General features: G+C 35.3%; 3 protein-coding genes across 3 annotated transcripts; 2 read left to right on the top strand and 1 right to left on the bottom strand.

The window, feature by feature from the left end:
- Nucleotides 1–36671: 36671 nt before the first annotated feature.
- LOC25479643 ((R,S)-reticuline 7-O-methyltransferase) lies at nt 36672–40162 on the bottom strand. The gene is made up of 3 exons (XM_013587930.3): nt 40006–40162; nt 37507–38271; nt 36672–37248 (listed from the first exon to the last, which is right to left on the bottom strand). The coding sequence occupies exons 1-3, from the start codon at nt 40048–40050 to the stop codon at nt 36949–36951; spliced, it is 1110 nt and encodes a 369-aa protein (XP_013443384.1). The 5' UTR covers nt 40051–40162; the 3' UTR covers nt 36672–36948.
- An 8489-nt stretch (nt 40163–48651) lies between these two features.
- LOC112418422 (uncharacterized) lies at nt 48652–49413 on the top strand. Its single transcript, XM_024774770.1, has one exon. The coding sequence runs from the start codon at nt 48652–48654 to the stop codon at nt 49411–49413; it is 762 nt and encodes a 253-aa protein (XP_024630538.1).
- A 1953-nt stretch (nt 49414–51366) lies between these two features.
- LOC120579922 (DNA-binding protein HEXBP-like) lies at nt 51367–59165 on the top strand. The gene is made up of 6 exons (XM_039832686.1): nt 51367–51557; nt 55277–55376; nt 55470–55659; nt 58201–58337; nt 58719–58847; nt 58941–59165. Exons 1-6 carry the CDS (start codon nt 51367–51369, stop codon nt 59163–59165), a joined length of 972 nt encoding a protein of 323 aa, XP_039688620.1.
- Nucleotides 59166–72089: the final 12924 nt, after the last annotated feature.

Raw genomic sequence — 72089 nt, 5'->3', positions numbered from 1 at the left:
GGAAAAGCAATAGCTCATGAATCACACAAGGTTGATAAACTTATTAGTATTCCTCACTTGGCCTCAAATCCAAGTAATTGCTTCAATTTCATGCAAAACATGTCTCAAGCAGAAATTTAACCTCCATTGATTAATATTAGTGATGAAACCCACTCAAGGTGTTGGCGACTTCAATTGGGACAAAGCTCCCAGCCTTGTTCTTACCCGATGGTGTCTGAGGAGGGAAGACATGCACAATCTCACTCCTCCAAGTATATTGGGGGTAATTTGATCAATCAAGCTGATTCTATAGCTATCTATGATCCCAAAATTGGTACAGAAAAGAAGGATAGAGTTGAAAATGATGATAGCTTGTCACCGCCATGATTGTCAAAATCGAGACTTAAGTCCCAAAATCCAGGTGTTTGCGACTTTGCGTAGCTTTAACGACTCAAATCCATAGCAGAATCTCAAAAATAGACAAAATCATATCACAATCGCACAAAATCGTGAAATCCCTTAAAAATCACATGATTTTGATGGATTTTGAAGGATTTTGTTAATTTTTTTTATAAGGGTCAATTTTTGACTCGGTTCCTCAATTGACCTGATTTGAATCCATTACCCCGTTCTATAAATACCCATAAGGCCAAATTTTTTCATTCTTTCACTTCCCCCACACTTCCTCGTGGGCATCTAAGTTGTCTAGGTTGTTTAGCATTATTATCTATACCTATTAATAAAGGCAAAACACACTTTTGGTGTAGCCTATTTTTTTTACCTAAATTACCCTTCACAAATTGCAAATATTTCAAAAAGAAATTAACTGCTCGAAGTCGGTTACCATCTTTTCAAAAACAAAATGTAACTGATCTCATAAATCAAAATGAAAATTTAAGAGTATGGATTTGGGATCCTTAAAAAAAAAAAGTATGGATTTGGGAGGAATAGGCAAAACAGAAATATGGCTAAAAGAGGAAGAACATTGAAACCTTATGGATCATAGCGGTCATGTTGCTGGTGAAGTAAAAACTTGATGAAACTTTTTCAATTTGATTTATTTTGTTGAAGTTCTTTAAATAGATGTATATAATCGGGGATCATTTATATTGGATCAATTGTGAAGGTTGGTGACTTTTTTTTTATTGTGTTTTTGGATCATATATAGGTAACATGGAACTTACTCTTATATAGTTATCATGATATATCTTAGATGATGACATAAATCTATATATACAATTTAGCCGGGTCAAGGAAATGTGCTATGCTTATGAAGATTTGTAATTTTTGAAATCAAACATGGATATTGTTTAGTCGCTAAAACTCCGCACATTGTACTGGTATTATTATTTTTCGGATGAGAGATGAAATCTTTATGAGTGCTTATTTTTCTAATGAATGAAGCCATCATACTGGAAGAAAAAATACCGGTAGGGTCTCATAAAATACAAAATTTGCATACGCATTCTTAATTTCGTTAATAACTCAATGGACTTTGGTCTTTAAATGAACCTTCATCCTTCCATGAACGCATCAGGCCACAATTGTGTGTAAACCCACATTACGACGCTGCAACGATTCTAACATAGTTGGTGCAAGAACCACATCACACCGAGTCAAGATGCAGCAACCCGATGTAGTGATCATACAAAGTATTTATCTATCTAACTATCTTCCATTTTTCAGTTTTCTTTTTGGAAGGAATTAAGAGAGGGTTCAAATTGGAGAACATGAAACAGTGGTAAATGGTTTGTGATTTACGTCTTTACTTCAAACTGTATGTTTTTTGAGAGAACTTTAAATTATATGTTGTCTCTTTATTTTTCGTTCTTTTTTGTTTTCTGTCTAATTGTTCTATTTTCCTTTCTTTTCATACAAGCGTTTATTTATTTAGGTTAGACATAACAAGTAGAGCATAACATGGCTTTGAGAGAATTAGGATTTGAATATAAGGTGTTTTGACTAGATTTAATTTGATTATTGCAATTTTCAAATGTGAAACGTATGCTTGCTCCCAACAACTACAACGAATAACTATTGACATCCAAGTAGAGTTCTTTGTATTTTAGTTTCAGTTAACAACATGACGTCGCACTCTATAATGATATACCGATGTAACTCTTTTTCTTTACCTTCATTCTTCTTCTTCACATAAAGGTTTCGTCATATCACATGACATTCTCGTCACTTGGGTAGCAGTGATGTGTTGCTAGATACCGCTCACTGTTTATAATATTAAATATGTGATTTAATATTATTGCCAACGTTACGGGAACCTATAGGGTCACACACAAAGGACAGATAGATGAGAGAAATAAATAAGTAAGACTTATTTATAAAATAATAAGTGAGACTTATTTATAAAATAATAAGTGAGACTTATTATTAATTAAATAATTAAATATGACTTTATTATTTAATTTACGAAAAATAGAGAAACGCGGTCCACCGTAAGGTACGGTGTATTTAAGTGTTGTCTTGTTGTCCACACAAGTGATTCTATAAATAGAACCCTTGTGTTGAAACATTACCAACCTTTTTGTGAGTGCTTAACCTAATTCACAAAAGTTGTGAAACCCTAGCCGCCGCTCTCTAAACCTTCTTCTCTCTGAATCTCCGTTGGAATTGGCTAGCACTGGTCATCGGAGAAGTTCTGCTCATGTGGACTGAGTAGAGGCATCGCTGCTTTGCTTTGCTCGTGATCAGAAATATTTCTTCTACAAAGGTTCTGCTCTTCAAGAGGTAAACACATGAATCTTAAAGTGTTTAAGTTTCTGTTTGATTTGTGATTAATGATTTAATCAAGATCCGTTTCATTGGGATTTCTTCCGCAAAGAGGATTAAAATTTTAAAAAACCCCTCTAAATATCCCATCAGTGGTATCAGAGCATCTGGTTGTGATTAAATTGTTTAATTCAAATCTGTTGTCGTTTGCCTCAACGTGATTGAATGATTTGTTAATTTAATTTATTAATTTGTGAATATCATTCAAGAGCGATAATCATGTGTTTAGTTTTAATTATTAAAAAAAAATAAATAAATAAATTGAGTTATACGGTGAATTCTGAATTCTGTGTATATAGTTTATTTATTTTTATTTGTGAAAGGAGTTTCACCAGTTTGCTATCATATCCAAGTTTTACATATGTGTAATTAGTTGTTATAGAAAATCATGGGATGATTTTTTCACACGTTCTTTTCTTTTATGAAAATTAGTTATTGGCTTGGATTTGAATTAAAATTGTATCCTATTTTATGGGATAATTTTAAGGCATATCATTATCTTCCTAACAAATTTGGCAAGTTAATCTCAATTGATACGTAATAATTGATACCGTGTGAAATTATTATTCAATTGTTGATGTTTCTAAAATCACGGTTTGCAGCTTGACTAACTCAAAAGCTAATATCACGTTTAGATATCTCGCTAATAAATAAATTCATAGATATGAATTTCGGTGCTTGACATCCTTTACTCGGTAATTATATGAATGAATATTTGATTCATTACGTGCTGGTTTATAATTTAATTTATGGTATATGGTTATGACCTTAGTTTATATTGGCGTTTGTTCATTTATTTAAATATGACCTGCGTGTCATGATTTATTTTATTTAAATAGGGCCTGCGTGTCGTGATTTATTTTATTTAAATACGATCTGCGTGTCGTGGTTTGCTTTTATTTTATTTAAATGTTAAATAATGTAAATGCTCAAGTTAAAGAGAAGACAACGCCAAAAGATGATTGCGATGGAGAAACTTTTGAAGCTTGCTCGTGGGTCAAAGAATTGTAATAAAATAGTTTATTTAATTCTTACACGTCAGGAGGTCATAACCATACTACCTAATTTATTTTATGTATGTGATGCATGAAATGTATGTTTAGTTAGCGCATGTATGAGATGTATGCTTAACATGTTTTAGATGTATGTTAGCATGTATATATTTTATATGTTTTATATACTTGCTTTCTATGAGCATGAATGTCATGCATCTTTAAACATGTGTGTATGAGATACACATGTCAATGAGATTAAACTTAATTAAAATCCTTCAAATATAATATGAAGTAAATTATTTTCCAAAGTATAACACACTTCAAGACTAATATCGAAATGTGTAGTTTTCGCCTCCGCGAGGTGCACTTTCTATACTAGTAAGTTGTGGTGCGGTAATTCTATTTACCGACTGTTATTTTGGATCTAACTTAACGAGATTATTTTAATAAGATTAAAATACATATATTTACTTCAAAAGAATATTAAGTTAATTGTTTTCCAAAGGATAACACCCTTCAAGACTAATATCGAAATGTGTAGGTTTCGCCTCCGCGAGGTGCACTTTCTATACTAGTAAGTTGCGGTGCGGTAATTCCATTTACCTGACTGTTATTCTTTGGGTCCAACTTAACTAAATTATTTTAATATGATTAAAATAAATTTAGAAGCAATGTTTGGGAACATCTATATGATAGATTAGAGTAAAGAGTTATTCACTCAAATGATTTGAAAGTTGTATGAGATACAATTGGAAGGAGTTCCTACCTAAATAACTGAGTTTTGAGTACAGCCCCCGTTGACTTAAAGCAAGGTGAAATATGGATTTCAATCCACTAGAAAATCTTCCAATGAGATTTTCCGATTCAAATGTTGAAGGTCATTTGTTTTGAGTAAAATAGTGGGAGCATATTTAATTAAAGACCTAATTAATTATGTTCTTAAATTATGATACATTTATTTTATTTATTTTCTGTATTTAGAATTTCTTTAGCATATGCATTTTATTATACTATTAAATGTTCTTATGAAGAACAAAATCTTCAAGAAAGAGTTTCTTAATTGGTATTAAGAATTGTTCTTAAGAATGAGAAAAACTGTTAATGTTATGAAAGAGTCAAAATAGAAGTAAAACTTCTTATTTGCCCATATAGTTATAGAAAGTTAAATTTCTACTTCTGCATCATAAGTATATGATACTTGATGGTTAATCTCATATTTGTTGAAATATAGAGAGTTTTAAAGAAGCGGGACATTAACTATAAGCGAAGTCCACTTACGTCTAGAATGAGACAAATTGTTTCATTGACATAGGAGCTAATGCTTGGACTTAAACTTAACTTGATATGGAACCAAATAATTGTTATTAAATTCCATATAAAATAGAAGCATTAAATCATAAATCTTGTATTGAGATGAGAATGATTGTGTAGTTGAATAATAGACAAACGTTGTCCTATTATGCAAATTATGTTTTCTATGTAAGTATGCTAATCAAGTAATGGATTTGAGTTTCATGATCTTCATAAGCTGGTCTATAACTTATGAGAAAAGGATCAAATGAGATTATAACCTTTTATATATCATTGGCATTAGTGTTTAGTACAAACAAGTGTGATTCACATTTCCAAAATCCATGGATATGGACTATTGGACTCATTTGATTTTATATCATTTGAAGGATGTGAGTCCCACCTTTCAAAATAGATTAGTATACCGGTCACCAACAAAGGTGAAAGGACACGTAATTTATTTGAGTTTATATACATACGAGATGTATACGGAGAACTAAACATATTTGCTAGATATTGTTTCTATTACTTCATCTGACATTACTAAATCATTTAGTAGATAAGAAAAGTGTATTTGACACGATTCATGCAAACTTTGAAATTGTTCAAAGATTTCAACAATGAAGTAAAAGAAATAAGTTTGAAAAGTATAAAGACTATACGAGTAAGTCGTGATGGTAAATGCTTGATTAATGAGTATAATAATTATTTATATCGTTTCATTTTTGACATGACTCGATCTAAAATAATTTGATTATAACTCAAAGACTCTTGAAATTAATTAAATTACAGTTATTCTTCACCCACAACAAGTTCTAATTGAGTAATCATAAATGCACCATATTAGATATGGAGGTAAAAGTACCTATTTTTGACTTTATGTTAATTTGAGGTAATATGGTTTACTAGATAAACTAAACTTCAAATTTAATGAATGTATACTTGTGGAGGTTCCCTTAGGAAACTAAAGGATACTATTTCTACATCTTCTTCCTTGACAAAAGTTGTTTGTCGCTAGTACTGGAGTATTCCTTTTCAAGGAGTATAACTTTGCAAGAGCTAGTGGGAGTGATGTAGAACTTGAATTAAGTCAAGTACCACAAAATACATGTTTCTCAATGGAACATGAACTGATTCAACAAAGGGTTGTTGGTAAATCGGTAGTTCTAGTAGCACATGATCTAGATGAGTCTGATATGTCATAACACTAAGATGAGAAACATGATTTTGTCATGACTCAACAAGGTGATATGATGCTCATTGAAGATGAGCACCTGAATTACTAGAAGGTCGAAAATGACCTGATTTTTGAGAAGTGGCTAGTTGCCATGGGATCTTATAAAGAATCCATGCACACAAACCATATATGGATATTGGTTATATCATCCAAATGAGTATGACTCATAAGATGAATGTGAGATTTCTTGTAGAAAACTGACATGGATGGTATTATGAATACCTTTAAGATGTGATTGATTGTAGAAAGTTTCATGCAACTCATGATGCAAATCATGACGAAACTATTACATCATCGTAATGCTTAAATCTAACGATCCCAATTGTCATTGTTGTATAATACGAATTCTAAAAGATGGATAACGATGTTGCATTCTTTAATTAGAATGACCTTATATATGTATTTGACATATATGTAGGGTTTCGTTAATCCAAAGGATACTAGAAAGGTAAATGTATTACAAAATTTATTTATTAGAGAAATCTTCTCGAAGTTAAATTGTTTATTTTATTAACAAAGTTTTATGAAAACTTTGATTAATAAAGAAATCTTGTGCACATAAGGAGATTAGTGGGAGCATTGAAATTAGTTTGGTGGAGTATGTAGATGACATACTAGTCACCAAAATAATTTATCTACACATGTAAGACATGGTTAGAAAATTATTTTCAATATGTACCAAAATTGATTATAGTGTTCGACACTATAATACCTTCAAGAATATCCTTGGATGTCTTAAAGGACTATATATTGTTTCTTGAACACAGATGAAAGAAACATTGTAAATGAGTTACAATGATGTTGACTTTCATATCAGTGTACAGTATATCCAGATCGTAATTTGGAATAAATGTTATGCTAGGATATCAACTATGAAAATTGTAAAAGTACAAACTTCAGATAGTTGTTGTTTCTATTGCAGATGTCAAATATATATGATTTGGATTGTTTAGTTCATAATTGAGTAAAACATGTGTTTCTTGCGTTGCGGATTCCATTGATCTCGTCTGAGGTAAAATTGGTTTAAATCTTGCAAGCAATGAAAACTTGATCTCACCAATGATCCAAATGTATACTTTGACACTTCAATTTCTTTTCGATAGAAAATCGAAAGTGGAAATTGAAAGAAGTATAACCTACCAACATAGGAAAGAGTTCCTTATCTGCTAGTATTGTATCTTGTCAAGAGTGTGCTTGATGCTAACACTTGACCAATAGATATTGAGTTAATATTTGATTGACTTTTAGTGCTAGTGGGAGATGATTGTTGGAATAAGCCCTAATAGCCAATCTATATTGATTAGGTTTGGCTTTGTATCATGATATTGATATAAATATATATTATGAATATATAATAACAAGGCGTTTCTTTATTGATTTTGTTTTGTTTCAAAATAATAAAGTCCCTAGAATAGTTAGTCCGTTTAATGGAACATTAAGTATAACTTAATTGTGAGACCCCATTAAACATAAGGAAACTATTCTCAAAGTATCCGTAGTCAAGCTTTATTGAGAAGTGGGATATCATTAAAGCATAAAGACTATTATGTAGGTAGACTGATGATCATATCTTACAGATCATGGATAAAGAGTTATCAAGTCTTCACATAGATATACATATTAGGAGTAATATTTATATTGGATTGATCCGCCATGAGAATACTACATAGTAAAAGTTATGAAAAGTGTCATAAGATATTCTCATAGTGATAGTGGTGTATTCCACCCTTCGACCTGAAACCACTATGTACCCTAGATGTTGGAGTCGAGTGCTTTGTCACCATTCAAACGTTGTTCGTAACAGGATGACTATAAAGTTGGTTGATGGGTCCTCCATGAATCATGCTGAGGGACATGAGTGACATAGATGGAATTTGCCCCTCCTACATAACAGGAGAAATGTCTACGGGCCCAATATTGAACTAGACAAGGATGACATGGTCTATGCCTTGTGTTCAATATAGACATGAGGGCAAAAGGGTAATTATACACATGATCATTATCACATAAAGGTTTCGTCATATCACATGACATTCTCGTCACTTGGATAGCAGTGATGTGTTGCTAGATACCGCTCACTGTTTATAATATTAAATATGTGATTTAATATTATTGCCAACGTTACGGGAACCTATAGGGTCACACACAAAGGACAGATAGATGAGAGAAATAAATAAGTAAGACTTATTTATAAAATAATAAGTGAGACTTATTTATAAAATAATAAGTGAGACTTATTATTAATTAAATAATTAAATATGACTTTATTATTTAATTTACGGAAAATAGAGAAACGCGGTCCACCGTAAGGTACGGTGTATTTAAGTGTTGTCTTGTTGTCCACACAAGTGATTCTATAAATAGAACCCTTGTGTTGAAACATTACCAACCTTTTTGTGAGTGCTTAACCTAATTCACAAAAGTTGTGAAACCCTAGCCGCCGCTCTCTAAACCTTCTTCTCTCTGAATCTCCGTTGGAATTGGCTAGCACTGGTCATCGGAGAAGTTCTGTTCGTGTGGACTGAGTAGAGGCATCGCTGCTTTGCTTTGCTCGTGATCAGAAATATTTCTTCTACAAAGGTTCTGCTCTTCAAGAGGTAAACACATGAATCTTCAAGTGTTTAAGTTTCTGTTTGATTTGTGATTAATGATTTAATCAAGATCCGTTTCATTGGGATTTCTTCCGCAAAGAGGATTAAAATTTTGAAAAACCCATCTAAATATCCCATCAAGAATATGTTTAGGATGAATTCTGGAATTGAAATTAAGCTTAGAACCTTGTTAGTTGGTGAAGATTGTGTGAAAACTGCATTCTGCCCGAGCCAAAGTTCATCACTCGCCATAGCGAGCTATGATCCTCGCCTCGCGAGTGATGATGTTCATCGCTCGCCACGCGAGCCACATCCCTTCACCTCGCGAGTTACTTGGTGTCGCTCGCCACGGCGAACAACCCTACTCGCCATAGCGAGCTTGACCAGAGAGCATGTCATTTTCTGAGTTTTTGACTTTTGAGTTGAACCTTAGATGCCTTTGAGTACCTTTAGGTGTCTACTATTGATTAGAGGATGATTTAGAATGAGATTGAACCTGGAACAACCTTAGTTGGGAATCTGGCTTGTACTCGCCTCGCGAGCACTTCCAGAACTGAGTGCTTCTGAGGATTGTGAGACCTGAGTTGTTTGGTTTGATTAGGAAATGAACTTTAGGTACTAAGGAGACCTATTAAAGATAATGACCGTGAATTGTGAAGTTTTATGAATTGTTAAGAGATTATGAAAATGATTTATGGATTGATTGCCTTTACTTGAATTATTGTTGAATGTTCAAGAAATTGTTGAGAATGATTTGTTATTAACCTGATGTGATTTGATTATGCTGCAATTGTTATTTAACTAAGTGCATGTGTATGAATAAGCTGATGCTGAACTCCAAATTATTGGATGTATAAGTGATAAGTTGATTAAGATGTTTTGTTGTTAGAGTCCATGCATTAGCATTCATTGAGCTTTGTCCTCACCATGATAGGAGCTTTGTCCTCCGCACGTTTAGGAGCTTTGTCCTCCGCACGATGAAAGTATATTAATACTTATGATGACGATTGGTACCACATGCATATAAGTGTCTAAGTTGCATTGTCGCATTTGTCGAGTTTAAAGATGTCTATGTTATTGATTATGATCGAAGCTGTGATTACTTGATAATTGTTTATCAAAGATGCTATGTTGTTTAAGACTGATTATGATGTTAATTATGATTTCGAATTACATTGATTAATGTTATTGTGTTATAAAATCTCACCCCTTCTGCTTGAAAATGTTGCTCTTCGTATGAGTAACTTGCAGGTGATCGTGCTTAAGTTTGCAGTTGCTGTCGTGAGCGGCCCTTCCTCACTGAGTCGTCTAGGTCGCTCTGATACGTAACGGGATGGGGTGTTTGTTATGCATGCTTCATTCTCTTACGTGAACATTTTTGTTATTTTTATAATGTTGATTAACTATTGAAATATTTTGATGGGGCCTACGTGCCAAAATGATTTATGGATTATGAATAATTTCCGCTGCATTGTTTAAGTAATTCGTTGAAAGTTAAATTGTTATTTAACTGATTTTGGATTAAGTTTGTATGTGATATCCCGTTTTATGCTGTTTACTCTAATAAATGTTTAGAAATTTTTATATTGGGAAAACGGGGTGTTACAATTGGTATCAGAGCAGGTCGGTCTATCCGGTCAATTAGAAGAGTCTTGTCGAGTCTTAGTAATATTTTTATTACTATCTTATGTTGTTGTTGCTACTTGTTGTAGAATATCAGAATGGCTGGAAGAAACGATGTTGCGTTAGCTGTTGCTGTACAAGCTGTTGCCCAAGCTGTGGAATAACAACCTAATGCAGATGCTGGTGTGAATGCCGAGACAAGTATGTTGGAGACCTTCATGAGGAATCATCCTCCAACTTTCAAAGGAAGATATGACCCTGATGGAGCCCAGACGTGGATTAAGGAGATTGAGAGGATTTTCCGTGTGATGCAGGGCACTGAGGTCCAGAAAGTACGATTTGGTACTCATCAGTTAGCTGAGGAAGCTGATGATTGGTGGATTAGTCTGCTACTTAACCTTGAGCAAGATGGAGCAGTGGTGACTTGGGCTGTGTTCAGGAGAGAGTTCCTGAGAAGATACTTTCCGGAAGATGTTCGCGGGAAGAAGGAGATCGAGTTCCTTGAGCTGAAGCAAGGAAAGATGTCTGTGACAGAGTATGCTGCCAAGTTTGTGGAGTTAGCAAATTTCTATCCGCATTATGCTGCTGAGACTGCTGAGTTCTCGAAATGCATCAAGTCGAGAATGGTTTGAGGCCTGATATTAAGAGGGCGATCGGTTACCAACAGATCCGAGTTTTTGCAGATTTGGTGAATAGCTGTAGGATTAATGAGGAAGATACTAGGACTCATTACAAGGTTGTGAATGAGCGGAAGACTAAGGGCCAACAGAGTCGCCCTAAGCCCTATAGTGCCCCTGCTGATAAGGACAAACAGAGAATGGCGATGATAGGCGGCCTAAGAAGAAGGATGCTCCAGCTGAGATTACTTGTTTCAATTGTGGTGAGAAGGGCCACAAGAGCAATGTTTGTCCTGAAGAGATCAAGAAATGTGTCCGGTGTGGCAAGAAGGGTCATATTGTAGCTGATTGCAAGCGAAATGATATTGTGTGCTTCAATTGCAACGAAGAGGGTCATATTGGTTCCCAATGCAAGTAGCCTAAGAGGGCGCCTACTACGGGTCGAGTTTTTGCTCTGGCTGGTACTCAGAAAGAGAACGAGGATCGTTTGATCAGAGGTTCTTGCTATATTAATAATACTCCTTTAGCTGCTATTATTGATACTGGTGCTACGCATTGCTTTATTGCTTTCAATTGTGTTTCTGCTTTGGGTCTTGATTTGTCTGATATGAATGGAGAGATGGTTGTCGAAACTCCAGCTAAGGGTTCAGTGACTACTTCTCTCGTATGTTTGCGATGTCCTTTGTCTATGTTTGGTCGTGATTTTGAAATGAATTTAGTTTGTCTACCTTTGAGCGGTATGGATGTGATTCTGGGTATGAATTGGTTAGAGTACAACCATTTTCATATCAATTGTTTTAGCAAGTCAGTATTTTTCTCTTCCGCTGAAGAGGAAAGTGGTGCAGACTTCTTATCTACTAAGCAGCTGAAGCAAATGGAACGCAATGGTATTTTGATGTTTTCGTTGATGGCTTCGTTATCTATTAAGAATCAAGCAGTGATTGATAAGCTACAAGTGGTATGCGACTTTCCTGAAGTTTTTCCAGATGAAATTCCTGATGTGCCTCCAGAGAGGGAAGTCGAGTTTTCTATTGATCTTGTTCCTAGAACAAAGCCGGTGTCGATGGCACCTTATTGTAACACCCCATTTTCCCAACGTGAAAATTTCATTTATTTAATCAGAGTAATTCACCTAAACGGAATGTCACATTCTTTTCTTAAAATCATAAACTGTATAAATAACTATTTATCCTTTAAAGTTCAATAACTAAAAAGTCTTTAATACTTCGCAGCGGAAATTATTCAATAATCAGAACAGTCTTTGGCACTAAAGCCTCTTTACAATTATGTCATAAAAATCCATTCTAAAAACATAGTCATAATTCTTCAAAAACAATATGTTAGGAATAGAAAGCAATTACAAAGTTCCCATCCCGTTACGTATCAGAGCACCTAAAGACACTTGAGCCACCACTCCTACTAATCATTAATACCTGCAAGTTACTCATACGAAGAGCAACATTTTCAAGCAGAAGGGGTGAGATTTCACAAAACAATAATATCAAGCATATAATTCAATAATTATATTTAACAACATAAATAACATCATTTAGTAATAATAATTCTTCATGTAATAATTCTTAATAACTCAACCAACTTCTAATTATCATTTAACACATATTAACCAAATCGTAACAAACATAGATCATCACATCATAGTCATAGTTCATATATAGCATAACAACATCTTAATCCTAATTCATATACAACATAACAACATCATTAATTCATAATAATAATTATTCATCAAACATCTCATTATCAATTCATTAATAAAAGACAACTTATCAATTTAACATAAACATCATCAAGTACACTTAACAACTCATAGATATCATCATGTAATCATCATCACTAATAACTTTAAAACAACACAATATAATCATCTCTTTATTAATAGTAATAATTATCTACATCATAACATAAACATCTTCTTATAATAATATAACAACAACGTAACATGATATTCACTTAATAATAATAATAATTATATATACATCATCTCGTCATAATATAATAATATAACAACAACATAGCATGATATTCACTTAATAATAATAATAATTATATATACATCATCTCTTCATAATATAATAATATAACAACAACATATTCATCTTCTTGTATTAATATAACAACAACGTATTCATCATCTTATGAATATAATCAACACATACTAACACCAAAATCAACATCATAAATCTTCAACATAAATATCTTAAACAATATCATCTTAAACATCATAGCATCTTTGATAAACAATTACGAAGTAATCACAACATTCGATCATCATCAATAACATAACATAATATTCACTTAATAATATTAATCATATATAGAACAACATATTCATCACTTAATAGTAACAATTATACACAACATCATAACAACTTAACAATATCATAATCATTATCTTAACAACGTAGCAACGTAACAATATCATAATCAACATGTTAAACAACATAGCAATATTTTAGTCAACATCATATAATTCACATCGTATAATCTTCGTAGGTACTTCTTTAACAACACATGGGTAGAACACAACTCGACAAACTCATGGATGATAATTCATCGACAACTTAACAACTCATGGATGATAATTCATCAACAACGACCTTGACTCGACATATGCGACAATGAAACTTAGACACTTATATGCATGTGGTACCAATCGTCATCATAAGTATTAATATACTTTTATCGTGCGGAGGACAAAGCTCCTAAAACGTGCGGAGGACAAAGCTCCTAATCGTGGTGAGGACAAAGCTCAATGAAATGCTATGCATGGACTCTTAACAACAAAACACCGTAATCATCGTAATCAACATATCATCATGCATCCAATAATTTGGAGCTAAACGTCATCATTTCATAATATATATATAGACATCATGCACTTAGTTAAGTAACAGCAGTAGCACAGTCAAATCACACAACAATAGAGAGATATCAATATATCAATTGCAATTCACAACATAACAATATTAATGTGAAGCATCAACAACTTAAACATCAAACATCTTCCACATAAGGCATATAAATATTTCACATAACCAACAACAACAACATAGGCGACACATAAACATCTCAGGATATAACAATATCAAATGATAATCAACAACAACTCATGCAACTTAGTTAAATAACAATAACAGCATAATAAGATCATATCAACAGCTTAATATCAATTCATTTTCAACAACTTCCTAATCATTCAATAATAATTCAAGTAATGCAATCAATCAATAAATCACATTATAAACACTTAGCATTTCAATATAGCTTCACAATTCACAATCATTATCTTTAATAGGTCACACTATGTACCTAAAGTTCATTTCTAACCAATCCAAGCAACTCAAGTCTCACAATGCACTAAAACACTCAATTCTGGAAGTGCTCGCGAGGCGAGAGCATCTGCTCGCCATGGCGAGTACAAGCCAGATTCCCAACTAAGGTTGTTCCAGGTTCAATCTCATTCTAAATCATTCTCTAATCAATAGTAGGCACCTAAAGGTACTCAAAGGCATCTAAGGTTCAACTCAAAAGTCAAAAACTCAGAATTCGACATGCTCTCTGGTCAAGCTCGCGAGGCGAGTTCAACTGCTCGCTATGGCGAGCTGCAACGTGCAACTCGCGAGGCGAGGAAAGGTTGCTCGCGTGGCGAGCGATGAAGTTCATCACTCGCCGTGGCGAGGATCATAGCTCGGGAGGCGAGCGATGAATATCGCTACGGGCAGAAGTGCAGTTTTTCACAATTTTCATCAACTAACAAGGTTCTATGCCTAATTTCAATTCCAGAATTCATCATAATCATTATCTAAGGTCTAAGGACAGTTTCTACATCTTTTTAACAAGTTTCCACCGTTTAATCATCGATTCTATCAATTTGACCTAATTTCTGATTCTTCTTAAACTCATCCTAATTCATGTTAAACTTAACCATTGATTCACATACTTAATAGAATTGCAAAGTTAGTCTCACCCTTACCTTAGTACACAAAATTGCAGCCTCTAGGTCTTCTCCCTCTTCTCTTGACTTTTCTCCCTTTTCTCCAAAAGCAGTCGTACGTACGTTATGTTTTTCTAAACTAGGTCTCTCCTATTTATATAAATCTTTAACCTACTTATTTTTCTCTTAAATCCAAATATTAATATTCTATTCTAATATATACATATATATAAAATATTTCTATAACAATAATAAATAACAAATATATCTCTATAACATATATATTTCCATAACAAATCATTTATATCTCCATAGCAAATGACATATATTTCTACAACAAATCATACATATTTCTATGATAAATAACATTTATTTCGATAACAAATCATATATATATTTCTATAACGAATCATATATATTTCTGAACCAAATAACATATATTATATTTCTAAATCAAATAACATATATATATATATATATATTTCTAAATCAAATAACATATATATTATATTAATAAATATATAACATATATCATAACAAAATATCACTTATCAAAATAAATCATATAAATCACACAAATCATATAAGTATATTCTAAACTCATTTAAAATAATCAAATAATTAGAGAGGGCGTTACACTTATCGTATGTCTGCTTCCTAGTTAGCTGAGTTGAAGAAACAGTTAGAAGATTTGCTCGAAAAGAAATTTGTTAGACCAAGTATTTCACCTTGGGGAGCGCCAGTTTTGCTAGTAAAGAAGAAAGATGGTAGCATGAGATTGTGCATTGACTATCGTCAGTTGAACAAGGTAACTATCAAGAATAGGTATCCACTTCCGAGAATTGATGATTTGATGGATCAATTAGTGGGTGCAAAAGTTTTTAGCAAGATTGATTTGAGGTCGGGTTATCACCAGATTAAAGTGAAAGATGAAGATATGCAGAAGACAGCTTTCAGAACGCGGTATGGTCACTATGAATATAAAGTTATGCCTTTCGGTGTGACCAATGCACCTGGAGTGTTTATGGACTATATGAATCGCATCTTCCATGCATTTTTGGATCAGTTCGTAGTTGTGTTTATCGATGACATTTTGATTTACTCCAAGACTGAAGAAGAACATGCTGTGCATCTGAAGATTGTCTTCCAAGTGTTGAAAGAGAAGAAACTTTATGCTAAACTGTCTAAGTGTGAATTCTGGTTGAAAGAGGTAAGTTTTCTTGGCCATGTTATTTCTGGTGATGGTATTACTGTGGATCCGTCTAAAGTTGAAGCGGTATCGCAATGGGAGACTCCTAAGTCAGTTACAGAGATTAGAAGTTTCTTGGGTTTAGCTGGATACTACAAGGTTTATCGAAGGATTTTCAAAGTCAGCACTTCCGCTAACACAGTTGACTTGTAAAGGTAAAACTTTTGTGTGGGATGTTCATTGGGAGAGCAGTTTCAGTGAATTGAAGAAACGTTTGACGACTGCTCCAGTTTTGATTTTGCCGAAGTCCGATGAGTTTTTTGTGGTGTACTGTGATGCGTCCAAGTTGGGCTTAGGCGGCGTACTTATGCAAGATGGTAAAGTGGTAGCTTATGCTTCAAGACAGTTGAGAATTCATGAGAAGAATTACCCAACGCATGATTTAGAGTTGGCGGCTGTTGTCTTTGTATTGAAAATATGGAGACATTACTTGTATGGTTCGAGGTTTGAGGTGTTTAGTGATCACAAGAGTTCGAAGTATTTGTTCGACCAGAAGGAATTAAATATGAGACAACGTAGATGGCTAGAATTGTTGAAAGATTATGACTTTGGTTTGAATTATCATCCAGGTAAAGCTAATGTTGTTGCAGATGCTTTGAGCAGGAAGACATTGCATATGTCCGCTTTAATGGTCAGAGAGTTCGAGTTACTTGAACAGTTCAGAGATTTGAGTTTGGTTTGTGAATGGTCACCTCAGAAAGTGAAACTGGGAATGCTGAAGATTGATAGTGAATTTATGAAGAGTATTAAAGAGGCAAAGAAAGTTGATGTCAAGTTTGTAGATTTGTTGGTTGCTAGTAATCAGACTGAAGACGGTGACTTTAAAGTCGACGATCACGGTGTGTTGAGATTCCGAGGTCGGATTTACATTCCTGACGATGCAGAGATGAAGAAAATGATTCTTGAAGAGAGTCATAGAAGTAGCATATTCATCCGGGAGCTACGAAGATGTATCACGATTTAAAGAAGATTTTCTGGTGGTCTGGTTTGAAACGTGATGTGGCACAATTTGTGTATTCCTGTTTAGTTTGTCAGAAGTCGAAAATTGAGCATCAGAAATTAGGTCAAATCCCTAAAATTGATGATCAAACGGTAAAACTTGGTTAGATTGATGTAGAAATTGTCCTATAACCTTAGAATATGTTTAGGATGAATTATGGAATTGAAATTAGGCTTAGAACCTTGTTAGTTGGTGAAGATTGTGTGAAAACTGCATTTTGCCCGAGCCAAAGTTCATCGCTCGCCATAGCAAGCTATGATCCTCGCCTCGCGAGTGATGATGTTCATCGCTCGCCACGCGAGCCACATCCCTTCGCCTCACGAGTTACTTGGTGTAGCTCGCCACGGCGAACAACCCTACTCGCCATAGCGAGCTTGACCAAAGAGCATGTCATTTTCTGAGTTTTTGACTTTTAAGTTGAACCTTAGATGCCTTTGAGTACCTTTAGGTGTCTACTATTGATTAGAGGATGATTTAGAATGAGATTGAACCTGGAACAACCTTAGTTGGGAATCTGGCTTGTACTCGCCATGGCGAGCAGATGCTCTCGCCTCGCGAGCACTTCCAGAACTGAGTGCTTCTGAGGATTGTGAGACCTGAGTTGTTTGGTTTGATTAGGAAATGAACTTTAGGTACTAAGGAGACCTATTAAAGATAATGACCGTGAACTGTGAAGTTTTATGAATTGTTAAGAGATTATGAAAATGATTTATGGATTGATTTCCTTTACTTGAATTATTGTTGAATGTTCAAGAAATTGTTGAGAATGATTTGTTATTAACCTGATGTGATTTGATTATGCTGCAATTGTTATTTAACTAAGTGCATGTGTATGAATAAGCTGATGATGAACTCCAAATTATTGGATGTATAAGTGATAAGTTGATTAAGATGTTTTGTTGTTAGAGTCCATGCATTAGCATTCATTGAGCTTTGTCCTCACCATGATAGGAGCTTTGTCCTCCGCACGTTTAGGAGCTTTGTCCTCCGCACGATGAAAGTATATTAATACTTATGATGACGATTGGTACCACATGCATATAAGTGTCTAAGTTGCATTGTCGCATTTGTCGAGTTTAAAGATGTCTATGTTATTGATTATGATCGAAGCTGTGATTACTTGATAATTGTTTATCAAAGATGCTATGTTGTTTAAGACTGATTATGATGTTAATTATGATTTCGAATTACATTGATTAATGTTATTGTGTTATGAAATCTCACCCCTTCTGCTTGAAAATGTTGCTCTTCGTATGAGTAACTTGCAGGTGATCGTGCTTAAGTTTGCAGTTGCTGTCGTGAGTGGGCCTTCCTCACTGAGTCGTCTAGGTCGCTCTGATACGTAACGGGATGGGGTGTTTGTTATGCATGCTTCATTCTCTTACGTGAACATATTTGTTATTTTTATAATGTTGATTAACTATTGAAATATTTTGATGGGGCCTACGTGCCAAAATGATTTATGGATTATGAATAATTTCCGCTGCATTGTTTAAGTAATTCGTTGAAAGTTAAATTGTTATTTAACTGATTTTGGATTAAGTTTGTATGTGATATCCCGTTTTATGCTGTTTACTCTGATAAATGTTTAGAAATTTTTATATTGGGAAAACGGGGTGTTACAGGGGGGGGAATTGTGTTTTCTTTTTCTCAGAAAAATCTTCTTCTGATATCACTTCAGAAGCTGTTTGAGAGTGCTTCTGATGTGATAATACTTCAGATGCAATTAAATTGCTTTTGATGTATTGTTCAGAATCTGATACGCAGCGGAGTAAAACAGAGTAGAGAGAAGAAAGAGAGACACAAACAATTATACTGGTTCCTTCCACAAACCAGAAGTAGTCCAGTCTCCCTTGCACTTCCAAGGAGATTTCCACTAAGAAATAATCACACAGATTACAAATGCTCAATACTACCTAGTATGAGACTTCACAAATGCTCAAGCACGCAGGCAAGAGACTTCCTTTGCTCAAGCACTAAAGCAAGAGACTTCCTATGCTCAAGCACTAAAGCAAGAGACTTCTAATCAAACAGAATTACACAGAAAATTGTTTGAGTTTGAACACTTGATATACAATCAGTGATGTTTACAATACAATGCAATTGAAAGACTCTAGACTTAAGAATTTCTAAGATATATCAAATCAACACAAAAATTCAAAGTGCTTTTGAGTGACACAAATTTGGCAGAGTTTGGGCGCTTTTAACTTGTTGTCTTATCTCTACTGATCTTAAAGTCTTCACTCCTTTATATAGAGGTTTTAGAGAGACGTTGAGACCTTTAAGCACGTCTAAAGAGTCGTTGAGAACCTTTGATCATTTACCAATGATCTTTTGCCTGATTTGGATGTTGTCTTATGAAGGATCAAGTTCAAATCCATTCCTATCTTGAAGGAACATTTCTGCAGGCAGAGCTGTTATACTTGTCTCGTAGTGCAAACACAAGCAGATTCGTGGAGGTAGTGATTGTACAATTGTACTTTGTCAACTCTTCAACAAAAGATAAGCACCCAGTGCTTTTCAAATGAACGTTGGCACCTTCGTTTGAGTCTTTCGCTCTCTTAGACGAGGTTAAATCCAATAAACAGCCATTTGAAACTTCAGATTGAATCTTCTGATCAACTGTAGCTTCTGGTGACGATATAGCTTCTGATGAACTTTGCTTCTAATGACGTCATTACTTCAGAGGCACTTGAAACTTCAGAAGCACTTCAAAACTTCAGACGCAGTTTTCTTCAGACGTTTTAGGTTCCTCTTCTTGATGATTTCTTTGCTCTCTTTTGTTCTTCCAAGACCTATTAAATTGATCAACTTTGCCTATGGTCCTGTACACTTGAACAAATATTAGCAATAACCAATTGACAATTTTTAATACCTTGTTATCATCAAAACTCATTAAGGTTTATTGTAAAACACATTTTGTTCCAACAATCTCCCCCTTTTTGATGATGACAAACAATAGTATTTAAAATGTTCAATTGTTGTTGATCTAATTAACAAGTTGACTGCCAGGTTTGAGGTTTGTAAGCTCCCCCTGAGTCCAATAGATTTTTAAGGTGAGGTTTGTAAACTCCCCCTAAGTTCTATACAAATTAATTAAATTTTCAATAAAATGCGCACAAGGTAAAAAAATTCAGAAGTATTTAAAAGACTAAGAGTTTAGAAACTGGTTCTATTAATTTAACTTAATTAAATTAATGGGGCTCAGAGCCTAAAAAAAAATACTATACACTTACTCCCCCTTTTGTCATCAACAAAAAGTGTATAAGAAAGACAAAACGAAAGAGAGTAAAAAAAATTACGAAGGTGAGAAAAACAATCATAAGCACTAAAAGTATCAGAGCAAATCTAAGTAATAGTAGAATATCATTCATTTTAGAAAGAGTGAAAAACAATCAGAACATTGAATGTAATCAAGGAAAGACAACATTTCAAAATGCAAATAAATGAAACTTTAAACAAGCAAGGTCAGAAGCAAAAACTTTCAGAAGAATACTTTGGCAGAAGCAATTACTATATCAGAGCAAAAACAATGAAAAATAAACTACACAAGCTTAGATAGGTGTGCAACTAAGGTTTGGCTTGATTAATGGCTACTTCCATCAAGTATTTCACTTGTTCTGATAGCTTCTTCATATCTTCTGTCTGCTTAGATACAATAGCTTCCAGAGTTTCTGTCTTCTTTTTCATCTTCTGAAGCTCTTCATCTTTAGCTTGTGCTACAGCTTGAGTAGACAGGAGCCTTTTCTGCAGATACTGAACTAGCTTGGCATCCTTTGTAGTATACTCACTTTCTGAAAAGAAAGGAGCATTTGCAAGGCAGAGAACCGGACTGTTAGCTCTTTCAACTTTGTGCAATGCTTCCAGATGCCTCTTAAGAACTTCAGCTTGTGTTCTTAGACATTTGTTGCTTATCTTGTCTAGCAGCTCAGCAGCATTATACTTTAAGTTCATCCATTGGTCCTCATAGTGGATGGAAAGTATAGGAACTTTTCTAAGAAGAATTAGTTCTTTTACTTCATCCCCGATCCTTATCAACTCATTATCAATAAATTCAGATTCTAGAATGTTTGGTAAAGGTTGTTGGAAGGCTAAGGTTAGAGAGGTGGATGGTAGGTCAGAAGCAGTATGTGGTTCAGGGATAGTTTCTGGTTGAGTTTTCTCAGAAGCAACTGGTTCAGGAACACCAAGTTCATAAATAGTTTGCTCAGAAGCAACTTGTTCAGGGTCAATTTGGGTTTGGTTCTGAGGTTCACTTAGAACTTCAGGTTCGTTTTCTATGACTGGGCTTGGTGGTTTGATTTTCTGAAGCAGTCTTTTCAGGGACTGTCTCAGAGGCTTTTTGTGGAGTTATGCTCATCTCACCACCTAAGTGTTTTTCTAATGAGAAAAGGGTTGATGGAGAAGATGGTTCTGGTATGATAGTGTTTGGTTTTGGATTTGATGAGGATCCAGATGGTTCATCAGCAGGAATCATATTAAGAGGTAGGATGACAGGTGGTTGGAAGAAATGGTCATCAGGCAATTTCTTGCAGATTTCTATTCTCCTTTGAGAAAGTCTGATTTGCTCTTCCACAAGGTCTAAAGATTCATAAGGTTATAATGAATTGGATAGAGGTTTTTTGTAGCGCTGACTCAGAGTTATGCTATCTGAGTCAGTGGAGGATGATGATGAGGGTGAAGATGAAAGTGAAGGGGAGGAACTAAGAATCTGAACATTAATGTGAGTGCTAGGATCAGTTGAGTTACCTGAAGGATGAGCTTCTAATCTTATAGCTTCTGATGCAGATTCCGAAGCAGCAGCTTCTAATATTCCTTTTCCCTTCAGATTCTCATGAAGCAGGCTAGTTGCTTCCTCAACTGTCTGTTTTCCAACTTCAGTAGCCAAAGACGCAATCTCAGCAGCTTTCTCAGCATTTAGAGAACCGGATTCTCCAAGCCCTACAGCTTTGAGCTTTTCATCTCTTTGCTTCCTCTTGGCTAACTCAGCAGCAACAAATTCCTTAGCCCTTTGTGCCATCTCAGGCGTAACTTCCATCATAGGTGTGAAAGTGTACTGAGGCTTTTTAGTCTTTTTCTTCTGAGACTCTTCTTCTTCTTCCAACTCTTCAAGAGCTTCTTTGACAGCTTCTTGATAATCTCTTTCTCCTTTGGATCTCTTCTTCTGAATAACTTCTTCACGAAGAGCAGCTTCCCTAGCAGCATCTCGAACCTCAGGCTTCTTGTTTCTTTTCTTCTGAATGACTTCATCAGAAACATATTCAGAAGCTGTTGAGCCTTCAGCCTTAACAGTTTTAGCTCTCTTGGGTTTGGGTGCTGAAACATCATCCTTCTCAACATTCTTTGATCTCTTCCCTTTAACCTTGAGAGGGGCTCCTCCTATTTTGTCAGGGATAGATGCATAGCTGATAATTTCACCCGTATCCTGAAAGTGAGCTTTGATGAACTGATACAGAACCTCAGGATTGTCCTCTCTTGAGATGGAGGGGAAATCTGTCATTAGATCTGATTGAACAGTCTCTGTCTTTAGATCCTCTTCATGTAAAATTACATCCCCAACTAATTTCATAGACCTGAGTGTTTTCCCATTGATGATCTTGCCCACAACATTTCCAAGCTCTTCATTTGAAGAGACTCCACAGTTCTTCAGATGCTTCAACAGCTGTCCTTGAACGAAGATTTCAGACAGAAGCCTTCCAAAGGGGATATGTCTTCTTCCACTAGTCTGGCTTTACCGTAATGCCCAGCACATATGATGTAATATGTACTTTGGAAGATTGATTTTCTCAAACGTGGCAAGGAAGAACAGAACCAGATTGTGATCCAGAGAAGGAGAATCAGTAGCTCCTCCCTTCTGAAAAATGCATTCTGATACGATCTTATTCAGCATCCTGTGAATTGGAGACAAGTCACAAGATTTTGCTTTTACATTTCCTTTGAATAGGACACCATTAATCTTCTTCTCCCATTGGCCTTTAATAACATCCACTTGAAACTGGCCATCATTTGAGCATCTGCATGCTCTAGCAATTGTTTCCACTGTGATGGTAATTTCCATACCCATCATCGCTGACCTTATTTCTGTTCCATTGAATTGTCTTAGACCCATTTCTGTTCTTGATTTCCCTTTGAGTCTAGGATTCTCCTTTACAACCCTAACTTCTTCTTCTTCAGTGTTTCTTCTGTCGAACACTTCTGCCCTAACCCAAAAGTCCTTGACTAGATTTTCATAAGAAGGTCTGTTTAACATTGTGAAGTAATCCATCATGTGTTGAGCAGCAAAGTATCCCTTGATATCCATTCCATTCCTTTCCAAGGAATTAAAATCTACAGAAGCTTCTACTTGAACATCTAGTTTGTTCAGTGGAACGGTCACTGTTCTTTCTTTGAGAACGTATGATTTGTTGGTGTTGATTTTGATGGATTGAACAGAACTTGAAGAAGCCATTAGATTTGATGGAATATTGGGTTTCTAGGTTTTGATAAACTGAGTTTATAGCGAAGGGTCTTAGAAACTTGAAAGTGTAAGAAAAGAGAGTGAGTTGTGTGTGTTTGGTTTATATAGTGTTTTGATTAAAACAAAAACAATTGCAATTCAGAGGAGACAAACAAACACAAAATTAAAGACAATTGGGGGCACGTGAGAGTACGTTTAAAAGCTTATAGAAACATCATTGCCCTTTTAGTTATACACCAATACAAATAGACCACGTCAGAGGTTTTTCAGATACAATGCATTGGTTAATGGGACAGGTGTCACTAAAAAGTAACTGCCAACGTTCCCACTAACTCTGCTATTTAGAAGCATAGAATACAGCTTCTGAAGTTTTAGTGCTGATGTCATCTTTAGAAGTACATTTTCCTCAGAACCTCGGTAAAGAGCTTCTGATGGACCAAAGCATCTGAACATACTTCAGAACCAAACTTCTTATTCAGAGGCAAACAAATCTTAATCAGACACAAAGTGCATGTTCAAATTTTTCTTAATAAAATCAAATCTTTCAACAGTTAAAGGCTTTGTAAATATATAAGCCCATTGATGCTCAGTATCAATGAATTGTATATCTAAAACTCCTTTCAGATAAAATGGTGTTTGATTTCAATATGCTTGGCTCTTAAATGTAGAATTGGATTCTTTGATAAACAAATAGCAGTAGTATTATCACAAAAGATGGGAATATTGTTAGCATTAATCTGATAGTCTTCCAACTGATGTTTCATCCAAAGTAGTTGTGTAAAACAACTTGCAGCTGAAATGTATTTTGCCTCTACTGTAGACATAGCAATTGTTGCTTGTCTTTTGCTTGCCCAGGATATCAGATTCTCTCCCAGGAACTAACAGTTTCCACTGGTTGATTTTCTTTCAATCCTATCACCAGCATAATCAGCATCACAGAATCCAACCAACTGATAATCTAGGGATTTCCAATAAAGGAGTCCAAGATTAGTTGTTCCTTTCAGATACCTGAAGATTCTCTTAACAGCAGTTAAATGAGATTCTCTAGGATCTGACTGAAATCTTGCACACAAGCATACACTGAATAAAATATCTGGTCTAGATGCAGTGAGATATAACAGAGAACCAATCATACCTCTGTACAGCTTCTGGTCTACTTTTGTTCCAGTATCTTCTTTGCTTAAGGTGCAGGTTGGATGCATTGGAGTGTTCATCACTTTACAATCTTCTAACTTGAACTTCTTTAGAAGCTCCTTTGTATATTTTGTTTGATGAACATATACTTCTTCTTTGCTTTGATTGATTTGAATTCCAAGAAAGAACTTTAATTCTCCCATCATGCTCATTTCAAATTCATCCTGCATTAACTTAGAGAATTCCTTGCAAAGAGATGCATTAGTAGAACCAAATATTATATCATCAACATATATCTGCATAATCAGAATGTCTTTCTTAAGAGTCCTTCTGAACAGTGTTGTGTCAACTTGGCCTCTTTTAAAATCATTTTTAATTAAGAAATTACTTAGTCTATCATACCAAGCTCTGGGAGCTTGTTTCAAGCCATATAGTGATTTCTTAAGTTTGTAAACATGGTCAGGATGCTTAAGATCCTCAAAACCAGGAGGTTGTTTAACATATACTTCTTCTTCAATGACACCATTAAGAAATGCACTCTTCACATCCATTTGATATAATATTATGTCATGATTGACAACATAGGATAGAAGTAACCTGATTGCTTCCAATCTTGCAACTGGAGCAAATGTTTCAGGGTAGTCAATGCCCTCTTGTTGACTGTATCCTTGTGCAATAAGTCTGGCTTTGTTTCTGGTTACTTCACCTTGCTCATTCAGCTTGTTTCTGAATATCCATTTTGTTCCAATAATGTTCTTCTGATTTGGTCTGGGTACTAGATCCCACACATCATTTCTTTGAAACTGATTTAGCTCTTCTTGCATAGCTAGTATCCATCCATCATCTGAGAGAGCTTCATCAACTGTTTTAGGTTCAACTATTGACAACAGTCCTATCATAGACTCTTCTTGTATGAAATGAGATCTTGTTCTTCTTGGACCGTCCTTGCTTCCAATGATTAGTTCCTCAGGATGTGATGATTTGTGCTTGAATTTTGATTGAACTACATGCGGAGTGTTATCTTGAATATCTTCAGAAGCATTGTCATCTTGTGCTTCTGAATTTGGTTCAGCTTCTGAACTTAACTCAGCTTCTAGATTGGATTCAGCTTCTAGACTTAACTCAGCTTCTGGATTCTTTTCAGAATTAGAAGGCTGATCAGAATCTAATGCATCTTCAGAATCATTTGTACCTGCAGTACTTTCAACTTGCTCTGGAGTTTCACTTCCAGGCTCTCTATCATCAAATTTAACATGTATAGATTCTTCAACACAATGTGTATCTGAATTATAAAATCTGTATGCCTTTGACCTTTGAGAGTAACCTAAAAAGATTCCTCTTTGAGCCTTGGCATCAAATTTCTTCAGATAGTCTTTGGTATTTAGAATGTAACATGTACATCCAAATTGATGAAAGTAAGAGATATTGGGTCTTCTTCCTTTGAAGAGTTCATATGCAGTTTTCTCCAACATAGGTCTGATATAGATCCTATTTTGGACATAACATGAAGTATTAACTGCTTCTGCCCAGAAATGTTTAGCTAAATTGTTTTCATGAATCATGGTTCTGGCCATTTCCTGTAAAGTTCTGTTCTTTCTCTCTACAACCCCATTTTGTTGTGGAGTTCTACGAGAGGAGAATTCATGGACAATTCCATGTTTTTCACAAAAAGATTCAAATGGCACGTTTTCAAATTCTCCACCATGATCACTTCTGACTTTCAAAATTTTCAGTTCTTTTTTAGACTGTATTTGAGTGCAGAAGCTATTAAACACTTCACATGCATAATCTTTACTTCTTAGGAATTTTACCCAAGTCCATCTATTGTAGTCATCAACAATGACTAATCCATATTTACTTCCATATAAGGATGCAGTGTTAACTGGTCCAAATAAATCAATATGAAGTAACTCTAAGGGTCTGGAAGTTGATACAATGTCTTTGGATTTAAAAGATGTTTTAACAATTTTCCCTTTCTGACATGCACCACAAAGTGCATCTGAATGATAATCAATGTTAGGCAGGTCTTTGACAAGTTGTAACTTACTAAGCTTAGAAATTAATCTCCAGTTAGCATGTCCCAACCTTCTGTGCCATACCCATTTTTTATCATTCATTGACAGAAGGCAAACTACCTTCTGATCAGTCAGATCAGAGAAATTAATCTTATAGACATTCTTAACTCTCTTTCCCTTAAAGGTAATGGATTTGTCATCCTTGTTGACTAGAGTGCAGTTGGTCTTACTGAACATTACATCATACCCGTTGTCACAAAATTGACTGATGCTCAATAGGTTATGCTTCAGACCATCTACTAGCCAAACATTATTTATTGAAATGGAGGAATGACCAATAGTACCTGTACCAATGATCTTTCCAGTTTGGTTGCCACCAAACTTCACTTCTCCTCCATCTTTCATGGTAAGGGTGAGGAACAAAGCTTTCCCTCCTGTCATATGCCTTGAACATCCGTTGTCCAGGTACCAGGACCTTTGTTTCTCTTTTGCCCTTAGGCACACCTGCAGTTTTGATCAATTCAGACTTAGGTACCCATATCTTCATGGGTCCTTTTGGGTTTGTTTTGGAGGTTTTACTTTTCCTCCCTTGTACCTTGGAATGAGTGCTGAGTAGCTTCTGATCCTTCAATACTTTAGGTTTAACACCTTTAGGTATTGTTTTCTCAGAAGCAACAACTGTTTTGTTCTTCTGACCCTTTGACTTTAGGATACTAGGTTCTGGTTTGATCAGACTATGAGGAACAGGTTCTGACCTTTTCAGAATTTTGATCTTTGTAGTCTTAGGATCAGATTTTGCCATAACCTTAGTCTTGAGGTTTTCTGGCTTTGATGTAATCTTAGCCTTAGAACCAGAAGCTTCAGGTTCTGACTGAACAACAGTTTTAGCTTCAGCACCTTCAGGCACAAAGGTGGATTTCAATCCATCCTTAATACACACACAATAGTTTTTGAGACTATACTCTTTAGATTTCTCTTCAGAGTATCCAATCCCTTTACCATTGTTCTTGTAGATGCTGTAAATCATAGAGGCTACCTTGCTTCTATCAATACCAGTCATTATGAAATCATCTAAAGCAATTTCATGTTTGTTATCATAACCATTATCACATTTTTCCTGCAGCTTCTGACAAAGAATCTTGAGTCTGTCTTCATATTGGAAGCTTTCAGTTCCAATAGAGTTGTTTCTTGTTGTTTCATTAAATCAACATATTTTTCTTTTAAATCAGACAACTCATTGGTTCTGTGTTCAAATAATGATAAAAGTTCTTTAAGAGACTCAACAAGTTCTTGTCTAGGAATTTTGGAATATACCTCATTTTCATCTTCTGAATCTGATTCAGATTTTGAGACAGCTTCTGATGACACTGTTGCCACTAACCCCATGGTTGCCTTTGCATCATCATCTGCTTCTTCTTTATCAGAACCAGATTCACTATCCAGATCTTCCTAGGTCGCCATCAAACTCTTCTTAATCTGCTTTCTGAATTTGCTTGAGCTGAAACTTGGTTTCTTTGTTCTGCTCTTTGACTTTTCCTTCTGAAGATAAGGGCATTCAGCAATAAAGTGATCAGGCTTCTTGCAGTTGAAGCATCCCTTCTAATATTCCTTCTTGAAGTTCTTATAACCACCTCTCTTGCTCAAAAACTTCTTCTGCTTCTTTGCTAGATATTCAAGCTTGTTAGACAACATAGCCATCTTCACAGATTGATCTTCATCAGAATCTCCATCTGGCGATTCTTGTTCAGATTCACTGGCCTTGTAAGCTTTGGATGACTTTCCTTTAGATGGTAGAGCAATAAACTTACTCTTCTTTGAGGACGCATGCTCATTCAGACTCATTTCATGAACTTTGAGGGAACTGACAAGATCTTCAACACTTAAAGTGTTTAGATCCTTAGCTTCCTTAATGGCAGTCACTTAAGGTCTCCATCTAGAAGGCAAGCTTCTCAGAATCTTGCTCACATGATCAGAAGCAACATAACTCTTCTTCAGTATTTGCAGTCCAGATACTAAAGTTTGAAATCTTGAGTACATCTCCTCTATACTCTCATCATCCTTCATCTTGAACAGCTCATACTGATGAACTAGCATAAGTGTCTTTTCTTCTTTAACCTTCTTGCTACCTTCGTAGTTTGCACAGAGTGAAGCAAACATTGCCTTAGTAGTGGATTTATCACTCATTTTCATATATTCAGTTCGAGGTGTAATAGCCCGATTTTTAGCTAGATTTATTTCAATTACTTTTATTATGTGTTTGTGTGTGATTATTTGTGCTTGTGTGTATTTAATTGTCATTGGGTGTATTTACATGGATTACCGTATTAGAAGGGTATTTTGGTCATTTGGCGGGTAAGGGTAAAATGGTAGTTTTGGTGAGAATTATTTTTAATATTTAGTGAAAACCCTTATTTTACTAAGTTACTAGTGAAGTGATTAGTTTTTACCGTTTAGTGACCGTTGGTTATAATTTACCGTTGTTAGTAATTACCGTTGAGTGTATAGAAACTTTTTAGAATTGTGGTTTGAATAGAAACGGGTTAAGCCCACTAAAACTAAGTTAAGCCCACTAGGGGGAAATAACATTAGGGTTGTGAGAGCAAATTCATTCATTCCTTTTCATTTCACTAAGTTAGAGAGAGAAGTGAGAGGTGAAGGAAGAACAAGGTTAAAGGAAGGGAGAAACTTGAAGATTGAAGCAATTAGGAGCTAGAGTGAAGCCTAAGTTAAGATTAAACATCATCTAAGGTAAGGGGGTTTGTTTTCATCATAATCAATTCAAATTTTTGCATTTTCTCATGTTTTATGAAAATGGGTTGATGAACAATTGATGCTAAATTCGTGCTCTTACTGTGATGCTGTTTTCTTGTGCATGAATTGATGATTATGGTATGATTGTGGGTGAAATTACATGTTCAAAGCATGTATAATTGTTAAGTTGTGAAATTATACCCAATTGGTGAATTTTTGATGTGTTGTTGAGAAATAAGATGTGATTCATGCTCTTTGATGTTGTTGTTGTTAACTGATGATTATTGTGAGTGAACCATGACTTGGGTATACATGTTCATGGGTTGTTGATGAAAAATGAGATGTTGTTGTTGTTTTGAGAAAATGGGTCAAATGGTGATTTTGTTTAAATTGATGTTTGATTCAAGTTTGTATATGATTTTGAGTATCTTTTCATGTCTAAAAATGTTTGGGTAAACTTTGGAATCAATTTGGGCATTGGGAAGTTGAAAATTGGGATTTTGGGGTGAAAATGGTTTTTCACGAAAACAGAGTTTTCTGCAAACTGTCAACACTCGCGAGGCGAGCTGGTGGCGAGTAGCCACTGGAATTGCTCGCCATGGCGAGTAACCCTTACTCGCGAGGCGAGCTGCCCAGTGACAGCTTTCCCAATTTCGCGCTCCTGCATCGTTTCCGCATATTTCTGTTTTGTTTTGGACTTTGGATAAAACATAAAAGTTGTAGACAATTGAGTTGGTATTCCTTTGGCTTTGGTTTGACTTGAAAATACTATTTTGTTTTTGAGTTATGAAGAAAATCCTCTAAGGATGTTTTATTAAAACTTTACGAAACTTCCGCACCATTGTTTCTAAGTCAACCCAACCCTTATGGATAGTTTCCAAACTTCAAAGTCTGTTATTATAAGTTCATTTAAAAGTGTTAGAGTATTTGAAACTTGGTTTACTTGAAAATGGAGATGTATGGATAATTTATGATATGTTGATATGATATTAACATGGTGTGTTGTATGTTCTCTTAATTAATACTTGAGAATTATTGTAATGATAAGATGAGATCGATGAGTTCATATACATTGTTATTGTGATATGATGATGATTATTTATGTGGTGATGAATTATTGGTGTGATTGCATAAATGCAAATAATATTGGTGAGAATTTGGTGAGTTGTTGTGTGGACATATGCATTATTATTGAGTCATATGTTCATGCATACATGACTGATGGAGATGGATATTTTACATATCTAAATGGTGATGATTTTGGTGATAATTATGATGTTCTATCGGCATCATGGGCGACGGCCTAATTATTGGTCAGATTGGTACCGCATGCATATAGAGTTGTGTCTAGGATCATATCATGTTGTGGCATGAGTCCTAGTTGTGAAATTACTTGATGTACTTGTGGTTGTACGTGATTAATGGTGATGTTCGTATTTGATGAATTTTGGTGTCATGTTATGATTAATTTTGTAAATGACGAATATTGATGATGATGTGTTCATTGAATTTATGTCGGCAAGATTTGGATTGTGGTGTTAATGCATGTATGGAACTTATCTATTTTGATTTCATTACATGGTATTGAATTATGCTATTCCTGCTTATCTGTATTATTGATTATGTTGATGTAATACTCACCCCCAGTGGTTTTAACCGCCTACTTGCATGTATGGGTGAGTAGACGTTGTGCAGGAGTAGTGCGCGGTGAGTCTTGCTTGGGATATCGGGAGCTTTCTCCGATATCGGTGTTGAGTCGGCTCTGATTTAGGCTTGTTGTATCGGTCTAGACTAGGTTGTTTTATTTTCCTTTGGATTATTGTTTTGTTGATGACTGCCCGTATGTTTGGGTTTTTGAGATTCATCTTTGAGACATGATCTATTTATTCATGGCATGTACATATTTTGATCACTCTGATTTATATTCCGCTGTAACTGTTGAGGTTTATATACATGTCTATCCGTTTTGAATTTTGAATGTAGCGTAACCTCTATTTCTTGAATATATGTATTATTCGCATGTTTAATTGCTTAAATAGAAATAGGAGTGTTACACGAGGTATAGAAGCAACAATGATCCCTCTGATCTTGTGATGCTTTTTGTATAGCTTCTCCTGAGCAGGAGTGTGTATCTTTCTGTCAATAGTAGCTCCTTCTTCATCCAAGTTCAGATCATCAACTCCATCTTCAAGAATATCCCACAGCTCCTCATCTAATCCCATGATGTAGTTGTACATGTTGGTTTTCCACCAAGAAAACTCTTCTGAATCTCCATTGAACTTTGGAGCTTTTCCAGAATCTGATTTCATGTCAGCAGTACCATAGTCATGTCCAACATTAGTGTATCTTGTAGATGAACTGGATTCAGGTTCAGCAGACATGTTTTTCTCGGATCTTGAACTGTCACACGGTTAAGTGCTTTGATAACAGAGCAAGCTCTGATACCAATTGAAGGTGAGAAAAACACAAGAAGGGGGGGTTGAATTGTGTTTTCTTTTTCTCAAAAAAATCTTCTTCTGATATCACTTTAGAGGCTGTTTGAGAGTGCTTCTGATGTGATAATACTTCAGATGCAATTAAATTGCTTATGATGTATTGTTCAGAATCTGATACGCAGCGGAGTAAAACAGAGTAGCGAAAAGAAAGAGAGACACAAGCAATTATACTGGTTCCTTCCACAAACCGGAAGTAGTCTAGTCCCCCTTGCACTTCCAAGGAGATTTCCACTAAGAAATAATCACACAGATTACAACTGCTCAATATTACACCTAGTATGAGACTTCACAAATGCTCAAGCACGTAGGCAAGAGACTTCCTTTGCTCAAGCAATAAAGCAAGAGACTTCCTATGCTCAAGCACTAAAGCAAGAGACTTCTAATCAAACAGAATTACACAGAAAATTGTTTGAGTTTGAACACTTGATATACAATCAGTGGTATTCACAATACAATGCAATTGAAAGACTCTAGACTTAAGAATTTCTAAGATATATCAAATCAACACAGAAATTCAAAGTGCTTTTGAGTGACACAAATTTGGCAGAGTTTGGGCGCTTTTAACTTGTTGTCTTGTCTCTACTGATCTTCAAGTCTTCACTCCTTTATATAGAGGTTGTAGAGAGACGTTGAGACCTTTAAGCACGTCTAAAGAGTCGTTGAGAACCTTTGATCATTTACCAATGATCTTTTGCCTGATTTGGATGTTGTCCTATGAAGGATCAAGTTCAAATCCATTCCTATCTTGAAGGAACATTTCTGCAGGCAAAGCTGTTATACTTGTCTTGTAGCGAAGACACAAGCAGAGTCGTGGAGGTAGTGGTTGTACAATTGTACTTTGTCAACTCTTCAACAAAAGATAAGCACCCAGTGCTTTTCAAATGAACGTTGGCACCTTCCTTTGAGTCTTTCACTCTCTTAGATGAGGTTAAATCCAATAAACAGCCATTTGAAACTTCAGATTGAATCTTCTGATCAACTGTAGCTTCTGGTAATGATATAGCTTCTGACGAAGTTGCTTCTGATGAACTTTGCTTCTGATGAGTTCTGCTTCTGATGACGTCATTACTTCAGAGGCACTTGAAACTTCAGAAGCACTTTAAAACTTCAGACGCAGTTTTCTTCAGATGCTTTAGGTTCCTCTTCTTGATGATTTCTTTGCTCTCTTTTGTTCTTCCAAGACCTATTAAATTGATCAACTTTGCCTATGGTCCTGTACACTTGAACAAATATTAGCAATAACCAATTGACAATTTTTAATACCTTGTTATCATCAAACTCATTAAGGTTTATTGTAAAACACATTTTGTTCCAACACATAATAGTGTGATCAATTTCAAAAACCATATTATTATTATTTAAAGTATCTACATTAAATATGTTGACAACATTTTGTAACCAAGGTCGACATGTTTATGAAAATATAGGTGATTTTGTTAATCAATATATATTGATTTAGTTATCTTTTAAGAAGCCATTGGTTGCACGTGCTTATTAGAAAACCAACAAATTGAGAGAGGGGGTTAGAGGGAAATCGTACAATTTTACTACTATTATTTTCAGTTGTTGACTTTTGCACTTTAACCTTAACTGTCTTTTTTTTTTTCATTTACTATTTGTTTTCGATCAGCTCCGATTCAATGTGAGATGGAGGACAAAAGTAGAGGAAGAGAATAGACAAAATAATATCTAAGAAAAATAGGGAACCATCTAGGTCACCCTTTGACCATGGCCTAAATGCGAATCCCACGACGAAATGATGAAGGAAGAGGGCATAAGGTTTTTGGAGAGAGAGAGAGGGGTTTGTTTACTAAGGAAGGGGGCATAAGGTTTTAGTTAAAATATTTTCTTATTCTGTTTCTACAGTTAATTTTATTCTCTTCATTTCTTTTGTAGAAATTGAAAGTGTGATGTAAATAGAGATGATGAACATATCTTATATTTTGATTTCAAAGAAAATAATTTGATTTTGGTTTTTTTCCCTTCATATATATACTTATAAATAAAGACCCATTTTTTTGTGTTTTGTACCTCTTGGACTTATTAGATATTTGCTTTGTGTTACTCAAGTATACTTTAGCCAAACTCAACCCCTAAACTCATTCCAACCTAAACCATAGAGTGGAGAATAAGAACCATAAGGAATGGGAGAAAGCTCTGAAGGTATATATACATGTTTTGAAATATATTTTAATGAAGTGATTATGTAACAAACTTTATTTTAGGCTTCTCAAATGCAAGGTGCTAAAGAAATTATTCTTTGAATGGCAACGAGATAAAGAGAATAATTGTGCATTTGGAATCACAATGAAAGATTTTAAATAACAAGTTGATATTATAATTTTCTTAAGTTTTATTTATATTACTATTTTACTGTGAGCATCTTAGATAGTATGAAGTGTGTTAAGTGAGAGATATGTCAATTGTCTTATGTTTACAACTATTTGAATTGATAAATAACAATTATAGTATGTTCTAATCCTCTCTTATTCTCTTGATATCTATTTATGATAGTAACATTTTTTTTTTCAACCTATAATTTTTGTGTGGATACATTCGTTAGCGCAGTAGAAAAAGTTGACAGACGGACACGGGAGTGCCCGTCTGGATGCTAGTGACTAGTAAAGAATATTTGCATCTAGGCTTTGAGTTATTTATGTATATGTATTTTGTGGACTTTGAACTTTAAGTCCTTTATGACTATATACAATTTATAACATATATTTATCATTATTTTTGTTTTAATTTGGTAGAATCTTCGATTTTAATTGCGATTTTACGAGTAGCGATTTTGCTATCCTACATCGATTCTACAAAAGTCCATGAGTAAAATCCTTCGATCTGATTGCAATTTTACGAGTCCCGATTTTGCTATTTCCTTTCGACTTGAAGTAAAGTCCCGATTTTGACAACCTTGGTCACCAAACTATTATAATGGAAATGCAATGCCAATGCAATCATATCCTATCGCAATGCATACTGTTCCTTTCTTTGAAGCCCCGATACTCCAAAAATGATGAAGTATCGTATCCGACACGTATCTGATACCGATACGCCCCGATACGTCCCGATACGGGTATCAGAAAAGTATCGGGCAATTAATATTTATTTCTTAAAAAAACAATGACCGATACGTGTCGGATACGTCCCAATACGCGTATCGGAGAAGTATCGGACAGTTAATATTTATTTTTTGAAGGAAAAAAATGACCGATACGTGTCGGATACGACTAACTTGTACTCTGACACCTATCAAGTCTGGCAGCGCTATCAAAATCATATTGTCTCTTTTAACCTAAAAAAATAGGGTTTCTCGTCACCACATAGCAATAGCTATTTTCTCTTCTAACCATTACCGCTGATTGAATTCTACTCTGTTTCTCTTCTCTCTAATGTTATGTTTCTTCTGCTGTTTGTTTTCGATATAAATTTGTGTTAACTGTTAAGTAGTCAACATTAGACAAAGATGTTCATTTTTTTATAGTACTTATGATGTTCTCTTTGGATGGTACTAATGATGTTTAGCTATATTCTATCTAATTTGTGCGGAAAAAAATATGTAATTGTCACTTGTTTTGATCATTTTCATTAATGTGAATGTTTGTTTATCATCATTTTTAGTTATGTTTATACATTGTGCACTTATACTATTAATTTTAAATTTAATTTTTTAATAACGTATCGAGGCCGTATCGTATCAGGAATTTTGAAAATTTTCCCGTATCACCGTATCGGTATCGTATCGTATCGGTATCGTGTCAGGTATCGGAGCTTCATAGGTTCCTTTCAACAATCTTGGAAGTCTATCACATGTTTTTCAACCCAATGGATTCTACGATATGCATGTTCTTCAAGCTCATATGTTTAACTACACGAATGGAAGGAAGTAGCTCATAATACTCTAAAGATTCATGCTAGCTTCTTGATATTGGATTGTTGAATCTGGTTTTAATTTCGTAGACTTTATTATCGTTCATTTTTTAGATTTTAGAATTAATATGGATTTCTTTTCTTCATTTTTACGTGGAACAGATAACTTCGTAATTATTATATTTTAATTATGAAGAATAACACAAAAGATTTGGAAACACAAATGATCAAAGATAAGGAGGAGGAACACACTACACACTAGTGACTTGCACCACAAGCTAACTGAACTCTTAGCTAGTTTTATGGTTCTAACAACCTACAAAGTTAGTTACAATTAGAGTTACAATCACATATGTAATGCTCATATTAGCTTAATGTGCTCCATATTGTGATAATCTATAAATAGTTGTAACCCTGCTATCTACATTCATTCAATAAAATTACACCATTTAACGAAGCTTCAATTTAATTAATGATAATTTTCCTTGATGCACTTTTTTTTTTTTTAAATTTAATATTGCTCTCATTTCATGAGTTGTATAGAGTAACTGATATAGTTGATTGACATAGTGGAAGTTAAATGAAATCTAGGAGAGGATTAGTTAAGTCAAATAAAAAGGCAAAAAAAATGTTGCACAACAATTATAATTCTTGAAACACACTAACAAGTCAACAATGGATTCTCAACATTCACAACAATCTGCATATGGAACCAAAAGCATGTCCCATGCATGAATCATACCAGCTCCAGAGCGTGAGCAACATTTTTATTCAAATTATGATACAAAATGGAGTGTTTGCCATAGCTAACAAAACAAAACTCCAAGTAAAGCCACACAACACAACACATACGAAATCATCACCATCATCATCATAAAACCAACAAACTCATTATGATTTATGAATTTAGATTGGAAATGCTTCAATGATGGATAGCAAAGCATTGATTTTGATGATGTTGTAACGAGGGAATCCCGTCTCTTTGAATAAGTATTTCCAGTTCTCTTCAGTCCTTTCCTTACCACCAGAGTTGTGTGCAAACAATATCATGTCAAATGCTATGCCAATATCAGTAAATGGTTCATCTCCTTCTGGGTCCAATACATGATCCAATATTATCACCTTTCCAGTTTTCTCCGGTATTGCCTTCCTACAGTTCTTCAATATCTTTACGCAATGGTCGTCACTCCAGTCATGAAGAATCCACTAACCATTCACACAAAGATATTCATTATATATATGTAATTCTCAAATAAACATGTTATTATCGATTTTATATTTATAGTTAGACCGTTAATATTCAACTAATTCTAACAAATCTCAAACTATCAGTTCTCGTGAGCTTAGCTCAGTTGATAGGGACAATGCACAATATATGTAAGTTCTAGGGTTCAAACCCGGGCCACTACCAGAAATCTCAAACTATCTATAACAATACCTAAATTCATATGTTTAAAGTTATACCTTGATGTAAATAGCATCAGCACTAGGAATAGAAACAAACATGTCTCCTCCAACATGGGTGATGCCATCATACTTGGGTGCTGTTGAAACAACATGAGGCAAATCAAAATTAATACCTTGGATATGAGGGTAAGCTTTAACAATCTCAGACATCGATCCTCCGATACCGCCACCAACATCAACCAATGTTTGAATTTGGTTAAATCCATCTTTGTATCCAGCAATAACAGCTCTAAACACAAATCCAGTTGTGCAAGCTTGTCCTTTGTTAAACAACTCATTGAATTTTGGGTCCACACTAGCCATTTCAAATTGGTCATAACCATGACACCTAAAGAAAGCAGTGCCATTTTTTGTGCCTTCTTTTACAATATCACTCATAAAGTTAAAAGGGTTCATATGAATTGGGTGAGTCTCTAGCAATACCAATGGTGCCAATGTTACTTTTGTGTCTTGTAGAATCCATTTCGATGCACGTGTCAAGCCGTAGAGAATTTCGCCGGTTTCTGATTTTTCTGCGCTGAAAATCTTTCTACGAACCATCACTCTCATTACTCTTAAAAGGAGCGTGGAATCAGGAGAGGGTGCATCTTCAAGATTCTGCACAATTTCAGTCAAGGATAGCGGTTTACACTGACGGTCTATAATATCAGCTATACGTAGCTCCACAACTGCTTTTAGAGCAAAAGAGTCTGTGAATTGTGTCATGTATTTCCATATTTCAATTTGTCCAAGCAATGATTCTTCTTCTTCCTTGCTCACACCCTAGTCATTAATAAACTGTGATTAATAATGGGATGGACTACAAAAATAAAGTAAGGTATAAATTAATCGGAATTTTGTCTCGCAGTTTTTACCATTTTGTGGATTTGGTCCCTCTACTTTAAAGGAATACAAAAAATTACAATTTCTTAAAAGCCTCTACTTTAAAGAAGATTATTTTTAAAGAATTCAACGTTGTTCCTATTTTTGTGAATTGTTCCTCGTAATGTTCTGGATTGTATCTATTAAATGGAATTTCACTAGTTTTTGGGTTAAATATGTTTTAAGTTCCTATAAATATACAAATTTTTCGTTTTAATCACTCTAAAATTTTCATTCGACTTAATCCACGTAAAATTTACAATCATCACTTTTGGTCCCTATTTTTAAAACAAATCATGTAAAGCTTGTGTTTTTCAATAAAATTGTGTAGAAATGTGTAGAATATTGTAAAAATCATTCCAAAATAAAAATTAGAATTTTTTAACAAAACATGAATTAAATATGAATTTTTAACCACAAAAAAATATATAATTCATATTTATTTCATGTTTTATTAAAAAATTCTAATTTCTTTTTTGGAGTTCTTATAATAATTATAAATTTTTTTGCAAAATTTTATTCAAAAATATGATTCTACATATGAGTTTACTTAAAAGAAATGATCAAAAATAAAGATGGAAAACTGCACTAAAAGTCGAAGAGAAATTTTAGAACAATTAAAATAAAAAATTGACGTATTTATAAAGACAAACCATTATAAACCGTGGTTTTTTTTTTGTTGGTAAAATCCATATATTTGTGGTAAAACGTTTATAAACTGTGGTGATATGTTCTTTAGTTATCACTTTAAAAAAAAAAAATGTTCTTTACTTATCATTCATTTTGATATCACGTGTTGATGGACATTTTTATGTATATAGAGACAGAGTTGACCATTTGTATTTTTTTCTTTCCTTCTTTGGAAAGGGTCGACAATGAATCAATGAGATTCACAAGTCAATAAACTAAACAATATGAGACATGTTTAAAGTGCTCCCCAACCACATGAGTGCAGCCATTTATGATGGGATATCCCAATTACCTTTTTTTCTCTTTAGCTCTTTCTTATAATTTAATAAACAATTTTGTGTATAAAATTTACATAAGATATTTTTGAAAATATATTAATTTTCTCTATCAGAAAAATATTAATTTTAAAAGGGCTTCATTATTTGAGTTTGTTTTAAGCCGCAATATTCATTGATTAAGACGATTCTTTCACATTACTCTCTTTTTGTCTTTCTCTCTTTGTTTGAAGGCGTATGCATGGGATGTCCACAACACATTTTTTAACAATTAGAAAATGAGCACTTCTAGTTAAATGCATAAGCCTTCTTAACAATTATTATACCCTTGCATAGAATAAATTTTGCAATTAATGTGGTACATAAATTAATAATCAATATAGTAGTACTTAAATGCCAAATTGTACATTGCATTATTCCTTAATTAGCTTTGACTACACAAATTCAAATAGAAAGTTACTCCAGCATCAAAGAATGCATAAAAATTCTCTTAATTTTGTTTGTTTCATATTGTCATAGGCAAATCCATATTCTGTGAACTGGTAAGGCCAAAATTAGGATTGTTAATTATTTGGTACATTATAGAGTTAATTTAACAATGAAAATAGCAAAAAATATGTTTAGTGTTAATCATAATAGTATGTGTTGCTGTATATCTATATCTACGCACCTTGAAGACCGAAGGTGGAGAGTGATTGGAAAGAACAGTCTCCATGTTGTGTGGGAGTTGTTTACAAAATAATTTCAAGTGAGTGCTGAGTGAGGAAAGCCTTTCTTTTGGTTAAAGCAAAGGCTTCCAATTCAATGTGTTGAATTGGTTTACAAGTCGCAAAATCAATGGTTAATAAAGACAATAAACTGTGATGAAATGTGACAGGTAGTGAGTGGTTGAAATTCACCACCGTAGATTTCATTACATTATTGGACTATTGAGCTGATATCGTAATGTGACCAATTGATGTAATAGCCCGCCCTAGTTTTCTAGTGAGAGAAACTCTAACTTCTCTCTAAACTTTCTTTCTTCTTCGTTTATCGAGGAGGAGTGGTTTTAGGTCATTTTTTGACATAGAATCACCCCTCTACATCTTTTGTCCCCTTTTCTTTCAATCTAAATAAGTGGTTTTCACATCTATCAAGTTTTTCCTTTTGTGTTTTTTTGTGATTTCGTCGTCTAAGTGCGGCGTTTTGTTGTTCGTCGTCTTGTGCGGCGTTTGATTTCGCGTCTTGTCGCGGTATTTGTTCAGTTCCTATTGAAAGATCTACATCAATCAATTACAAATTCAAGCAATGATTTGGACGTCAACGTTGCAGATCTGGAAGCATGAGTATTTCGGTGACTTAGATTTTATCATATTATTTGTAGGCATTTTGTCGCTGTATACTATTAACTTGAGTGTTGTGAGTTTGTTCCCAGATTCACCCTTTACGTTTTTAGCCATGTTTGTATCTGATGTACTCTATCGTTTTGAATGGATATCATTTTGTTTTTTTCAAAAAAAAAAAAATCATAATGTGACCAATAACGATAATTATACAACTATTTCCTAACAACTTTTGTGATAATTTTATTTTTATTGATCAAAAACAATATAGAAGGAAGAATGAAAAGATAATAAAAATATAATAAATCTACGAAAGAGAAAATTATACAAAAATTATTATAAAATGGTCGTACAAATATCATTACTACAATGTGACTAAACCTGAGATATGTGTCGGCAATATACATATGCCAAATGGAATAAGGAATTGTGACTAAGCCTAAGCCTAAGCTATTAATAAAATATTTCATGGCCAATGAGGAATCAAATCTACTGTGCCCAATTTTTGTCAAAAAAAATCTACCGTGCCCAATGAAATTATGACCTAGCCTAATGTAGTGAGTGAATTGCGTGACTAAGCCTAAGCTATTAACAATTTTCTCACCCAATGGAAATAAGGAATCGAATCTACTGTGCCCTATTGATACTTTTAGGTACAAACCGCCTCTAATAACTAAGACCATCTTAATTGGAAGGGTCTTAATTATGTAAGATCAGGTACTTATTAGGTATTCTGAATGAGGAGAATCTTTTTCAGGGTCTTACTTAAGACCCCCACACTCTTTTAATATTAAAAATTTAAATATAATCATATAAAGTTATTGTTAGTTGATTACTTAGTCCTATTTAAGAACTTTGTGTGAAATCTGGGTTGGAGTAATTGAATGCTTATTTGATACTACTATTAAGAAATTATAAATGAGTGATGTGAATACATGAGACCCATTTAAAAATCTAAAAATAAGTGTCTCGAAAGGAAGAATGACATTGGGAATCAAATCTACTGTACCCTTTTAGAACTTTTTTGTTAGAGGGTTATCTTTTATTGATATAATTGGGAAAGTGAATTCATTCAATGAATGGGTGTGTTATATATATGAGTTTTATTAACTAGTGTCAACAGATCAATGGTTAAGGAAACTATAAATAAAATAAAAAATTTTGAAAATATAAGTTTTGCCTTTTGATTAACTAATAATTATAAATTTTTTTATAAAAAGTTACTTGTTTTGGTTGCTTAACCAATACATTGAGGGTACTGTTTAACATTCTCATATATATATATATATATATATATATATATATATATATATATATTACAAGTTTGGGAGAGATGCAACACAAGGACTTTTCAGAAGGTCATCCATCTAGTACCACTCTCGTCTAAGCACGCTTAACTTATTCTGATGAGATCCGATGCATTAGTGTTGATATGATTGCATATACATGTGGAATGCTAATACACACCCACCATAATTTTAGAAGGTGTGCATTAGCATACTACATCTATTTAATTTAGACAAAAAATACCCTTCTCCTCTTATTTAATTGTCCTTAAATGCTTGTCCTTCATAGTAATATTCTTACATAGGACCCCTTTTTTAATTTGTTTTTCAGTTAAAAAAAAAGGTTTGAAATCATCTTTTCAGATCAACTACTCCATCTTTGATTTTTTTTTCTTTTCAGATTCAAAATATTGAGAATTAGGGTTTTGAATTGTTTCTATTTCTCTTTTACTTTTTTAGTTTAGGGATTGACCAATATCTGAATTCACAAATAAGAAAAATAATCGATATTAAATTTGGATTAATGAATTTGAAGATGTTGAATCTGGGTTCACAAATATTGATGAATGAGGCAGATTTTTTTTATTTTTTTTTAATATGGATGATTATTGCAGCAATTTTGATAACGAGAAAAAATAATATGAACAAGAAAAAAGAGATCTATTCATTCTATAGAAAAGATAAGAAGGTGTAATGCTTTTTTTAATCATTAAAGTTTGTTGGTTTTTTTCAAAAAAAAAAAAAAAAAAAAAAGTAGCAGCTATGTGGAAGATGAAGAGGTGAACGTTGTTATAAAAAATTGAGAAGCACATAGTAGTTTTAATAGTGCATTTTAATATCAGCCATTAAATGATAATGCAAAGGCTGAAAATTCATTCTCATATAAATAGACCATTCTCATTAGATATGTTCTTTTATATATATATATATATATACCCATTTCACTCACTTTAATGAGGTTGTAAATTTACACCTATTTAAAACCTATAAAGAAAAATTAAAGCAATAGAGTAACAAAGCATCAAATAAAAGTTATGACATTTAATTTTAACTAGATTGACACTTCATAACTAACTATCTATCTCTTTTGCTCATACTAAAAAAAATTATTAATAAATTTGGGAGGACTAGTGGCGGAGGCATAGGGGGCCCTTTAGAGGCCATGGTCCCCCCCACATTTTTGATAAAATTTTTTATATACCACAACAACACTTCATTAAAATGTTTAATAAAATATTTCTTAGGTCATGGTCCTCCAATTAATCTAGTTAATTGTTTACCATGTTATTCTATCCGATCATATTTATAATAGACATTTAAATAAACAAAAGTAGATGTATTTGGTCTAAATTCTTAACTAGATACATCATCTTTTATTGACATAAATGTTTTTATAATTATGAACATAGGGAGTACTATATATCCCAATTGGCAACTAATATCATTAGTTTTATATTTCATATTGTTTTAAATTATCTCATATTTTCTAAAATCTATCGATAGTGTCCTTTCCACAACACATTTTAAATGGAATGAACCTTAATGATATAGCTTTGCAAAATAAAACAATCGTTTAAAGTTGAAGAAAAAAAACAAATTAAAAACTATAATAAAAATAGGGCATATATAAAAATATAATTTAGTCTTTAATGTATTATATTCTCTTGTGAGAAAGATCTCATGTCTCTCACACAAGTACATAAATTATATTTCTTATACGCTCAATAAAAAATGTTCCTTGTGCTTAGTTCCCCTGACTTTAAATTCCTGGCTCTGCCCCTTACTAAACTAATACAAACACAACACAAAATGTATTAAAAATACTCTGATTCATAAAAATCTTTTTAGGGAATCCTTGTGGAATAAAACTTTGATGAAGGAAAAAAGAGTGTAGAGTTTACAATAGCAAAAACCAACATCAATAAAATCAATAAAATATATACAAATGTAAACTGATCTAATATGATGAAAACCATCCTTAATAGAATTAGACATATTATCCCACCAAATGATACTATAGAGACATAAATCTCTATATTAGCAATACAATAAGCATAAAAATTTCCTTCTTTACAAATGTGAGTGACCCTAAAAGTCATATTTCAAAGCAAATCCAAATAATTCTGCCAACGATTATATAAATTGGCAACCTGGGAATCACATTCAAGCCAAAGATGGGTCCAACCTTTCTCATGAGCTAACTCAATAGCAAGAATAACGCCCATAATTTTAGTATTCAAAGCGTACAAAATACCAACAATAGAAGCAATGCAACTACAAAAATTTGTTTGGTAATCTCTAAAATACCACCACAGAAAGCGAGACCAATTAAGACTATCATGAGTAGCATTATCAATATTACACTTATTTCCAAGGGTAAATCAGAGAGAGCCACATAACTTTTTTTGATCTTATAAGTGAGATCACCATCAATTGAATTAGTCCATACAAGCTTATCAAGACCTTTAGTTCTAAGAATGGTAATCTTGCAAATCCAGTTAACTAAATTTGGGACATTCAATATATAATCGAGTTAGGCATATATAGGGGTGTTCGTGGTGGGTTTGGGTTGGGTTTGGCCAAACCCAAGACCTGAACCATATAGGATACTTCGATTTGGGTGAGGTAAAATGTTCACCCATTATATTAATGGGTGGGTTTGGACAAACCCACTAGTTTCCGGTTTGGTCTGGAAAGGGTTGTGGGTTACCCAAATTATTTTTTATTTTTTTGTTAATATTAAATGACTAAATTATGCGTCCTCGTATTTTTTTTCTCATAAAAATTACTCAACTTTTTATTTTCTTAAAAAAAATTGTGTAACCTATTTCACTATTTTAGTGTTATAATATTAAATAACAAATTTTATCATAAAAATCCTTCAAAAATAAAATTCATCATAAAATACTTGCAACAAATTAAAGTTGCATGACGTAAAATTGCTTTAACATCAAAAATAACTAAAAAGTGCAACATCATAATTTATAACTATAACATGTTTTGATTTTCAATATAGATGATGTGTTGTGTCAGTTTTAGAAATTAGACTTTGATTTTCAATATAGAGGATTTGTTGTGTCAATTTTTGAAATTAGACTTGATTTATAACCAATTTTTCTTTTTTAAAGAAAGATTATAACCAAAACCTTTGATATTCTCCTTCGTCCCTATGAAAATAAAAATATGAACATTATTGGGTAAGTGGGTTTATTGGATCTGGTTTTACCCAAAACCCGTTATTTTTTTATGGGTTTATCATTTTTTTAAACCATATCCACCCAATCACTCAACCCGACCACCCACTTTTTTGTGTTTTTTTGGATGGATTTGACGGGTTTTTTTGGGTTAACCCGACCTATGAACACCCCTAGGCATATACCAAAAATCATTCCTATTAAATTCAGTAACCTTAATTAACATTATGATTATGATTAAGGCTCAGTTTTGACCCCATATGTTTACAGAAGTTGCGATTTTGGACCCCTAACTAAAATAATTCGATTATGGCCCCCCATGTTTTGCCCCCTTTGCACTTTTGGCCCCCTAGGTCAATTTTGACCAAGTCAATGCTGACGTGGCGCCACATGTGTAAATTTTTTTATTTTTTATTTATATTTATTGATTAAAAAATTAAAAAAAAAAGAATTTTTTATTTTTTAATTAAAAAATAACAAAAAAAATATATTTTTTAATTAAACAAATTTTAAAAAGTATTTTTTTGATTTTTTAATAATTAAAAAAAATTACACACGTGGCGCCACGTCAGTATTGACTTGGTCAAAATTGGCATAGGGGGCCAAAAATGCAAAGGAGGCAAAATATAAGGGGCCAAAATCGAATTATTTTAGTTAGAGGGCCAATACTGCTATTAAATCTATGATTAATAGAGTAGTCAGATATTAAAGCCTCGCCAAGTTGCCATCTAGAGTTGTTGTGAACAATATAGATTTCACTTTTGTTAACTTCGGGATAGAGGAATGAATATAAGAGTTCTCTCATCCCCAATCATGGTTTCAAGTCACTATAGTTCTAAGAAAACTAGCCAAGCATTAATGGAAGTACGAAAACCCCAACATAATTAAAGAGAAATTGTTTCGTTGATGTCTCTAATGGATCTGAGATCAAGACCTCCCTCTTTCATAATTAACAAGCTTTTTACTATTAACATCGCCATTCCAAATAAAGTTTATGATCCATTTATCAATGGAGATTATGAGTCCTTTAGAGTAATTTGTTTAATTTATTGTGATGTGTGTTATTTTTGTGTTATATGTTGGTGTTTTTAGTAGCATATTATTATATTATATTATATTATGTTATTTGGTGTAGAAATATATATATATATATATATATATATATATATATATATATGACAAATTCTATGGTACACCCAATAAATTTGGGTGTATCGGTACACCAAGTCGTAAAATTAATAATAAATGAGTTGTTTTATTCAAGAAAAATAAATTGAGACTGAGAGGCAGAATAGGAATAAGGGATAATGTATTAGGTTTATAAAAAGAAAGGTTAGAAAGTCAGAATTGAAAATACGTAGAAACTGTTTTTGGGAGAAAAGGGAGAAACCAAGAGAAGAGATGAGCTAGAGAAGAGAAAGCGGTAGAACCTTGCGATCAATCAATCTACGGTAAGGGTGGGATTAACTTTCTCTAATTTTAGGTTGTATAATTCTGAAAAAGGGTTTAACTTTGTAGTTGTTGTTAGCTTTGATGTTATAGAGATTAGGGTTAGATTGAATTTAATTGTTAAAAGAAGTTAGGGTTTTGAATTGCAATTTGATTCTTGAAAGTGTAAGTAATCTGATGAATTAATGTGAAAGTTGATGTTTAGGTTGTAGAGTAACCCTAGGTAATGTTTTCTATCAAATTGAGATTTTGAATAAAAGTGACTTTATGTGAGGTTTTGGGAAATGATTCTTGGGATGGTTGAGACTTGAATTTCTGTAGATTATGATAGAGTTAAGTGTCAGGAGCGTGTAGGCGAAAACGGCATCAAAATTCGATTAACGGTTTGAATTTTACGCGCGAAATGGTGAAAATCACACTTTTTGAAAAGCTAAGTCTGGACCTGATACTGTCAAACCGTGCCGTTATTTTTGCAGCCGTGCCGCGATTTTGATGGCAGAATGCTCAGTGGTTCTGGACATAAAAACGTGCCGCAATTTCTAAAACCGTGACACAATTTTCACTATTTTTCACCCCTTTCCGGTTTGAACTGGGTTTTGGTGTAAACATGAAAGTTGTAGATAATTGTGTTAGCTTTCCAGTGGCTTTGGTTTGACTTGAAAATTATTTTTAGTTTTTGAGCTATGATGAAAATACCCCAAGGAGGTCTTAGTGAAATTTTATGAAAATTCCGCATAACTATTTCTAAGTCAACCCAAAACTGATGGATCGTCTTCAATCTTCAAAACTTGTGTACTATGAGTTCAATTAAGGTGTTTAAGAGTATTTAACCTATGTTGTGATGGATCTAATTTGGTTTTATGTAAATATCTTTGTTGGATAATTTGAAATACATATATTATGTGAATGTTGTATGTTGTAGAAATATTGTTGTTCATATCATTCAAGCTGTTGTTGTTAACGATATTAAGTTGCAAGTTGTTATAGTTGTTGTTATTGTTGATTGTTGTGTTAATGTCGTCAAGTTGCAAGTCGTCTAAGTTGTTGAAGTTGTCTAAGTTGTTAAAGTTGATGGTTGCTGAGTCCATGCATACTCATTAAAGTTGAGGGCTTCATGCCCTGTTGAATGTATAATCATTCATATTAAGTTGATGACTTGATGCCCTGTGAGCCTATTATGCTCTATACGTTTGGGGCTTGATGCCCTGAGAGCCTATGCTCTATAAGTTGGGGGCTTGATGCCCTGTGAGCCCTATTGTGCTCTACAAGTTGGGGGCTTGATGCCCTGATTGGTACCACATGCATATTGCATTTGTTGAGTCGTTGTTGTTGCATTGTCTGGTTGATGTTATTGTCGTTGCATTGTCGTTGATGTCGAGTTGTCGGTGTTTTCGTCATGTTGTCAAGTTGTCGAAATAATTAATGAGTTGTTATTGAGGAATTATGTGCATCATTGTTAATGATGATTTGAAGTTAATTAATGATGTATAGTTGGAATTATGTAAAGCATTAACATTGTTTAATTGTTGTTGTTTATGTTGATAAATTCTCTTACTTAAGTTACTGTTTATTAGTTTTACTAATGATGAATAGATGTTGTTATGTGTTGTTAAATTCTTTTATAGAATTATATGTTTATTATTATTGAATGTGAAATCTCACCCCTTCTGTTTGAATGTTGCCTCTACGTGGGTGACGTGCAGATAACTAGGATTAGTTGTTGAAGTGAGTTGACTCTCTCACGCGTCATCTTAGGGTCGCTCTGATACGTAACGGGATGGGGATCTTGCTTTGTTTTCCATGTGTTACGTATTTTTATGATTTATGTTGATGAACCATCTAGAATGGAATTTTAATAAGTTGTTTATGTTGAGGCTGTTGTGCCATTACGTTGTTTAATGAATGTTTTCCGCTGCAATGTAATTTGAATTGTTGACATGAGATGTTTTGAATAAATAGTGATTTTACTCTATTTATCTTATAAAGTAGTGTGATATCCTGTTTAAGTTGATTACTCTGATTATTATGTAAAAATTTTGAAGTTGGGAAAACGGGGTGTTACAGGATGCCCATAAAGAAAGATACTCCTACTGAAGTTGTTTCTTTCCGATGCGGAGAGAAAGGTCACAAGAGTAACGCTTGTGGTGGCGATGTAAAGCGGTGTTTCCGTTGTGGCAGAAAAGGACATACAATTGCAGATTGCAAGCATGATGATATAGTTTGTTTTAACTGTGGTGAAGAAGGAATCCAGATGTTTACTTTAGCTGGTACTCAGACAGCTCAGTCTAGTGGGAAGGTGTTTGCTTTAGCAGGTACTCAGAAAGCGAATGAGGATCATCTGATAAGAGGTACATGTTTCATTAATAGTACTCCCTTAATTACTATTATAGATACTAGGGCTACACATTGTTTTATTGTTGTTGATTGTGTTTCGAAATTGGATCTTGTTATGTCATATATGAATGGAGAAATGGTTGTCGAAACCCCGGCTAAGGGTTCAGTGACTACTTCTCTAGTATGCCTGAAGTGTCCTTTGTCGATGTTTGGTAGAGATTTTGTAGTGGACCTAGTCTGTTTGTCGTTGAGTGGGATGGATGTGATACTAGGTATGAACTGGTTGGAGTTTAACCATGTTCATATTAATTGCTTTAGAAAGACGGTGCGTTTTTCTTCTGCCGAAGAAGAAGGAGAAACTGAGTTCTTGACTACTAAGCAGTTGAAACAGTTAATTCGCGATGGAATCCAGATGTTTTCTTTGATGGCGTCCCTGTATATTGAGAATCAAGCGGTGATTGATAAGTTGCAAGTGATGTGTGAATTTCCATAAGTTTTTCCTGATGAAATTCCTGATGTGCCGCCAGAGAGGGAAGTATAATTTTCTATTGTTCTTGACTATTATTAGTAGTTATTATGAGCATTATTAGTGAGAGAATATAATTAAAATAGATTAATGAGGCATAAGGGCAAAATTGGAATAAGGGAGAATGTGTTAGGTTAAGAATAGGAGAGGTTAGGAATAGAGAGGGAGAACACGTAAAATAGTTTTTGGAGAAAGTGAGAAGTCAGAGATGAGAAGAAGGGAAAGCTTGTAGAATCCAAAATTTGACCAATCTAAGGTAAGGGTGGGACTGACCTTCTTTAATCATGAGTATATAATTCTAAAAAAGGGTTTAATTTTGTAGTTGTTAATAGTTTTGATGTTATAGAAGTTAGGTTTTAAATTACAATTTTATTGTTAAAAGTGTAGGTAATCAAATGAATTAACATGAAAATTGATTTTCAGGTTGTAGAATAATAATAGGTAATGTTTCCTGTCAAATCGCTCGCCACGGCGAGTGTCCTTGTTCGCCTCGTGAATGGCTTAGATGTCAACTCGCAACGGCGAGTGTTCTACTCGCCGCGCGAACTGATCAGTGGTAAAAATAGTGATTTTGTAGAAATGGTGTTTGGGTCCAAGTTTTATATGAATTCAAGTGCCTTTTCATGTTTAGAAATGTTTAGACAAGTTTTGGAATCAAATTTGGGCATTGGGAAGTTAAAATTGGGATTTTTGGGTAAAAAATGTTGAGTTCCCGAGAGCTACCTGTTCTAGCTCGCCACGGCGAGTGACTTGGTCGCCATGGTGAGTAGTTCAGATGTGAGCTCGCCACGGCGAGTGAGTGCTCGCCTCGTGAATTGTTCGGTGGCAGCCTGCCCTGTTTCGTGTTCTTGCATCTGTTTCACACATTGCTATTCGGAGTTGGTCTTTGGTATAAACATGAAAGTTGTTGATAATTCTGTTATCTTTTCAGTAGCCTTGGTTTGACGTGATAATCCTTTGTGGATAATTTAACATGTTTTTACAAAGATGTATGATGAATTATTGCTCTTTAATAAGATGTCTATATGATGTTATTCATGTTAATGAATTGTGAGATTACGATGCGAAGTTGATGTTGCTTTTGTTGCATTTAGTTGTGTCATTGCATAATCATTGTCAAGCGAAGGGGGCTGTAGCCTGCCAAGCCGAATCACGGCATTAGCGAAGGGAGTTGTAGCTCTATTGTTTATAAGCGAAGGGGGTTGTAACCTTTCAAGCCGAATCACGACATTAGCGAAAGGAGCTGTAGCTCTGTTGGTACCACATGCATAATCGCATGACATTGCATTTGTTGAGTCGTTGTTGTGCATTGTTGAGTCGTTGTTGTTGCATTATTGAGCGAAGTTAGTTGATGATTTGTAGTTGGACTTATGTGAAACATTGTTAATGATGAATTGCTGCTGTTTTGTGTTGTTAAATTCTTTTACATGAATTATTGCTTATTATTATTGAATGTGAAATCTCACCCCTTCTGTTTGAATGTTGCCTCTACGTGGGTAACGTGCAGATAACCAGGAGTAACCGCTGATGTGAGTTGATTCCTCTTGTCGTCATAGGAGTCATGCTCTGATACGTAATGAGATGGGGATGTTTATGTGTTTTGTTTTTCCTTTGTTACGTATCTTTCTATAACTTGATGTTGGACCACTTTTAGGTGGATTTTATTTATTTGAATATTGTCCGCTGCGACATTGTTCTAATTACTTAAAGCAATTATTTTAAACAAAGAGTGGATTTAACTCTATTTAGATTAAATGATATTCCGAAGAACGAAATGTGACATCCTGTTGTGTTGATCTCTGATTTTATTTTATGTTATTTATATGTTGGGAAAACGGGGTGTTACAAGGTGTCAGTTGGGTCGAATGTTTACCGTTGATTGAGTTTACTTATAACAACAATTTTCATTCTAGTATCGATATGGCACCATTTGAGGCTTTGTATGGTAGGGGGTGTAGAATGCCATTGTGTTGGTATGAGTCAGGTGAAAGTGCTTTGTTAGGACCAGAGGTTGTGCAAGAGACTACGGAAAAGGTTAAGAGAAGATGTAGGCGTCTCAGTGTAGACAGAAGAGTTATCATGATAGAAGGAGGAAGGACATTGAGTTTCAGGTTGGTGATCATGTGTTTTTGAGAGTGAATCATGTAACCTGTAACACCCCGTTTTCCCAATATAAAAATTTCAAAACAATTATCAGAGTAATCATCAATTAACGGGATATCACATTCAAACTTAATCGCAAAACAGTTAAATAACAATTTAACTTTCAATAAAATATCTCAAACATTGCAGCGGAGTTAATTCAATTATCCATAAATCGTTTTGGCACGTAGGCCCCATCAAAATATCTCAAATAAGTTAATCAACATCATAAATGAGCACGTAAAGGAAAGAAGCATGCATAACATAGACCCCATCCCGTTACGTATCAGAGCGACCTAGACGACTCAGTGAGGCAAGGTCCCTCACGACAGCAAACTACACACTAAGCTCAATCACCTGCAAGTTACTCATACGAAGAGCAACATTTCCAAGCAGAAGGGGTGAGATTTCACAAAACAATAACATTAATCAATATAATTCAACAATCATAATTAACAACATGAACATCTTAAACATCATTGTATCTTTGATAAACAATTATCAAGTAATCACATGATTCATAACACAACATCATTTGACTCGACAATGCGACAATGCAAATCTAAACCTCTTATATGCATGTGGTACCAATCAGGGCATGAGCCCCCAACAGTTTAGTATTAATATACTTTCAGGGCATAAGCCCCCAACAATTATTTGAGCAAATGCTCCATCGTTGTAACGCCCCATTTTTATCTAATTATTTTTAGTTGATTTAAAGTCTTTTATATGATTTTTAAATGATTTACGTTGATTTTGTGGTGTGGTATATTTTATTAAATGACTATTTTATTATTTAATAAAATAAGTGAGAAATAGGATTTAATTGGAGTTTGGGGGTTATACGAGAATTAAGTAAACTTAGGGGGAGTAAAGTGAATATTGGGAGATTATATTTATTAAAGAATTAGAAAATAGAAGTGGGGGAAGCAGTTTTTACGTACAACAGAGAAAAGGGAGAAAATTCAAGAAAAGGGAAGAGAACCAAGAAGGGCTGCGATTTCGATTATCTAAGGTAAGGGTGAGGCTAACTTACATTAATTTTAGTGTATATGATTCTGATTATGTTTTAACAAAAGTTATGAATAAATTTGGAGAATAGGGAATTAGGGTTATGATGAGAATTGATGATTAAATGATGGAATTAGGGTGAATTGATGTAGAAATGATGAACAAACCTTAAATGTTTCATATATTGATGTTTAGAATCAGTTTTAAGGTTAGAACAATGGGTTTGGGTGAATTTTTGAGAAAAACTGTAATATGGCCGTACTGTTATTCATCGCTCGCCTCCCGAGGGATGATCCTCGCCATAGCGAGTGATGAAGATCATCGCTCGCCTCGCGAGCAGGAGTTGTTCGCCTCGCGAGTTGCATTTCGCAGCTCGCCATAGCGAGCAAGTTTACTCGCCGTAGCGAGTGTGGGCAGAGGGCTTGCACAATTTCGCATTTTTGAGCTGTGAGTTTAACCTTGGATGTTTATGAGGGCCTGAACATGTACCTTATTGATTAGGCAAAGTTTTAGAATGAGATTGAACTCGGGAATGAGGCAGAATGGATCCTTGAGCGTTATTCCCTAACTCGCCGTGGCGAGTAGAGGCTCTCGCCTCGCGAGCTAGTGCTTTACAGACTGTCGTGTGTAGGTTTCTCGTGGTTTTGTCGCACGAGTAGTTGTGGGTTGAACTTTGGGATAACAATGAAAGATGTATAGGATATAAATGATGATATGAGAAGCTGGCTATGACGAATTGAGGTTATTAATATGATAAACTTGTATAAGTATTACTTGGATTGTGAGAAAATGTTAGACATCGTTGAATTGCATAAGATACTGTTATATCACACTGTTGTATACTATTGTGTTGCTGTTAATTGATTATGATAGTTGATGAATGCTGGCTTATACTTAACTGCATTCAATTAGAATATACAAGGTGTGGGTTCGGGTTGTAAGCTGTGAGTGGTCGTTATAAGAAACGGAGTCATAGGTTGCTGATGTCGACCAAGTTGGGGAGGGTGTCATAGTTATTGTGCACGGTCGTTGTCGTTGCCTATGTTGTCGTTGTCGTAGTTGAGTTGTATGCTGATATACACAAGTTGAGTCCTTCATGATTAGGAAACTGTTGAGGGCTCATGCCATGGAATGCTATGTCATTCAACTGTTGAGGGCTCATGCCCTGGAATGCTATGTCATTCAACTGTTGAGGGCTCATGCCCTGGAATGCTTGTCATTCAAATTGTTGGGGACTTATGCCCCGGAATGCTTAGTCATTCATCCCGTTGGGAAATAGTACCCCGTTGTTGTTGTCGTAGATGCTGTGAGAGAGTTGTCGTCGTAGATATCGTTGAGTGTTGTTTAAGGAGTTGTTGTCGTAGATGTTGTCGAGTGAAGTGTTGTTGGATGAGCTGTGGCAGTTGTTGTTAAATACTGATGTGTCGTCGTTGTTGATTGGATTAGTAAGTGCTATTAAAATTGAAGAAGTATGAATATTAATATTGGATAAATGTTGTTAATTATATTATTTAAATTAAGTTGATGATTTATATACCTATTATTATTGTTTGTGAATCTCACCCCTTCTGCTTGGAATTGTTGCCCTTCGTATGGGTAACTTGCAGGTATTGAAGAACGTTAGAAGTGGTGGCTCAAGTGTCTTAGGGCTCTGATACGTAACGGGATGGGATATTGTTGTCATGTTTTCAATCATTATGTGTCACTATGAACCTGTTGATATTGATTTTAATCTTTAAAGATATTTTGTTGAGGCCATGTGCCAAGGATTTATTGGAAGTTGTTTAACGTTGAAAGATATTTTCCGCTGCAAATTATTACTGTTTATGAAGGATGTTTTATTAAATAGTTTATATCCTATTTAAGAAATTTTGAAAAGCGGTGTAACACGCCGTTGTTGATTTAACTCTGATTTTATTTATTAATATAACTGTTGGGAAGTCGGGGTGTTACAATTGGTATCAGAGCAGGTTGGTCCGTCCGGCCACGTAGTAGAGTCGTGTTGAGCCACGTAGTGTAGTGTGTCGACTTTAACCTGTCTTTTGTTGTTCTGATTGTTGTTTGTGGTGTAGAGTTTTAAAATGGCTGGGAGAAATGATGCTGCTATTGCTGCTGCGCTTGAGGCTGTAGCTCAAGCTGTAGGACAATACCCACAAGCTGGTGCTGGTAACGATGGAGTAAGAATGTTGGAAACTTTTTTGAGAAATCATCCACCAACATTCAAAGGAAGGTATGACCCTGACGGAGCCCAGAAGTGGCTCAAGGAAGTTGAAAGAATTTTTAGAGTTATGCAGTGTTCAGAGGTGCAGAAGGTGCGGTTTGGTACGCACATGTTAGCTGAAGAGGCAGATGATTGGTGGGTAAGTCTTTTACCTGTGCTTGAACAAGATGGTGTTGTGGTGACTTGGGCTGTGTTCAGGAGAGAATTCCTGAATAGGTATTTTCCGGAGGATGTCCGAGGGAAAAAGGAAATTGAATTTCTGGAGCTGAAACAGGGGGATATGTCAGTTACGGAGTATGCTGCTAAGTTTGTGGAACTTGCTAAGTTCTACCCTCATTACAGTGCAGAGACAGCGGAGTTCTCCAAGTGCATTAAGTTTGAGAATGGGTTGAGAGCTGACATTAAGAGAGCTATTGGGTATCAGCAGATCAGAGTCTTTTCCGAGTTGGTGAATAGCTGCAAGATATATGAGGAGGATACCAAAGCTCACTATAAGATTAGAAATGAGCGGAGGAACAAGGGTCAACAAGGTCGTCCGAAACCCTACAATGCTCCTGTAAACAAAGGGGAACAGAGATTGAATGATGAGAGGAGACCTAAGAGGAGAGATGATCCTGCTGAGATTGTTTGCTACAAGTGTGGTGAGAAGGGCCACAAGAGTAATGTTTGCAATGGTGAGGAGAAGAAGTGCTTCCGATGTGGGAAGAAAGGGCATACAATAGCTGAATGCAAGCGTGGTGATATTGTTTGTTTCAATTGTGATGAAGAAGGTCATCTTAGTTCGCAGTGCAAGAAGCCTAAGAAGGGTCAGGCGAGTGGAAGAGTGTTTGCTTTAGCTGGTACTCAGACAGCGAATGAGGATCGTCTGATCTGAGGTATATTTTCGAGGACGAAAATTCTTCAAGTTGGGGAGAGTTGTAACGCTCCATTTTTATCTAATTATTTTTAGTTGATTTAAAGTCTTTTATATGATTTTTAAATGATTTACGTTGATTTTGTGGTGTGGTATATTTTATTAAATGACTATTTTATTATTTAATAGAATAAGTGAGAAATAGGATTTAATTGGAGTTTGGGGGTTATACGAGAATTAAGTAAACTTAGGGGGAGTAAAGTGAATATTGGGAGATTATATTTATTAAAGAATTAGAAAATAGAAGTGGGGGAAGCAGTTTTTACGTACAACAGAGAAAAGGGAGAAAAGTCAAGAAAAGGGAAGAGAACCAAGAAGGGCTGCGATTTCGATTATCTAAGGTAAGGGTGAGGCTAACTTACATTAATTTTAGTGTATATGATTCTGATTATGTTTTAACAAAAGTTATGAATAAATTTGGAGAATTGGGAATCAGGGTTATGATGAGAATTGATGATTAAATGATGGAATTAGGGTGAATTGATGTAGAAATGATGAACAGACCTTAAATGTTTCATATATTGATGTTTAGAATCAGTTTTAAGGTTAGAACAATGGTTTTGGGTGAATTTTTGAGAAAAACTGTAATCTGGCCGTACTGTTATTCATCGCTCGCCTCCCGAGCGATGATCCTCGCCATAGCGAGTGATGAAGATCATCGCTCGCCTCGCGAGCAGGAGTTGTTCCCCTCGCGAGTTGCATTTCGCAGCTCGCCATAGCGAGCAAGTTTACTCGCCGTAGCGAGTGTGGGCAGAGGGCTTGCACAATTTCGCATTTTTGAGCTGTGAGTTTAACCTTGGATGTTTATGAGGGCCTGAACATGTACCTTATTGATTAGGCAAAGTTTTAGAATGAGATTGAACTCGGGAATGAAGCAGAATGGATCCTTGAGCGTTATACCCTAACTCGCCGTCGCGAGTAGAGGCTCTCGCCTCGCGAGCTAGTGCTTTACAGACTGTCGTGTGTAGGTTTCTCGTGGTTTTGTCGCACGAGTAGTTGTGGGTTGAACTTTGGGATAACAATGAAAGATGTATAGGATATAAATGATGATATGAGAAGCTGGCTATGACGAATTGAGGTTATTAATATGATAAACTTGTATAAGTATTACTTGGATTGTGAGAAAATGTTAGACATCGTTGAATTGCATAAGATACTGTTATATCACACTGTTGTATACTATTGTGTTGCTGTTAATTGATTATGATAGTTGATGAATGCTGGCTTATACTTAACTGCATTCAATTAGAATATACAAGGTGTGGGTTCGGGTTGTAAGCTGTGAGTGGTCGTTATAAGAAACGGAGTCATAGGTTGCTGATGTCGACCAAGTTGGGGAGGGTGTCATAGTTATTGTGCACGGTCGTTGTCGTTGCCTATGTTGTCGTTGTCGTAGTTGAGTTGTATGCTGATATACACAAGTTGAGTCCTTCATGATTAGGAAACTGTTGAGGGCTCATGCCATGGAATGCTATGTCATTCAACTGTTGAGGGCTCATGCCCTGGAATGCTATGTCATTCAACTGTTGAGGGCTCATGCCCTGGAATGCTTGTCATTCAAATTGTTGGGGACTTATGCCCCGGAATGCTTAGTCATTCATCCCGTTGGGAAATAGTACCCCGTTGTTGTTGTCGTAGATGCTGTGAGAGAGTTGTCGTCGTAGATATCGTTGAGTGTTGTTTAAGGAGTTGTTGTCGTAGATGTTGTCGAGTGAAGTGTTGTTGGATGAGCTGTGGCAGTTGTTGTTAAATACTGATGTGTCGTCGTTGTTGATTGGATTAGTAAGTGCTATTAAAATTGAAGAAGTATGAATATTAATATTGGATAAATGTTGTTAATTATATTATTTAAATTAAGTTGATGATTTATATACCTATTATTATTGTTTGTGAATCTCACCCCTTCTGCTTGGAATTGTTGCCCTTCGTATGGGTAACTTGCAGGTATTGAAGAACGTTAGAAGTGGTGGCTCAAGTGTCTTAGGGCTCTGATACGTAACGGGATGGGATATTGTTGTCATGTTTTCAATCATTATGTGTCACTATGAACCTGTTGATATTGATTTTAATCTTTAAAGATATTTTGTTGAGGCCATGTGCCAAGGATTTATTGGAAGTTGTTTAACGTTGAAAGATATTTTCCGCTGCAAATTATTACTGTTTATGAAGGATGTTTTATTAAATAGTTTATATCCTATTTAAGAAATTTTGAAAAGCGGTGTAACACGCCGTTGTTGATTTAACTCTGATTTTATTTATTAATATAACTGTTGGGAAGTCGGGGTGTTACAATTGGTATCAGAGCAGGTTGGTCCGTCCGGCCACGTAGTAGAGTCGTGTTGAGCCACGTAGTGTAGTGTGTCGACTTTAACCTGTCTTTTGTTGTTCTGATTGTTGTTTGTGGTGTAGAGTTTTAAAATGGCTGGGAGAAATGATGCTGCTATTGCTGCTGCGCTTGAGGCTGTAGCTCAAGCTGTAGGACAATACCCACAAGCTGGTGCTGGTAACGATGGAGTAAGAATGTTGGAAACTTTTTTGAGAAATCATCCACCAACATTCAAAGGAAGGTATGACCCTGACGGAGCCCAGAAGTGGCTCAAGGAAGTTGAAAGAATTTTTAGAGTTATGCAGTGTTCAGAGGTGCAGAAGGTGCGGTTTGGTACGCACATGTTAGCTGAAGAGGCAGATGATTGGTGGGTAAGTCTTTTACCTGTGCTTGAACAAGATGGTGTTGTGGTGACTTGGGCTGTGTTTAGGAGAGAATTCCTGAATAGGTATTTTCCGGAGGATGTCCGAGGGAAAAAGGAAATTGAATTTCTGGAGCTGAAACAGGGGGATATGTCAGTTACGGAGTATGCTGCTAAGTTTGTGGAACTTGCTAAGTTCTACCCTCATTACAGTGCAGAGACAGCGGAGTTCTCCAAGTGCATTAAGTTTGAGAATGGGTTGAGAGCTGACATTAAGAGAGCTATTGGGTATCAGCAGATCAGAGTCTTTTCCGAGTTGGTGAATAGCTGCAAGATATATGAGGAGGATACCAAAGCTCACTATAAGATTAGAAATGAGCGGAGGAACAAGGGTCAACAAGGTCGTCCGAAACCCTACAATGCTCCTGTAAACAAAGGGGAACAGAGATTGAATGATGAGAGGAGACCTAAGAGGAGAGATGATCCTGCTGAGATTGTTTGCTACAAGTGTGGTGAGAAGGGCCACAAGAGTAATGTTTGCAATGGTGAGGAGAAGAAGTGCTTCCGATGTGGGAAGAAAGGGCATACAATAGCTGAATGCAAGCGTGGTGATATTGTTTGTTTCAATTGTGATGAAGAAGGTCATCTTAGTTCGCAGTGCAAGAAGCCTAAGAAGGGTCAGGCGAGTGGAAGAGTGTTTGCTTTAGCTGGTACTCAGACAGCGAATGAGGATCGTCTGATCTGAGGTATATTTTCGAGGACGAAAATTCTTCAAGTTGGGGAGAGTTGTAACGCTCCATTTTTATCTAATTATTTTTAGTTGATTTAAAGTCTTTTATATGATTTTAAATGATTTACGTTGATTTTGTGGTGTGGTATATTTTATTAAATGACTATTTTATTATTTAATAGAATAAGTGAGAAATAGGATTTAATTGGAGTTTGGGGGTTATACGAGAATTAAGTAAACTTAGGGGGAGTAAAGTGAATATTGGGAGATTATATTTATTAAAGAATTAGAAAATAGAAGTGGGGGAAGCAGTTTTTACGTACAACAGAGAAAAGGGAGAAAAGTCAAGAAAAGGGAAGAGAACCAAGAAGGGCTGCGATTTCGATTATCTAAGGTAAGGGTGAGGCTAACTTACATTAATTTTAGTGTATATGATTCTGATTATGTTTTAACAAAAGTTATGAATAAATTTGGAGAATTGGGAATCAGGGTTATGATGAGAATTGATGATTAAATGATGGAATTAGGGTGAATTGATGTAGAAATGATGAACAGACCTTAAATGTTTCATATATTGATGTTTAGAATCAGTTTTAAGGTTAGAACAATGGTTTTGGGTGAATTTTTGAGAAAAACTGTAATCTGGCCGTACTGTTATTCATCGCTCGCCTCCCGAGCGATGATCCTCGCCATAGCGAGTGATGAAGATCATCGCTCGCCTCGCGAGCAGGAGTTGTTCCCCTCGCGAGTTGCATTTCGCAGCTCGCCATAGCGAGCAAGTTTACTCGCCGTAGCGAGTGTGGGCAGAGGGCTTGCACAATTTCGCATTTTTGAGCTGTGAGTTTAACCTTGGATGTTTATGAGGGCCTGAACATGTACCTTATTGATTAGGCAAAGTTTTAGAATGAGATTGAACTCGGGAATGAAGCAGAATGGATCCTTGAGCGTTATACCCTAACTCGCCGTGGCGAGTAGAGGCTCTCGCCTCGCGAGCTAGTGCTTTACAGACTGTCGTGTGTAGGTTTCTCGTGGTTTTGTCGCACGAGTAGTTGTGGGTTGAACTTTGGGATAACAATGAAAGATGTATAGGATATAAATGATGATATGCGAAGCTCGCTATGACGAATTGAGGTTATTAATATGATAAACTTGTATAAGTATTACTTGGATTGTGAGAAAATGTTAGACATCGTTGAATTGCATAAGATACTGTTATATCACACTGTTGTATACTATTGTGTTGCTGTTAATTGATTATGATTGTTGATGAATGCTGGCTTATACTTAACTGTATTCAATTAGAATATACAAGGTGTGGGTTCGGGTTGTAAGCTGTGAGTGGTCGTTATAAGAAACGTAGTCATAGGTTGCTGATGTCGACCAAGTTGGGGAGGGTGTCATAGTTATTGTGCACGGTCGTTGTCGTTGCCTATGTTGTCGTTGTCGTAGTTGAGTTGTATGCTGATATACACAAGTTGAGTCCTTCATGATTAGGAAACTGTTGAGGGCTGATGCCCTGGAATGCTATGTCATTCAACTGTTGAGGGCTCATGCCCTGGAATGCTTGTCATTCAAATTGTTGGGGGCTTATGCCCCAGAATGCTTAGTCATTCAGCCCGTTGGGAAATAGTACCCCGTTGTTGTTGTCGTAGATGCTGTGAGAGAGTTGTCGTCGTAGATATCGTTGAGTGTTGTTTAAGGAGTTGTTGTCGTAGATGTTGTTGAGTGAAGTGTTGTTGGATGAGCTGTGGCAGTTGTTGTTAAATACTGATGTGTCGTTGTTGTTGATTGGATTAGTAAGTGCTATTAAAATTGAAGAAGTAAGAATATTAATATTGGATAAATGTTGTTAATTATATTATTTAAATTAAGTTGATGATTTATATACCTATTATTATTGTTTGTGAATCTCACCCCTTCTGCTTGGAATTGTTGCCCTTCGTATGGGTAACTTGCAGGTATTGAAGAACGTTAGAAGTGGTGGCTCAAGTGTCTTAGGGCTCCGAAACGTAACGGGATGGGATATTGTTGTCATGTGTTCATTCCTTATGTGTCACTATGAACCTGTTGATATTGATTTTAATCTTTAAAGATATTTTGTTGAGGCCATGTGCCAAGGATTTATTGGAAGTTGTTTAACGTTGAAAGATATTTTCCGCTGCAAATTATTACTGTTTATGAAGGATGTTTTATTAAATAGTTTATATCCTATTTAAGAAATTTTGAAAAGCGGTGTAACACTCCGTTGTTGATTTAACTCTGATTTTATTTATTAATATAACTGTTGGGAAGTCGGGGTGTTACAATCGTGGTGAGGACTAAGCTCCAGGGCATGAGCCCCCAACATATGTATCCTAATGCATGGACTCAATCGATCTAAAACAATTTTAATCAACATCTCAATATGCATCCAATAATTTGGAGCTCAACAACATCTTATTTATCTTATAATGACTCATGCAACTTAGTTAAATAACAAAAGCAGCATATTCAGATCAGAAAAACATTATAACTTCATAATAACAATTCATTTTCAACAACATCAAGGTTATTCAAGAATAAATCAAGTAATGCATTTAATCATTAAATCACATTACAAACAGCTTAGCAATTTATAACAGCTTCACATATCTCAGTTAACATCTTAAGTAGGTCACATTACTACCCTAAGTTCCATTCCTACTCGATTCATTCAACTCAGGTCACGACATTCTCAAAGGCACTCAATTATGGAAGTATTCGCGGGGCAAGACCATCTGCTCGCCATGGCGAGTACTTGCCAGATTTCCAACTAAGGTTGTTCAGGGTTCAATCTCGTTCTAAGTCTTTCTCTAATCTTTAATACACATCTAAAGGTACTCAAAAGCATCTAAGGTTCAACTCAAAAGTCCAAAATACGAAAATCAACATGCTCTCTGGTCATGCTCGCTATGGCGAGTAAGGTTGCTCGTTGTGGCGAGCTACGACTTGTAACTCGCGAGGCGAGGGATATTGGCTCACGTGGCGAGCGATGAACTTCATCCCACGCGAGGCGAGGATCATCGTTCGCCAGGGCAAGCGATGAATGTTGGCTCGGGCAGAAAGCAGTTTTTACGAAAATTACATGATTTCACATGGTTCTAAGCCTAATTTCAATTCCAGAATTCATTCTAAACATAATCTAAGGTCAAGGGACGTTTTCTACAACAATCTAACAACTTATCATCATCGGATCATCAAATTCTCCTCTTAACCCTAATTTCAAAAAATTTCTAATTCAATCCTAACTTTGTTAATTGATCATCAGAATCATAAGAATCAATATTACTGAATCATTAGTCTCACGCTTACCTTGTATGAAGAAATCGCAGCTTTCCCTAGGTGATTCTCTCTTCTCTTGACTTTTTCCTCCTTTTCTCCAAAAACAGTCGTACGTACAAATTCGAAAGATGCGGTGGTAATCCCACTCTATACGCCACCGTTCCAACTCTTTCCGATATCTGATACGGACCAATAAATCTCGGAGTCAACTTCTTTGACTTCAAAGCACGTCCAACACCAGTCACAGGAGTGACTCTTAAAAACACGTGGTCTCCTTCTTGAAACTCAAGATCTTTCCTGCGCTTATCATGATAACTCTTCTGTCGACTCTGCGACGCTTTCATTTTCTCTTGAATCATCTTAACTTTCTCGGTAGTCTGCTGAATAGTTTCTGGTCCTAGGACCACTCTTTCTTCTGACTCAAACCAACACAACGGAGTTCTGCATCTCCGACCATATAAAGCCTCAAAAGGTGCCATTCCAATACTAGAATGATAACTATTATTGTATGTGAACTAAATCAACGGAAGGTGACTATCCCAAGTTCCTCCTTGCTCAAGAACACACACTCTCAACAAATCCTCTAGCGACTGAATTGTACTCTCCGACTGACCATCTGTCTACGGATGATATGCCGAACTTAATTTCAACTTAGAACCCAAAGCCTCTTGCAAACTTTTCCAAAATCTAGAAGTAAATCTTGGATCTCTATCTGATACAATGCTCGAAGGAACACCATGCAACTTCACAATCTCCTTAATATAAATCTCTGCCAATTGGGTAACAGGGAAACTAACATTAATCGGTAGGAAATGAGCCGACTTCGTCAATCTATCAACAATAACCCAGATTGCGTCAATCCCTCTAGAAGTATTCGGCAAACTCGTCACAAAATCCATGGATATACTATCCCATTTCCATTATGGCACATCTAACGATACCATCATACCAGCAGGTTTCTGATGCTCAATCTTCGACTTCTGACAAACTAAACAGGAATACACAAACTGTGCTACATCACGTTTCAATCCAGACCACCAGAAGATCTTCTTTAAACCATGATACATCTTTGTAGCTCCCGGATGAATACTCAAGCTACTTCTATGACTCTATTCAAGAATCATTTTCTTCATCTCTGCATCGTCAGGAATGCAAATCCGACCTCGGAACCTCAACGCACCATGGTCATCAACTTTAAAGTCACCATCTTCAGTCTGATTACTAGCAACCAACAAGTCTACAAACTGGACATCAACTTTTTGTGCCTCATTAATACTCTTCAAAAATTCACTATCAATCTTCAGTATTCCCAGTTTCACACTCTGAGGTGACCACTCACAAACCAAGCTCATATCTCTAAACCGTTCAAGGAATTCGAACTCTCTACCCATCAAAGTGGACATATGCAATGTATTCCTGCTCAAGGCATCTGCAACAACATTAGCTTTACCTGGATGATAATTCAAACCAAAGTCATAATCTTTCAGCAATTCTAGCCATCTATGCTGCCTCATATTCAATTCTTTTTGATCGAACAAATACTTTAAGCTCTTGTGATCGCTAAACACCTGAAACCTTGAACCATACAAGTAATGTCTCCATATATTCAATACAAAGACCACAGCCGCCAACTCTAAATCATGCGTCGGGTAATTCTTCTAATGAATTCTCAACTGTCTTGAAGCATAAGCTACCACTTTACCATCTTGCATAAGTACACCTCCTAAACCCAGCTTGGATGCATCACAGTAAACCACAAAAGGTTCATCGGACTTCGGAAAAATCAAAACCGGAGCTGTCGTCAAACGCTTCTTCAATTCATTGAAACTGTTCTCGCATTGAACGTCCCACACAATAGCTTTACCTTTACAAGTCAACTGTGTTAACGGAAGTGATAACTTGGAAAATCCTTCAATAAATCTTCTGCAGTAACCAGCTAAACCCAAGAAGCTTCTAATCTCTGTAACTGACTTAGGAGTCTCCCATTGCGATACCGCTTCAACTTTAGAGGGATCTACAACAATACCATCACCAGAAATAACATGGCCAAGAAAACTTACTTCTTTCAACCAGAACTCACACTTAGATAATTTAGCATAAAGTTTCTTCTCTTTCAACACTTGCAAGACAATTTTTTAGATGTTCAGCATGTTCTTCTTAATACTTGGAGTAAATAAAATGTCATCAATGAAAACAACCACGAACCGCTCCAAAAATGCTTGGAAGATGCGATTCATGTACTACATAAACACTCCAGGTGCATTGGTCACACCGAAAGGCATAACTTTATATTCATAGTGACCATAACGCGTTCTGAAAGCTATCTTCTGCATATCTTCATCTTTTACTTTAATCTGGTGATAACTTGATCTCAAATCAATCTTGCTGAAAACTTTTGCACCCACTAACTGATCCATCAAATCATCAATTCTCGGTAGTGGATACCTATTTTTGATAGTTACTTTGTTCAACTGATGGTAATCAATACACAATCTCATGCTACCATCTATCTTCTTCACTAGCAAAACTGGCGCTCCCCAAGGTGAAACACTTGGTCTAAAAAATTTCTTCTCAGGAAAATCTTCTAACTGTTTCTTCAACTCAGCTAACTCGGAAGTAGACATACGATAAGGTGCCATCGACACCGGCTTCGTTCCAGGAACAAGATCAATAGAAAACTCGACTTCTCTCTCTGGAGGCACATCAGGAATCTCATCTGGAAAAACTTCAAGAAAATCGCATACCACTTGTAGTTTATCAATCACTGCCTGATTCTCAATAGGTAAAGAAGCCATCAAAGAATACATCAAAATACCATCGCGTTCCAATTGCTTCAGCTTCTTAGTAGATAAGAACTCTGCACCACTTTCCTCTTCGACGGAAGAGAAATATACTGACTTGCTAAAACAATTGATATGAACATGGTTGTACTCTAACCAATTCATACCAAGAATCACATCCATATCGCTCAAAGGTAGACAAACTAAATCCATTTCAAAATCACGACCAAACATAGATAAAGGACATCTCAAACATACGAGAGAAGTAGTCACCGAACCCTTAGCTGGAGTTTCGACAACCATCTCTCCATTCATATCAGACAAATCAAGACCCAAAGTAGAAACACAATCGAAAGCAATAAAGCAATGTGTAGCACCAGTATCAATAATAGCAACTAAAGGAGTATTATTAATATAACAAGTACCTCTGATCAAGCGATCCTCATTCTCTGTCTGAGTACCAGCTAGAGAAAAAACTCTACCCGTAGTCGGCGCCCTCTTAGGCTGCTTACACTGGGACCCAATATGACCCTCTTCTTTGCAGTTGAAACACACGATATCACCATGCTTGCAGTCAGCTAATGTGTGACCCTTCTTGCCACACCAGAAACATTTCTTCACCTCCTCTGGACAAACAGTGCTCTTGTGGCCTTTCTCACCACAATTGAAACAAGTAATCTCAGCAGGAACATCCTTTTTCTTAGGTCGTTTCTCCTCGACCATCCTCTGTTTGCCCTTATCAGCAGGGGCACTATATGGCTTAGGGCTACTCTGCTGGCCCTTAGTCTTCCGCTCATTAACAACCTTGTAATGAGCTCTGGTGTCCTCCTCATAGATCCTACAGCTGTTCACCAAATCTGGAAAAACTGGGATCTGTTGGTATCCGATCGCCCTCTTAATATCAGGACGCAAACCATTCTCAAACTTGATGCATTTCGAGAACTCAGCAGTCTCAGCAGTATAATATGGGTAGAACTTTGCCAACTCAACAAACTTGGCAGCATACTCCGTCACGGACATGTTTACTTGTTTCAGCTCAAGGAACTCGATCTCTTTCTTTCCGCGAACATCTTCCGGAAAGTATCTTCTCAGGAACTTTCTTCTGAACATAGTCCAAGTCACAGCAGCACCATCTTGCTCAAGGTTAGGTAGAAGGCTAACCCACCAGTCATTAGCTTCCTCAGCTAGCTGATGCGTACCGAATCATACTTTCTGAACCTCAGTGCACTGCATCACTCGAAAAATCCTCTCGATCTCCTTAAGCCACGTCTGGGCTCCATCGGGGTCATATCTTCCCTTGAAGGTTGGAGGATGATTCCTCATGAAAGTCTCCAACATTCTTGTCTCAGCATTCACACCAGCATTTGCGTTAGGTTGTTGCCCCACAGCTTGAGCTACAGCTTGTAGTGCAGCAGCTAATGCAACATCGTTCCTTCCAGCCATTTTGATATTCTAAAACAAGTAGCAACAACAACATAAGATAGTAATACAAATATTACTAAGACTCAACACGACTCTTCTAATTGGCCGGACGGACCAACCTGCTCTGATACCAATTGTAACACCCCGTTTTTCCAATATAAAAATTTCAAAACAATTATCAGAGTAATCATCAATTAACGGGATATCACATTCAAACATAATTGCAAAACAGTTAAATAACAATTTAACTTTCAATAAAATATCTCAAACATTGCAGGGAGTTAATTCAATTATCCATAAATCGTTTTGGCACGTAGGCCCCATCAAAATATCTCAAATAAGTTAATCAACATCATAAATGAGCACGTAAAGGAAATAAGCATGCATAACATAGACCCCATCCCGTTACGTATCAGAGTGACCTAGACGACTCAGTGAGGCAAGGCCACTCACGACAGCAAACTACACACTAAGCTCGATCACCTGCAAGTTACTCATACGAAGAGCAACATTTCCAAGCAGAAGGGGTGAGATTTCACAAAACAATAACATTAATCAATATAATTCAACAATCATAATTAACAACATGAACATCTTAAACATCATTGTATCTTTGATAAACAATTATCAAGTAATCACATCATTCATAACACAACATCATTTGACTCGACAATGCGACAATGCAAATCTAAACCTCTTATATGCATGTGGTACCAATTAGGGCATGAGCCCCCAACAATTTAGTATTAATATACTTTTAGGGCATAAGCCCCCAACAATTATTTGAGCAAATTCTCCATCGTGGTGAGGACTAAGCTCCATGGCATGAGCCCCCAACATATGTATGCTAATGCATGGACTCAATCGATCTAAAACAATCTTAATCAACATCTCAATATGCATCCAATAATTTGGAGCTCAACAACATCTTATTCATCTTATAATGACTCATGCAACTTAGTTAAATAACAAAAGCATCATATTCAGATCACAACAACATTATAACTTCATAATAACACTTCATTTTCAACAACATCAAGGTTATTCAAGAATAAACCCAGTAATGCATTTAATCATTAAATCACATTACAAACTGCTTAGCAATTCATAACAGCTTCACAGATCTCAGTTAACATCTTAAGTAGGTCACATTACTACCCTAAGTTCCATTCCTACTCGATTCATTCAGCTCAAGGTTCAATCTCGTTCTAAGTCTTTCTCTAATCTTTAATACACATCTAAAGGTACTCAAAAGCATCTAAGGTTCAACTCAAAAGTCCAAAATACGAAAATCAACATGCTCTCTGGTCATGCTCGCTATGGCGAGTAAGGTTGCTCGCTGTGGCGAGCTACGACTTCTAACTCGCGAGGCGAGGGATATTGGCTCGCGTGGTGAGCGATGAACTTCATCACTCGCGAGGCGAGGATCATCGTTCGCCAGGGCGAGCGATGAATGTCGGCTCGGGCAGAAAGCAGTTTTAAAGAAAATTACATGATTTCACATGGTTCTAAGCCTAATTTCAATTCCAGAATTCATTCTAAACATAATCTAAGGTCAAGGGACGTTTTCTACAACAATCTAACAGCTTATCATCATTGGATCATCAAATTCTCCTATTAACCCTAATTTCAAAAAATTTCTAATTCAATCCTAACTTTGTTAACTGATCATCAGAATCATAAGAATCAATATTACTGAATCATTAGTCTCACCCTTACCTTGTATGAAGAAATCGCAGCTTTCCCTAGGTGATTCTCTCTTCTCTTGACTTTTTCCTCCTTTTCTCCAATAACAGTCGTACGTAAAAATTTTCTACAACCTAGGTCTTTCCTTTTTATATCTCTTCCCAATATCTTATCTTATCTCACTTTCTCCCCCAAAACTCTCTAAAATCTCAAAACAGCCCTCACTAAATATTTTATTTTATTTTCAAATCTTATTTTATTTAACAATAAAATAAGTCTCATATCTCAACAAAATCATCAAAACTCATAACTCATCTCAATATCATCCAAATCATCTAAATCGTCAAAAATCAATAAAATTCACACATATATTATATAAATATAATATAACTCGTCTAAACTCGATTAAATAATTAATTAAATAAAAGTGGGCGTTACATAACCAGTGTTGGACGTGCTTTGAAGTGTCGAAAGTTGACTCCTCGTTTTGTTGGACCGTTTGAGATTATTGAAAAGGTTGGGGTTATAGCGTATCAGATTGCGTTACCACCGTCTTTGTCGAATCTTCATGATGTGTTTCTGTGTCCTAGTTGCGGCAGTATGTGTATGATGCGTCTCATGTGATTCAAGTGGATTATTTGGAAGTAAGAGATAATTTGACCGTTGAGACTTGACTAGTTAGGATTGAGGATCACGAAGTGAAGCGTTTGTGTGGTAAATAGATCGTTTTGGTGAAAGTGATTTGGGTTGGACCAACTGGTGAGAGTGCCACTTAGGAATCGGAGAGTAGGATGAAAGTTTCGTATCCGGAGTTGTTTCCTTCAAATAATTTTCGAGGGCGAAAATTCTTTTTAGGGGGGGGGGGGGGAGAGTTGTAGCAACCTGATTTTTGCTAGATTTATTTTTAATTGTTTTAATACGCGTTGATATGTGCTTTTATGTGATTAATTGCCTCTGTGTGCATTTTTGGTTGGGATTATTAGAATTCGACATTAGAAGGGTAATTTAATCATTTTGGACTCAGGGGTATTTTGGTCATTAGTGAGCAAGGGTAAATTAGTAATTTCATGGCGATGATTAGTTTTAGTGTTTCAAGTGAGAACCATTATTTTACTAAGTTACTAGTGCGGTAATTAGTTGTGAGCCGGTAAGTGATCGTTATTATTATTTTACCGTTAAGTGAGTAGAAACATTTGGTAAATGGTTTAGTAAATGGGTTAAGCCCATTAAGGCATTAAGGGTTAAGCCCATTGGTGAGGAGCCTTTATAAACTCTTGTCTTTAGAGAAAATAGGTTTTCATTTCATAAGATTTTGAGAGAGGTAGAGAGAGAGAGTTCAAGAGAAGAGGAAAAGGGTTAGAAGGGAGAAAAGCTTGAAGAACCAAGAGGAGCTAGAGATTCTAGGAGCTTAAGTGAAGCTTTTGCTAGGATTATTGCTTATTGAGGTAAGGGGGTTAGATTTCAATCATAATCTCTTAGTTGTAGCTTCTACCCTAATTTCATGCATAAGTGATTATTTTGGATAAGTGATTATTGTGAGCTTATTTGTTGAAATTCGTGCTCTAGTTTTAGTGACATGATTGAGGATATGAAATTGTTCATACTTGAATTGCTAATGATGAAATTGCATGTTCATGATATGTATAAATGGGTATATTTTGATTTGTGCTCTAATTGTTTAATTGTGCTATGTTGTTGTTGATTTGTGGTGGAATTCATGTTTAATTGATGTTGTTGTTGTTATGAGATATTGTTGTTGATGATTCATAACTTGGGTGTTCATAATCATGGATTTGTGATGTGATTTAAGTTGTTGTTGAGGGTTTTTGTTAAAATGGGTTGATAGTGAAGAAGTTTGATTTTGATGATGTTGAATGAGTTAAGGAAGTTGTTACAATGAATTAGGATGATATGATTTTCTGTTTTAATCACTTGGTTTTGGAGAGAAATCATTTTGGGAAGAAAACGGGTTTTTGAGTAAAAGTCGTTTTTAAGCGCTTTTGCAAAATAAGTCGTTTTGGAATGAGTTTGATTAAGTTGTTTTAATGTTGAAATGTCAAGTTTTCAAGTGTGGTTTGTATGGTCTAAGTGTTAGGAATGCATTGGCAAAAACGGAACTGAAATCGGATTCGAAAACAAGATTTTATACGTGAAAACGTAAAAATGCATTTTGCAGTACTAGTGAGGTGACACGACCGTGTGTCTATATGCCACAACCGTGTCAGAGTCTCTTGTAAGGGATGAAACGACCGCATGTCCTGATGACACGACCGTGTTAATTCTGCAAAATCCTGAAACATCGTTTTTTCGTGTTTTTGTGTATTTTTAAGCATGCCAATGAATTCCAAACACCTAACCTTATTCAATCAATTTAAAATTAAGCTTCTAAGAGTATCATAACTTGATTCTAACTTGGTTTTGTTTTGAAAATGAACTGGTTTTGCAATATGGGAGAAACGATGCGAACTTTGCAAAACTTTGAAATTTAAGTGAGTTGACCTATGAGATGTTGATGTATACACTACTGCACTCATGTGATTTGTGTATATACTTAGTTGAGGTTTCCAAATGTGTTTACTCTGTTTTGTCGGATAACTTGGGAAATGGTAAAATGATACGAATTTGTTGTAACTTTGTGATTTTGGTGATTTTGTCGTGGTCGGCCGGTGAAACGCACATGTATATTCAACTACACTCATATGTGATCTAAGTATATACATAGTCGAGGCCCTAGAGTTTAGTTACTTGGTTTTGGTTCATTTGTCTCAATTATTTTAAAGTTGTAAAACGAGAGACGAACTTTGTCGAAAATAATTAAGACCAATTACTTGGCAAATCTTTTTTTGGATAGTTTGATATGATTATATGAAGATATGTCAATTATTTTTGGGTGTTGAATATGATGTTTATCATAAGGTGTTTTATTTTCTCCTTTACTTGGATTGTGAGAAAGTGTATGAAGTTGTTGAGTTATATTATATAGTTGAATGTTGATTAATGCATATATGTTGACTGATGGTGATATTGTCGGTGAATGCATATATGTTAAGTGATGGTGATTTTGTTGGTGATTGCATGCATGATAAATGAATGATGATAATGTGGTGATGACTCTTAATTGAATTATGACTTGATTGATTGTGTGGACGTAAATACTTGATAATGCAATTGTTGTTGAAGTTGATCAATGTAAAAGGAGGTGTACTTTTACATTGTTGTTGGTGAATGTATATGCGAGGTGATTTCGCATTATTGAGTCTTTGCTTGTATATCCAAGCATCATAGTCATATCGAGTCATATGAGAAATGTAAAAGGATGTGTACTTTTACATAGTTGAATTGTAAGAAGAGGTGTACTCTTACATATGATGTTCAGTTGGCATCATAGGGTGATGGTACCGCATGCATCTTGAAGAGTCTAGAACATTGCATGCATTTGAGTAATTGATGAGTCGTGTCATGATTGAATATGTGACTTGATGAATTTGTGCATTGGTGGAATTCGGTGAATGTTGTGATTATGTGGATTGGTGTATATGTACATTGCTGGATTTTATTAATGGTTGTGAACAATTGAATTATGCTCTAATTTCATGTCTTACTTGTTCGTGCTTATACACTTGATGAATGTATTTAATGATAATTATTTTGATAATATTGATGAGGTGAGAATTGAATATGTATATACATATATGATTTTGTGATTCCTTTGATAATTATAATTGCTTGCGTATAACTTTGAAATGTTGAA

Source organism: Medicago truncatula, chromosome 4 (genome assembly GCF_003473485.1).
Source record: "Medicago truncatula cultivar Jemalong A17 chromosome 4, MtrunA17r5.0-ANR, whole genome shotgun sequence".
Lineage (NCBI taxonomy): Eukaryota > Viridiplantae > Streptophyta > Magnoliopsida > Fabales > Fabaceae > Medicago > Medicago truncatula.
Note: the sequence above shows the minus strand (reverse complement) of the source record. Positions and strands in the feature narration are given on the sequence as shown.

Bases quoted from the DNA above. Each gene is read 5' to 3' on its own strand.
- LOC25479643 (XM_013587930.3), bottom strand. From the start codon at position 40,050: ATGGAGACTGTTCTTTCCAATCACTCTCCACCTTCGGTCTTCAAG. The intron at 38,272-40,005 runs GTGCGTAGATAT...ATTAATGACTAG, and splicing joins CTCCACCTTCGGTCTTCAAG to GGTGTGAGCAAGGAAGAAGA. The intron at 37,249-37,506 runs GTATAACTTTAA...GTGAATGGTTAG, and splicing joins CTGATGCTATTTACATCAAG to TGGATTCTTCATGACTGGAG.
- LOC112418422 (XM_024774770.1), top strand. From the start codon at position 48,652: ATGCCCATAAAGAAAGATACTCCTACTGAAGTTGTTTCTTTCCGATGC.
- LOC120579922 (XM_039832686.1), top strand. From the start codon at position 51,367: ATGGCACCATTTGAGGCTTTGTATGGTAGGGGGTGTAGAATGCCATTG. The intron at 51,558-55,276 runs GTTGGTGATCAT...GTTGGTGAATAG, and splicing joins GGAAGGACATTGAGTTTCAG to CTGCAAGATATATGAGGAGG. The intron at 58,848-58,940 runs GTAAACAAAGGG...TGTGGTGAGAAG, and splicing joins CGAAACCCTACAATGCTCCT to GGCCACAAGAGTAATGTTTG.